Source organism: Pinus tabuliformis, chromosome 2_2 (assembly GCF_031772625.1).
Source record: "Pinus tabuliformis cultivar Carrire ecotype Pingquan chromosome 2_2, CPIR1, whole genome shotgun sequence".
Classification (NCBI taxonomy): Eukaryota; Viridiplantae; Streptophyta; class Pinopsida; order Pinales; family Pinaceae; genus Pinus; species Pinus tabuliformis.
This window is the reverse complement of record NC_142300.1, coordinates 881,546,314-881,607,261: the sequence shown is the minus strand read 5'-3', so window position 1 is coordinate 881,607,261 and position 60,948 is coordinate 881,546,314. Positions and strand designations below refer to the sequence as shown.

At 38.0% G+C, this 60,948-nt stretch overlaps 3 pseudogenes; all 3 read left to right on the top strand.

Annotated features, from left to right (window-relative positions):
• Window positions 1-524: 524 nt before the first annotated feature.
• Window positions 525-2,669, top strand: LOC149195830 (uncharacterized; annotated as a pseudogene).
• A 4,682-nt stretch (window positions 2,670-7,351) lies between these two features.
• On the top strand, window positions 7,352-10,176 carry LOC149195829 (polyadenylate-binding protein RBP45 pseudogene; annotated as a pseudogene).
• An 8,361-nt stretch (window positions 10,177-18,537) lies between these two features.
• Window positions 18,538-19,671, top strand: LOC149195828 (RNA-binding protein L pseudogene; annotated as a pseudogene).
• Window positions 19,672-60,948: the final 41,277 nt, after the last annotated feature.

Sequence of the window (60,948 nt, the reverse complement as noted above, 5' to 3'; positions counted from 1 at the left end):
GCCTGTTATCCCATATCACAATTAATTCATTCTGCGGCGGTGAATGCAAATCATAATATGGGTTTGAACAAAGCCAATTTATTCATTGGTAGAGTCGAAGTGAATGAGGGGGTTGTTTCTAGACTTGGTGTAATTCAAAATGAGCGTTCCCATTAGTTCTCACAACAAAGGAATTATTCCAAAGATCTCCGAGAAGATTAAAAAATACGTACTTGCATTGAAAACTATGTACGAACGCATATAAAGAGATCCTCGAATTATGGAGGAATTGCACGTGTAGAGATTCGCAGAAATATCAATTTGGTTAAGGTCAAAATCTATATTGGATTTCCCAACTTGTTGTTAATAGAAGCTAGGGTTCAAGGAATTGAAAAATTAAGAAACGATGTACTAAATATGCTCTATTCTGTGGACCGGAAACTTCACATTGCTATAAAAAAGTTGTGAAACCCTATAGAAAACCTAATATTCTTGCAGAGTATATTGCCCTACAACTAGAGAAGAGATTTCCATTCAGAAAAACAATGAAGAAAGCTATTGAACTGGCTGAATGGGAAGAGGTAGAAGGTATTCAGATCGAAATTGCAGGACGTCTCGATGGAAAGGAAATTGCCTGGGTCGAATGGGACAGGGGAGGTAGGGTTCCCCTACAGACAATTCGGGCTAGGATTGATTATTGTTATTATCCGGTTAAAACCATCTACGGAGTTTTAGGGATAAAAATTTGGATTTTAGAAGAGTAGGAATAATTGGTCTTTTTTTCCAATCTGCCCGATCATGGATCATCAATTCTATCAGATCGAATACAAATTAGATTTACCATTTTGGAACCGTGCTATGCTTAGTGTGCGACTCGTTGGAATCGAGCTTTTCATTCTTTTCCGAAGTTATGTTATGGAGAACTCGAAATAAGAATGGATTGGTCTCTATAAATAAACTAGAGACTAACTCATTGCTTCATATTTCCAAGATCCAATAACTATGGGTAGATACTATCACCTCGTAAATACTTTTTTCCACGAGAGAAAAAATGATATTTTGATCTCTCGTGAAGCGAGAAAGGTGTTTGGTAATGCGGAAAAAGAAGAAAAAGGAGAAATATTCTCCCAATATTGTATGGTTCATTAACTACCCTCCAAAAAGCAGTGTGATAAAGCATAAGAATCATCCTGATTCATTCAAGCAAGATTGAAGGAATTCAGTTTATGAAGGAGAAAGAGCTTCGGGTCGATGGAAACTAAGGAAATTGATTCCGTAACAGATGAAAAGAAAGCTCCATTGTGGAGGGAAGACCTGGGAATTTAGATAGAAGCTATGGAACGATGGAACCTATGACTGCATAAGATCATATAGAAATCTTAATCATTCATTGGATAGGATGGCGAAATAAACCAAAAACCAATTAATCTCATTGGAGTCTATAGCTAAGTCGACCCCAAGGAGCAAATACTGGAAGAGTAAATATTCGCCTGTGAAATTATTTATTAAGACATTGGATGGAAATTTAAGAGTTATTCGTCCTGTAAATTAGATTCTATATACAATATGTGTAATTCATAGATATAGAGTCATTTATCTACACATTGATTATTCACGAGGAGCCGGATGAGAAGAAACTTTCATGTCTGGTTCTGGATTAGAGATGGGATCAAAATACTATTAACCATCGACTATAACCCAAAAAGAACAAAATTTTGTAAACAACATAGGGGAAGAATGAAAGGAGTACCTTAACGCGGCAATCGCATTTGTTTCAGTAGATTCGTTCTTCAAGCCCTTGAACCCACTTGGATCACATCTGGGCAGATAGAAGCCAGACGAAGAACGATTAATCATTATGCCCGTCGTGGTGGAAAAATATGGGTACGTATATTTCCTGACAAACCTATTACAATGAGACTTGCAGAAGCATGTATGGGTTCCGGGAAAGGATCTCTCGAATATTGGGTATCTGTCATCAGACCAGGTCGAATAATTTATGAAATGGGTGGTGTATCCGAAACCTTCGCTAGAGCAGCTGCTAGAATAGCTGCATACAAAATGCCTATATGTACTCAATTTGTTACTACTTAACCCAACCCATCCATACAGAATCAAAGAGTTATTTCTGGTGGAAGAAGACTACTAGTTCATAAGAACTCTTCCTTTTTTTCCATGTTATCTGCCAAGGTAAAAAATATTTTGGAGGAAAAATGATTCAATCTCAAACTTATTTGAATATAGCGGATAACAGTGGAGCCCGAAAAATAATGTGTATTCGAGTTCTAGGAGCAAGTAATCGTAAATGCGCTCATATAGGTGATGTTATCATTGCTATAATTAAAGAAGCAGTACCTAACATGCCCCTGGAAAAATTGGAAGTAGTTAGAGCCGTAGTTATACGCACCTGTAAAGAATTTGAACGTGACAATGGAATGATGATACGATCTGATGACAATGCAGCTATTGTCATTGATCAAGAAGGAAATCCAAAAGGATCTTGAGTTTTGGGTCCGGTTGCTCAGGAATTGAGACAATTGAATTTCACGAAAATAGTTTCATTGGCTCCCGAAGTATTATAAGTACTGATAGATCTTGTAAGAATCTTTGACTTAAGGTTCATCAAATGGTACATGGATCAATTAAATTCATTGCACCTCAGGCATATTCCTCAAAGAAGATCGAACATGCCTTTTATATCAAGACCAGGAATTCCTAAGAATTCGTTCGTCATGGGTAACGATACTATTACCAATCTAATTACTTCTATAAGAAACGTTGACATGGTAGAAAAAGGAACGGTTCGAGTAACAACTACTAATATTACCAAGAACATTGGAAGGATACTTTTACGAGAAGGTTTTATAGAAGATGTTAGGGAACATCAGGAAGGCCAAAAATATTTTTTGATTTCGACTTCAAAATATCGGAGAAGGAAGAAAAGGACATATATGACCACGTCAAAGCGTACCAGCAAACCTGGTTTGAGAATTTATTCTAATTATCGAGAAATTCCAAAACTTCTAGGTGGAGGAGAAATTTTATGTTATGTATGGTAATTAATCCAAATGTTGTCCAAAAAAATTTATTCTGTAAGATATCCCCATAGTATGAAAAGTCGGAGCAAGTCGAGACACCATTCATCTTCATCCAAGCACGTTAGTCAAGTTTTTGAATCAAAAGAGGAGATTCGATGAAGAAACAGAATCTGATCCATGCGGAAGATTTGGTTACTGAATCACTCCCCAATAGTATGTTTCGAGTTCTGACAGATAATGGATGTCAGATTCTGACTCATATTTCGGTTAGGATTCGACATAATTCCGTACAAATACTACCAAGAGATAGGGTCAAGGTCGAATTAAGTGCTTATGATTTAACCAAAGGACGTATAATATATAGACTTAGCAAAAAATCTTCAAACGATTGAATCACCTTTTGAACATCTGATAGGGATAGAGAATCACAGATGAAACAGACTCTCTGTCTCAGGAAACAAAATGTAATATGAGAAAATTGGAGGGTCACAAATATGAAAATTCGTGCTTCTATTCGTAGAATTTGTGGAAAATGTCGACCAATTCATAGACGGAAACTAGTTATGATAATTTGTTCTAATCCGAGACATAAGCAAAAACAGGGGTAATCCTCTTCTATATCAATTAACGGATCTAGTGGTAAAATAGATTTTGATATGCATTTTTCGAACTGAACTCATAATGATTAATATTTCAAAAACTATAAAAAGAATTGGTTCACGTAGGAATGAACATCGAGTACTCAAAGGAGTTATTTACGTTCAAGCAAGTTTTAACAATACCATAGTGACTGCTACAGATGTACGGGGACAAGTTATTTCTTGGTCTTCTGCTGGTGCCTGTGGATTCAAAGGTACAAGGAGAGGTACACCATTTGCTGCCGAGACTGCAGTAGAAAATGTTATTCGTGCATTAATGGATCGGGGTATGGAACGAGTAGAAGTTATGATAAGTGGCCCTGGTCGAGGGAGAGATACAGCATTATGAACCATTCGTAGAAGTGGCATACTATTAAGTTTTGTACGTGACGTAACCCCTATGCCACATAATGGATGTAGACCTACCAAAAAGAGACTTGTGTAAGAATTGAATGAATTTCAAGAGAAAGAAATGATTTAATGATCTGATCAAATATTCTTGGTATGATTCGAGATGAAATCTCAGTCTCTATTCAGACACTACGATGGAAATGCATCGAATCCAGAGCATACAGTAAGCGTCTTCATTATGGCCGTTTTTCTCTATCCCCACTCCGCAAAGGTCAAGCCGATACAATAGGCATCGCAATGTGAAGAGCTTTACTTGGAGAAGTAGAAGGAACATGTATCACACGTGTAAAATTAGAGAACATAAAACATGAATATTCCGCGATAATAGGTATTGAAGAATCAGTACATGACATTTTGATGAATCTAAAAGAAAGTGTATTAGAAGTGACTCGTACGGAATCCGAGAAGATTCTATTTATATTGTTGGACCTAGAAATGTAACTACTCAAGATATCATATTACCACCTTCTGTGAAAATAATTGATACTACACAACATATAGCTAGACTTACTAAATCAATTACTTCTGATATCAGATTACAAATTGAAAAAAATCGCAGATATATTATACATAGTCCAAATAATTATCAGGACGGAATTTTTCCTATAGATGTTTTTTTTATGCCTGTTCGCGATGCGAATTATAGTATTCATTCCTATGGGAGCAGAAATGAAATACGAGAAGTCCTTTTCCTGGAAATATGGACAAATGGGGGGTTAACTCCTAGGTAGGCACTTTACGAAGCTTCTCGAAATTTGATCGACTTATTTATTCCCTTCCTACATGGAGAGGAACAGAACATCGATGGAATGAACAATAAAAAAGGGTCTCATATGATTCCCTTCCCCCTTTCGCACATATTGACTGATACAGGGGAAACGAAAGAAAAAATAGCATTTCAACTTATTTTCATTGACCAATTAGAGTTACCCCCCAAAACCTATAACTCCCTTAGAAGAGCCAATATACATACATTATTGGACCTCTTAAATTACAGTCGAGAAGATCTAATGAGAATTGAACACTTTGGGAAGGAATCTGTCGAACAGGTATTGGAAGTTCTACAAAAACTTTTTGCAATTGATCCACCCAGGAATTAGTTCCGGGTTCATAAAATGGTTGGTTTCATTTCATCTCTTCATTTCCTTTCCCCAAGTTCTTTTGGAGAGTCATGAGAATCTTTGACATATCTCTCTTTCGTGGAATATTCGAAAGAAATATCTGACAAGATGGGTATATCTAGGGAGATATAATTTGTCTTAAAGCAACTACTCCCTAGATATATGAATAAAAAAATTGAAATATTTTTATATTCGACAGTTGGATCAAATTGGATTGGAAAAGACCTAAAGTTAAAGATTCATCAATAGGCAACGCTGCCCCAATACCTAACCAAAGGGCTACTGCAGTATCGATCAAGGATACTGTTGTAGCTACTGGACGACGAAATGGATTCTGAAATTGATTCACATTCTCTAGAAAAGGCACCGTCAATGATCCCGCGGGTACTGAGCCCATTAAAAGGACACCTAATAATTTGTTAGGTACTGTACGAAGTATTTGGAATACAGGGAAAAAATACCATTCGGGCAATATCTCCAAAGGAGTTGCAAATGGATTTGCTGGTTCACCAATCATTGATGGTTCTAGAACCGCTAAATCTATTGTACATGCAATAGTACCTAAAATTACTACTGGAAAAATATATGAAAGATCATTGCGCCAAGCGGGCTCTCCATAATAATTATGTCCCATACCTTTAGCTAATTTAGCCCTTAATACAGGATCATTTAGGTCAGGTTTCTTTGTTATTGGGATAAGTAGATCTTTATGGATCTATCCCCCGAAAGAACCGGACATGCCAATTTTTATCATCCGGCTCGAACAATAACTGGAGGAAGTATATATCACTTATTTTTCCCGTGATGGAAGACGAATTGGAAAAATAGGAACCAATAATGTCTATGATCATCTATCATTGGTCATTTTATGATTCCAGTTAAATGCTCATGACCCAAGTAAGCTCACAAATTCGATCATGGTCGATATGCCTTTTGGACCATCTTAGTCCTTGTAATTTGTGTTTATCACCACGAATAGACCTAAAAAGTTTTTTAGCATACAAGGTATTGAATTTTTATTGATCCGACCTCTCTCCTTCCTTAGATCCCTTCTTTCACTCCAATAGTTTTCCCATCGAAATGGATGCATTTTCACACTATGAAAAGGAGAAGTAAAGTCATATAGTCAAATTATTGAATATATGAAAATATTGTCCCACTGTTCGGATCTCACGGAGCCCTTCCTGATTCGGATTCGATCATAGAAAGAATTCTCTTGAAACGGAACAAACTGACCAATGCCTTTCCACCCAGATGCTAAACTTCCTATTTCTGATAAGGAAAGTGGGACAGAAACACATTTTATCAGAAACATTTATATGGTAGATCGGAGAAAGTATCTACATGGCCTAATCAATAGTTCAAGTCACACACTCCCATAATCCATCTTCATAATAGTAATCCCCAAATATTAAAATTCATATATTTAATCTGGCTTAATTCTCACTCATCTCATGAGAAAACCAATTCAACTGTCCTCAAAAAATAAGATAACACATATGGTGAGGAATAAATATTATTTAAAAAAAAACTTTTTTCAACCAAGTTTTTGCCCAACAAAGTTGATAAAATGTCTAATCCTTCCACGTGGCAAAGTTGCAAAAGTTTAATACCCAAAATTTATTAATTCTTAAATTTATATAAAACCTCGAAATATATCAAAAGTAACCTAAAATTATAAGAATCTCATTTCTATGGTTTAACATTTTCTTTAAATTAATACATTTAACTTCAACCAACCCCAACAAAATGAAGCTTAGAACACCGATGGGCACCAACCAGTAAAAGTCAGCTCGGACCAGTAAAGCGAATATATATAGAACCTACACATCTTCGATTACCAACAGAAATTTTTACTTTCTATAATTTCTTTCTAGTGCATATAAGTGGAGAAAATCTATAGCTCTCTAAAGTATGGATCAAAACCTGCTCAGCTTTCATAGAATTTTTTAGTACCCTTCGAGCTGACATAGATTTTCTGCATTGCGCTATGTCGCAGAGTTTTTTCTCGCATTCTTTTAAATATTTCAGAATGATGCAGACAGATCCCACAGCAGAACCAGCGATCGATTCCCAGCAGCAACAACATCAATAACAATTGATGATGCCCCTGCCTCTCGAAGCTAGGTTTTGGCCCCAGCAACCACAACACCAACCTCAGGTTATGGTGCAGCAATCCTCGCAACAAGTGAGCTCCACAGACGAGATTAGGACCCTTTGGATCGGGGGTTTGCAACATTGGATGGATGAGAATTATCTGCAGCAATGTTTTGCTTCTACCCTGGACCTTCTTGCCCTTAAGATCATTCGCAATAAGCAAACTGGACTTTCAGAGGGTTATGGCTTCTTGGATTTTGTAAGCAATGCAGCAGCCCAGATGGTTCTCCAAAATTGCAATGGTGTACAAATGCCCAGGGCTGAACAATTTTACAAGCTAAATTGGGCAACAAAAACTGGTAGAGAAAATCGTTCTGAAGATTTTACTATATTCGTGGGAGATTTGGCATCTGATGACACAGATGAGCTGCCACGAGAGACCTTCAGAGCCATATACCCATCTGTAAAAGGAGCAAAAGTTATTACGAATAACGTTACAGGCCGTTCAAAAGGATATGGGTTTGTAACATTTAGGGATGGGAATGAGCAGGCTAGGGCTATAACAGAAATGAATGGAATATTTTGTTCCTCCAGACCTATGCGAATAGCTCCTGCCATAACAAAGCAGACTAATCTCGATTTCCCTTTGACTAGCCACATAGATTCTATAGCCCTTAATGTTTTCGCTATAGCCCACGAAGATTCCTTTCTTTCCAGATGCACCCAATTTATTCCTCTTCTCCTTCAGCACATGGAAATATATCGGACTTCCAAAAATTCTAAAATGAGATATGTCAGGTTTCTTACCAGTGAAAATCTCTTAGGGATTCTTGGAACCCAATGCTTGATGAGGGCATTGGTTTTGCACATATACGACGGTATTTGCACCTTTAGCGCATAGAAACTTCGGAAGTCTTTGATCGTGAAGCATAGCACGGACAACTTCCATAATTGTATGATTATTCCTTTCTGCCACACAAGTCTGCTTAGGAGTATATGGTGTTTTAGTCTCCCTCTTAATGCCAACCTCTTTGTAAAAGTCATGGAACTCATTGGATTCATATTCAGTCCCATTGTCAGTCCTTAAGATCTTGATCTTCTTTACAGTTTGATTCTCGATCAAGACTTTGAAGTGACGAAACCAAGTGAACACTTCATCCTTATTTTTCAAGAAGTATATCCAAGTCTTGCGAGAATAATCATCTATATATATATTTGGGTTTATATATATATATATATATAGATATAGATATAGATATAGATATAGATATAGATATATCTATATCTATATCTATACCTATATATATATATATATATATATATATATCTATATATATATATATATATATATATATATATATAGATATTAAAATATTTTATTTACGCAATATATTGTTTATATTATTTTTATTTTTTTGTTTATATTATTTTTATTCTTCTTTAAGCTTGGTACGACCTCCTCGTTTTCGAGTTTCTACATGTCTATTATTCACCCCATTTTAGGATCTCCGATTCTGTGAGACTTCATTTCCACGGCCATTGCCACTTGAGCTACCTCTTGCAGATAAAATATTATTTTTTTATTCATATATTTTTAAATATATATTTTCCTCGTATTGAAAGGTAACAAGTATTTTTCTTTCTTTTTATATATATATGAGATGTTACTCAACATATATTATTTTAGTTAAACCAAAGCTTAGTTTTTTGCTTTCGTTGTTTTTTTAAGTCACTTACACATTTCTTGATTTGGAGCATAAAGGTAACAAGTATTTTTCTTTCTATTTATATATATATGAGATGTTCCTCAACATATATATTATTTCATTTAAACCAAAATTTAGTTTTTTGCTTTTGTTGTTTTTTTAAGTCACTTACACATTTCTTGATTTGGAGCATAATATCAATATTATTTTTAGATGCAATGTGTTAATTCGATTTTGAGTAGTGAAGGAAAGAAATTATAAACTAAACTAGTGCAACCATATAAATTAAATGGTTGGTAAATGTCAATAGACATCAATCCATGATAAGCATCAAAACACTTATCCCATGACACATCACATTTCCTTGATTAAAAAATAATAGTAAATTTTAACTAAATTTTAAATTATAATTATTATAAACATAATTAATGTGTGAGTTAAGCAATATTCTTAACCATGGAGATTCACCTCCATCTTACCATGGAAATTTTTAACTTGTAAATATATTTTGTTACAATGCCATGGGCCAATACCATGACTTATCAACACCATATACCCAATATAGTAATTGTTGATATGACATTTTTTAATTAATTAATTTGAGATAAATTAATTAAAAGAGCTTAACTAAATATGAATATTCCAACATATTCCATGGAGCTAAATTCTCTATCATCCACCTAATATTTACTAATAATTATATTACAATTTTGGAAGGTCTATCTAGAAATAGACATGTCTATTTGCACAATTATAAATTTTTTATTTTCAATTACTTTCTCTATATAAAGTTGATGTAAAATTAAGATACAAATTGAAATGTTTTATGTATGCTTCAAGTTGAAAGATTTTTTTATTTTATTTTATTTTATTGCTATTATTTATTTTTATATATTTTTAATGGAAATAATAGTTTATTATTTTTAAATACAATATTAAAGGACAAGATTTCTCACATACTAACCAAACTATCTGTGGGTGATTATATATTTACTAATAATTATATTGATGTGAATTTTTCAATTTTTGGAGTATTAATAATTTGGAATATCAATTTTTGGAGTGTAGAAATTTATTTCTAGAATCATAGGCTTTGGTTTGGTACCTTGGAATGTGGATATTAAGACTTTTTTTTGATAACTTTTTTTTTTTTGTAAGCTAGGATGGTACTCTTTCTATTACATGATCATCAGAACATTACATCATTTCAAAAATGTTACAGCCCGCCCACGTGGGGAAACCGGGTCAGAAATCCACCTATAGTTTTTAATTGCAGCCCAAAAATAGAAGGTCCACAGTCTGGTTGTCTTAGCTAAATAAACGATGCAGTCATGAGACTTACTAATACTACTAATCTGCACTACTTGCATTTCCCTATCTTTAGCATGTAAAAAGCCATAATCAAAAAAACTATTGCAGTTTCTAAACATATCTTATGTCAATCGTTGCCCCCATCTGGTTGCTGGTTAGCTGCTCCCGCTGGTTCTGGATGGTCCCGATTCAGCATTTGCTGGATTGCATCCAGCTTCTCCTCCTGCCTCGCCATTGCTATACGTATGAAGCTCAATTCTCTGCGAATGTCTGGATTTCCTTGGGCCAACTCAACCATCTCCTTTGCCACTTGCTCCAGAGCCTTTGCCATAAGCCCCTTCATCACCCAATAGATATGCAGGGATTGTTTGAACAATGACATTTGCCCCCTGGTGTGACCAGGGTCATGGAGCAGAAACTCCCACTCTTCCATCTCTTCTGCAGATTGATCCTGTAACGATTCCTCTTCAAGATACTGCATTATTCTGCGCACAGCAGGATTGGAGTTGCGGTAATAAGCCTGTTCAGCCCTTCGAATCCTGTGGTTCACAGTCTTCTTTTGTTTTTTATCTTTATTCTGGTCGCGCCTAGAAGTCTCCCCTTCCTCCTGCGCTTTCTTCCTCTGCCCTCGGCCTCTTTTCCGCCCCGAGTCCCCGTCCCTGTTGGGAGTCCTGCTTCGTTTCCTCAAGCCATACCGTCGGACCGGCGACCCGGTCTGGTCCTCCCCCATCTGTTGATCTATATCATCCGCAGAGTTCTCCTGAGGGTAAAGGCGTTCACTCCCTTCGCCAGGACCTAGCTCCTCTTCTGAATCATCTTCAACATCCCATATCTTGAATGGCTGCTCGTCCTGCAGAATGCTTTTGCCCTTCCGGCTCCTGTTCCCCACCTCTGCGCTATGCTGCTCCTCTGCTCCTCTCAATTTCTGTCTGGTTTCCATGTTGCCCGTGGCTCTGTCGCGCACCGAACTCTGGTTTTCTAAGGTCTTAGTTCTTCGCTGCTTCCCCTCAACTGCTACCTCCGAACCTCCCCGAATTAGGAAATCATACAATGATTTTGCGTTCATCCTACTTTGGAAATATAGAGTTTTCCTGTCCGCGGGGTACCACCTGGGTTCAACTTCCAATTGCCGCCGGTGGATTTCCGACATGCCACTACCTTCGACCATCATTTCCTTATTAATCTCCTCTGCTGTGAAATCTGACGAACCGCTCCCATCTCCTCTAATGTATCGAGCATTAATTGCCTCACCTTGTGTGTACTCCTGACTATTCACCCCTCTCGCCGTCGCTGTACTGCCTCGTAACTTCTAATCGTATATCCTATAATCTGTTATGATATCTTTACCGAAGCCCGATTGAACCATGTTCTTATATCGGGATCTCCACGTCCTACTATTGATCCAGCTCACCGATCCGTGTATTTTCCTCTGTGGCTTGATCATGATCAGCCTTAATGATGTCCGACAGCTCCTTCCACTCTCTGTTTCCCTCCACGGCTCTCCACTGACTGTCAATCGTGCTGCCACGTCCCCTGCAGCCCCAATTGGCCAGCCAATCCGCTGCCTGATTCCCTCTCCTTCGAACATGGTTTATAATTCTGTATTGAATTCGTTTTACAAGATCAACAATTTCCTGAACAATACCCGTAGTCCGCCAGCTGTTAGTGACTTTCTCCCATCCGCTCCCGTTGCTGAGCCTCCTCAGCATGTCCACTGCAATCTGCGAGTCACCTGTGATTTCCAGATTGGTATAGCCATTCCTAACAGCAATTCGTAATCCTTGATGCAGAGCCCAGAACTCGGCCTCATTATTAGTCATCTCACCTCCCCATTCTGCAAATATCCACCTTACTTGGTTATTGTTGTCTCTGAAGATGCCCCCAAAGCCAGCTTCGCCCGGGTTCCCCTTCGAGGCCCCGTTGAAGTTGAGCTTAACAAAGTGATCTCTAGGATATCTGAATTTGTCAGGGCTTTGAATCCTCATATCGTGGTGAGCCGAATGCTTAAATTGGACCATCTCGAATTTTAAATTTAATTTGTTCAGAATTCCTTGTTCTTCCTGGTTCACCTTCCAGTCATCTCCCTCCCACTTATTGACTAAGATTGTTTCTCGCATAACCTCGACCACCCGTTCCCAGATTACCTCTGGTTCCTTAGTAGAATTCTGAAATAACCTCCGGTTTCTCTCTTTCCAGACCATCCAGAGTATAAATGTAGAGATAAGATTCCATGCCCTCTGGACTACTCTACAGTGAAAGGATTCCTTACTCCATTGGAATATCAGTTCATTAAATTCTCTGATATTAATTCCAAGTTTATTGAAAGTTCGTTTAGTATTCGTCCAAAGTTTCTCTGCAAACGGGCAGTTGACCAGCAGATGATCCCTGGTCTCTCCATCATTGTTGCACAGGTAACATCTCGAAGGGCCATTGAAGCCCTTTTTCTGAATACGATCCCAGGTTAGGATTTTGTTCTTTGAGGCCAGCCAAACAAAAATGGACACTTTTGGCCACCAATTGCTTTCCCATATTGTTTTCCATTCCAAATTCCTGTCACCTCTGTTTTGAGTATCCATTAGGTAGTAAGCCTCCTTGGTGGTAAACGAACCTTTCGTGGAGTTCCCCCACCTGAGGATATCCTTCCCATTACGAGCTCTGATTTTCCTAGATCCCATTTCTTTCTTGTAAACTTCTTGGAGGTCTGTGCTTAGCTCTCGGTCCCATTCTACCGGGTCTTCCCAAACTCTCCATCCCTCTACCATATCATTTACCTTCCAGTAATCCCTTACACAGGTTCTGTCTCCTTCAATTCTACCCCGGATCTGGTGAAGGTTCTGGATTCTGCTCAATCTTTCTCTTTGTTGCCACCTGTCTTCCCAGAAGTTGGCCTCTGTACCCCCCCATATTTTCCAGAAAGTATGTTTCTCAACCAGATCCCTGTTTTGACAGGCTAATTCCCAAATTGTGGATCCTTTGGGGATTTCCTGCTGTCTTAGGATCTCGACCGGAGAGTCAGGCATTCTGTATTTAGTCTTCCATATGATTTTCCAGAGATCGTTTCCCCCTCTGAGCCATCGCCACCACAGTTTGGCTCCCAAAACTCTGTTGAGAACTTCAGGGTCCCTTAGCCCCAACCCTCCTTTCTCCTTTCTTTCCGTTAGCTGACTCCACGACACTAAGGCCCATTTTTTCTTCTGATCAGACCCGCTCCATATGAAATTCCTTATGATTTCCCTGATCTTAGCACATACCCCTACAGGGGCAGCCATAATCGATAGAGGGTAGATGGGGATGGCCTGGAGGACCGATTTGGCCAAAACAACTCTTCCAGCAATGTTTAGAACCCTGAAGGCCCAGTTTGCAACCTTGTTGCTCAGTTTATTCAGGACACCTTGCCAATTTCTCATCCTTTTAGAGGTGAAGTCCAAAATATTACCCAAATATTTCGTAGGTAATTCACCTCTTTTAAATCCCAGTAATCTAATGAGATGGGTTTTGATCTAGTCCACTGTGTTGAAAATGAAGATACAAGATTTATCTTTATTGATTTCCAACCCGGAAGCCTCCGCGAACAGATCCAAGATTCTCCTGAGGTGCTTTACTTCTTTTACCGTTGGTTCTCCAAACAACATAATATCATCAACAAATTGTTGATGAGTTAGAGGCAAGTTGTTTCCCCATATTCTCAGACCTTTTATCCAGTTTGCTGCTCTCTCTTTTTTGATGAATCGACCCAGGCCTTCAGCAGCTAGAATGAATAGAAACGGGGACAACGGATCTCCCTGCCTAATACCTCTAGAGGCATTAAAGGTTTTCGTGGGGCTACCATTAAGAGAAGAAATCAGATTATGGATCCAGGCAATCCATCTCTTGTGAAAACCAAATCTTTCTAGGACAGTTTCCAGATATCTCCAATTTAATCTATCATAAGCCTTGGACAAATCTAATTTGATCATCATTCCTTTTTGCTTTTTAACTTTCAGGGAATGGATAACTTCCTGAGTTACAACAAGACCATCAAGGATCTGTCTGCCTTCCACAAAACCTGTTTTTTCAGCCGAGATTAAATTGTCCAGGAGGGGTTTTAATCTCTTGGCAATCAGGGATGTTATAATCTTGTAAATGACATTACACAGTGCTATAGGTCTAAAGCCATTAGCATCTTCTAGATTGTCTCCCTTAGGAATGAGGGCATAAAAAGTAGAATTAAGAGCGGGCCATACCTTCTGGTGCATCCTTGATTCTTCCACTAGATCCAGGATCTCTCTCCCCAAGAAGTGCCAGCCTGCCTGGTAAAAGTCCACCGTGTAGCCATCCGGGCTAGGAGCTGTACCTTTCTTCATTCCTCTCACAACTTCCTCAAGCTCTTCTAAGGTCACAGCTCTCATCAGCGCCTTGTTTTGGTCCTCGGTAACCAAGCTGGGGATGGCCGAGCAGATCTCCTGAATGGCTCTCGTTCTATCAGCTTGAGGTTCGGTTAAAATTTCTTTATGGTGATCCACTAAGACTTGTTCAATCTCAGCCTCCTCCACCACTCTTTCCCCATTCTTGTCTTTGATGGATAGAATTCTGTTTCCCTGTCTATGTTTGATCATAACCTGATGGAAGAATTTAGTGTTTCTTTCCCCCTCCCTTAGCCACTTTATCCTTGATTTTTGTCGCCACAAGATTTCCTCTTGCTTCCGTCTCTCTTCCAATCTACCAAGGATTACCCCTTCCCTGTTAATGCTTTCCTCTGTTCTGCCTTCCAAAATCATCTTCTGTTGAAGATCCTCCATTTCCCCTTCTAGTTTTTGCTTGTCTTCCAGAATGTTACCAAACTCTTCCTTGTTCCATTTTTTAATTCTCCCTTTCAGCTCTTTCAGTTTTAATTGGAACGTATGCATTTTACCTCTGCCCTGAACAATACATTGTTTCCACCATTCCTCTACTTTCTTGATGAATTCGGGGTCCCTCAACCAGAAGGCTTCAAATCTGAAGGGTCTTTTCCCCTGAGTCCTTTTGATATCAACCTCTAGTCGAATCGGCCAGTGGTCGGATCCCAGGGATGGTATGGTCTTGGCTTCCACAAAAACATCCTTGTTCATGATGGCTTCAGATACTAGGAATCTATCCAGTCTTGATGCAATTTGATTTTTACCTCCCCTTCTGTTGTTCTAGGTGCAAATCCCATTAATGGTCTGAATGTCAACAAGTTGTAAGTCCTCTATCATCTCATTAAATTTGTCCATGAAGTGGTCCATCTTCCTTACCCCTCCTTTTTTCTCTTCTAAAGATCTGATCAAATTGAAGTCGCCTCCAATGATCCAAGCAGCTTCCGGATAAAGTCTACGGATTGTTTTTATACTGTTTATAAAATTCTCTTTTTCCCCAGGAGAAGGGGGGCCGTAAACCCCTGAAATGACCACCTGTTCCTTAGTTCCTACTATCCTACCCAGACCAGTAAGGACTCTACTCATGCTGGTCCAACTATCCAAAATGATTTCATTCGGATTCCACAGAACTGCAATGCCTCCTGCAGAACCGATAGCGTCTTGCCCTATCACTTTGTATTGCAATCTGCTTTTTTCAATTATTTCTTCAAGCTGCTGAACCAAAATCTTTGTCTCCTGTAAAATCATGATACTAGGCTTCTCTTTTTTCAGCTTATCCTTCATATACCTTTGTTTACCTTTACTGTTCAAACCCCTAATATTCCAACTAATCACAATCATTTAAAACTTTTGAAAGGAGGGGAAAAATACCTCAGACAGAGGTATCACCTTACCTGAGTTTATCAACATTTCTCCCACCGTCTGGATAGTTTCATTCATTGTTTTCCGGCCTCTTTTCCTGCTGTTTTTTCCAGAGCCGCCCATTCCCGCCGCTTCATTCCCCTGTTCACTTCCTGCCATTACCTGTTTATCCAGTTGCTCCCCTTTTCTCTCCTTGTATTTCTGGAAAACTTCCTTGTACAGCTGTTTCTGTTTTTCAGGTATGAATCTATTGTCAAGATACTTCCATTCTTGGATTAACCTTTTCATGATTTTCTCCTCTTCAACTTCGCTTTCAGTTTGGTTTTCCACTTCCATCTGGGATTCCACTGTTGTTTCTTCCACCTTCTCCTCCGGTCGTTCTCTACTGATTCTGTTCGGGTTCTTTTCCTTTCCTTTCTCCTCTCCGGCGATTTCCATAGGGGTGTTCCCCGGGTCCTCATCGTCCTCCAAATTTATTTCATATTCCTCATTTTCGCTCTGCAGCACCTGAAACTTGTTTTGATTGTTTTTTTGGCTGGGTTTCTCCTGAGATTGGGTTTTTGGTCCTTCTTTATTCTGTCTCTTCTTCCTTGTAACCTGCTGAAAACCTTTCTCTGACTCCTCCATTCTCTCAGTACTTCTCTGATAATCCGTTTGACCTTTCTTTGACTCTTCCTCTCTATTCAGCGGGCATTGCCTATATAAATGACCATATTCATGGCAGTTGCGGCATCTGAATGGGATGTGTTCGTAATCGATTGGCTGCTTCCAAACCTCATCATGATACTCCACCTCAATGTTTTCCGGGAGGGGTTCTGCCAGATTCATGTATACACAGATCCTTGCATAAGCATTATATTTACCTCGTTTCGTAGCCTCTGCAATTTTGACAAAGCTTCCAATTGTGTTGCCTATTCCTTCCAGAATTTCCGGGTCCCAGAATTCATCAGGAAGCCCAAACAGTCGAACCCAGACTGGTGCATCAAGCAGTTTTTCCTTTTCTGGGCTGTATCTCTCCTCCCAATATTTCATGAACAGGCCTGCATTGTTCAAGAAATATGGCCCTTCCTCAAAGATCCTGTTCTTGTCTTCCAGATTTGTAAAGATCGCTGTGAAAAAACCTTGAGCTCCCAATTTGAGATCCACACGTCCTCTAGGTCTCCACCTCTGGTCTATCCATCTATATAGCTCCTTCTCTGAAGGCCAGTATCCTATGAACTTATAGATTAGGGCATGGTCCTTCATGTAACAGTTATATTCCTCCAATTTGTTGCAAGGGACGACATACCTTGGTTGTTTTTGTGCCCTAGGTAGACATTTTCCTCTCATCCTTTTCTGCCACAGGTTTCCCATTACTGGGACATGACTTTCCCTCTCGTTCTGTTGAACACCACCTGCGCTGGTCTCGCCTATTACCACATTTTTGAAGGAGGGGATCTCTCCCCCCCCTTTGGTTCTCCCATTTCACTCCGGGCATGTTTTTAGGGTTTAACCCCAGCTCTGCCACTGAGAACTCAGAAGACTGACACGCGTTTGCAGCGGGGATTCGCTGCTCAAACTAATCGATTTCCGCCTTCCACAGTCTGCTCCCTGCTATGCCTCTTGTCAGCGCTGTCTGTCTGCGCAGACCCTAGCGCGCATCGTTCGACTTTTTTTTTGATAACTTTAATAAGAAAGTATTAATAAATTTATTCTACAAACTGAATTTTATTACAATATGTAATGTAATAATTTTAATAGGAGTATATTGTCAAGTATTGCAGTGATCAAAGTGACTCCAAAAATGTAAAAATCTAGTAATGTCTATATGTTGATAGGTAAGAACACCCCACAAGTGTCATGTATCATAACATCAACATTAATGAAATTCAATATTAAAAAAAACAATATTATTGTAACAAGGTACCACATACTATACTATGTTTATCATTATTACGGATCTAGTCTTATATAAAATTATACACAATAATATCATATATTCTCTCAAAAATCATATATATATCATATTATATTAATTGTGATATTCACCACCCAATAATTTCTAACATTCTTCGAAATAAGTGACATGATTATTATAAACCTAATTGAGAAATATTGAGCCAGAGAGATTGCCTACTAAAAAATATCAAATTCTTGTAAAGGCACGATCATAAATAAGAATCTCATTTCCATTGTTTAACGTTTTCTTGAAATTAATACATTTATCTTCAACAAACCCCAACAAAATGAAGCATCCACATTTTGATAGTACAAGCCAGGCCCGGACGGGTAAAGGCGAATATATATAGAACCTACACATCTTCTATTACCAACATACAGTGTTACTTTCTAGTATTTCTTTCGAGCATATAAGTGGACAGAAGTTGTAGCTCTCTGAAGTCTAGATTAAAACCTGCCCAGCCTTCATTGAATTTTTGCGTACCTTTCGAGTTGCCATAGATTTCCTGCAGTGCGCTGTGTCTGGGAGATTTTTCTGGCATTCTTTTAAATATTTTAGAAGGATGCAGCCAGATCCCACTACAGAGCCCACGATCGATTCCCAGCAGCAACAATATCAAGAAAAATTGATGATGCCCCAGCAACCCCAACCTCAACCTCAGGTTATGGTGCAGCAATCTCGGCAAGAAGTGAACTCGGCCGACGATATTAGTACCCTCTGGATCGGAGGTTTGCAGCATTGGATGGATGAGAATTATCTGCACGAATGTTTTGCTTCTACCCAGGACCTTCTTTCCCTTGAGATCATACGCAATAAGCAGACTGGACATTCAGAGGGTTATGGCTTCTTGGATTTTGCAAGCAATGCAACAGCCCAGATGGTTCTCCAAAATTACAATGGTGTAGAGATGCCCAGGGCTGAACAATTTTATAGGCTAAATTGGGCAACGAATACTGGTGGAGAAAATCGTTCTGAATATTTTAATATATTAGTGGGAGATTTGGCATCCGATGACACAAATGAGCTGCTGCGAGAGACCTTCAGAGCCAGATACCCATCTGTAAAAGGAGCAAAGGTCATTACTGATAGGGTTACAGGCCGTTCAAAAGGATATGGGTTTGTAACATTTGGGGATGGGAATGAGCAGGCTAGGGCTATAACAGAAATGAATGGAATATTTTGTTCCTCCGGACCTATCCGAATAGCTCCTGCCATAACAAAGAAAACTACTGTTTATCAGCAACCCTATCCTCCTCAAGTGGTCGAGTTGGACCCGGAGAATGATCCAAACAATACTACTCTGTTTGTTGGTGGCTTAGATCCCAATGTGACAGTGGAAATGCTGATGGAGACATTTGGCCAGTATGGTGAGCTTGTGCATGCAAAGAAACCTTTCGGCAAGCGGTGTGGATTTGTCCAGTTTAGCAACAGGGCATCTGCAGGGTTAGCATTGCAAATGTTACATGGTACAGTTCTTGGTCAGAGACCAATTAGGCTTTCTTGGGGAAGAAACAAACAAGTGCAGCAACCCTATCCTCCTCAAGTGGTCGAGTTGGACCCAGAGAATGATCCAAACAATACTACTCTGTTTGTTGGTGGCTTTGATTCCAATGTGACAGTGGAAATGCTGATGGAGACATTTGGCCAGTGTGGTGAGCTTGTGCATGCAAAGATACCTTTCGGCAAGCGGTGTTGATTTGTCCAGTTTAGCAACAGGGCATTTGCACAGCTAGCATTGCAAATGTTACATGGTACAGTTCTTGGTCAGAGACCAATTAGGCTTTCTTGAGGAAGAAACAAACAAGTGCAGCGTGCAGGGCCTTTTCAAACACAGCAACCAAATCCAAATCATTGGAATGTGGCATATTATGGTGATGGACAAGGATACATTGTTGGTTATGGTTATGTCACACATCCTCAACAAACAAATCCAAATCGATGGAGTGGGATTTATTATGGTGGTATCCAATGATCCAATGTTGATTATGGTTATGCCACACAACCATATAATGCTGGTTATGCTTATACCATGCAACCTCAAGACCCAGATATGTTCATTGATATCGCTCCAAATGCAAACTATCAGCAACATCCACATTAGATTAGTTTCAGTTAAAGCAGAAACAGGGCATCTGCAGAGTTAGCATTGCAAATGTTACATGGTACAGTTCTTGGTCAGAGACCAATTCGGCTTTCTTGGAGAAGAAATAAACAAGTGCAGCGTGCAGGGTCTTTTCAAACACAGCAACCAGATCCAAATCAATGGAACGGGCCATATTATGGTGGTGGACAAGGATACAATGCTGGTTATGGTTATGTCACACAGCCTCAACAAACAGATCCAAATCCATGGAGTGGGATTTATTATGGTGGTATCCAAGGATCCAATGCTGATTATAGTTATTCCACACAACCAAATAATGTTGCTTATGCTTATGCCACGCAACCTCAAGACCCAAATATGTTCATTAATATGGCTCCAAATGCAAACTATCAGCAGCATCCACAGTATATTAGTTTCAGTTACAACAACCACAGTAAATTAGTTAATAGATTTTTCAGTAAATTAGTTTCAGTTTGTGGCATCCACAATAAATTCGTTATAGATTTTTTTGGTCATTGTTTTTTATTTTTCAATCTGCTATTTCTAAATAATAAATTTAGTATTTTGAATCATTAACAAAAAAATATTTGTTCATCGTATATGGTTATTGAATTTTTTTGTTCTTTTATATCATATATGGTTATTGAGTTTCAATTTTTTCCCTTTTTATTTTGGATATGTATTTCAGTTATGGAGAAAAATACTTCATAAAAAGTATTTGTATTTTTAATAAACTATGGAGAAAATTATTTAATAGAAGGTATTTATATTTTTAATAGGTGAAGCTTATGTAGGTGTAATGAGGAAGACACTGAACATCTTTTTCTGTCCTGCCCTGTGGTCATTGAACAATGGTCCCTCCTTTCTTCTCAATCTCCCTCCCTCAAACAATGGCAAGGACAGTCAATTATTGAAGCCTGGCTGAATTGGCTAGAGAATCACTCGGGCAAAGGTAGGAACATCCCCCTCCTCATGTGCTGGGCTATCTGGACAGCGAGGAATCGAGCAATTTTTGACCAAAAAATCCCATCTTGGCCATCCATCCGATCACACATCCTTACTGATTTCGCACTCCTCCCTCATGACCCCCCACAGGTCCCTCTTCGATCCATTTCCCTGGAACACATCGACAAATCTTACCCCTGGGCTTATTTTGATGGCTCAGCACAAGCGGATGGCTGTGGGGGAGGAGCCCTCCTCTTCCTAAGGGAAGATCACTGCTTCAAATTACAAATATACCTGGGAAGGGGCACAAATAATTATGCTGAGCTTTCCACTGCCAAACACCTTATCCACTTTGCACTTGAAAAACGCTGCACAAAACTTCAACTGTTTGGAGACTCAAAACTTGTCTGCAACTGGCTCAATAGAAAATCTATTTGCATTGTTTTTCTTTGAGACATATTCTGGATGAGACACATAGGCTTATAGCAGTTTTTGAAAAATTTGATTGTCATCATATTTACAGGGAGCGCAACACAAGGGCGGACCTCCTATCAAAATAGGCAGCGCAAAGGCAAGAAGAACACTGGTTAATACAGGAAGAAGTGGATGGAACTTTTCATCAACACTATCACAGGGATTTTGTAGATCTACACGCTCAAAGGGAGATATATTTATGGAGACGGTCCCATCCTATCCACACTATGGTTTTTTGTTTTTGACCCACGGGTTTTTTTCTACAAGGCAGCGGAGATGCAGCTGCTGTAAACAACTGATAGTTTTCATTATAGACACTTTTTCATGATACTACAGGTCTGGGGTTCTTAGTTATTTTCCAGGTTTATACTCTTAAGTCTCCCTGCGTGGAGCACACATATATTTTTACATGCTTTCTCTGTTTATATGATACAACATCCATATGAGAACCATAACTCCTTGCATGGAGGCAAAATCTGGTTTTTTTGTGCTACTTGTACATGGTTGTAAACAAACTGTGTTTATTTTGCTACTATCTGGGAGGCAGCCAGCCTCATTATGCATATGCTTAGACATCTACAGAATGTAATTTCTTATGATCTAATAGAAATTACGACTTTTTCTACAGGAATTTTTTTTTTAATAGGTAAAGTTGAAAGATTTCTGCAATAGTTTAAAATGATTAAGATTAAATAACTTTACTACTTTTACAAACATTTGAATAAAAAAAATACTCTAAAAATAGTAACTTGGTAGAGATTGATGTCAACCCTTATAAATAACATTTTATAAAACTTCATATCACCCCTTTTAGGAATAACAATTCACTCTAGTCACTAAATTTTCTAGGGCATCATAGTTACAAAATTTTCATATGTATTGTTACTTTTTAAAGACATGAATTAACACTAATTTGTAGAGCTTTATTTTAGAGGTAGTTGAATTCTCCATGTAATGTATATAAAATTCATTGTTTAGCACTTTGAAACTATGCTAAAACTTCTTGCCTTATAAGGCTTTGAAGTTGTAACACACAAGTTGTGGGACACTAAAGCACTACTACATATGGTGTCAATGTTTGAAATGAAATTTTGATGGTGTAGTTAAAATCAAACATAGTATGTTTAACAAAGCTTTGTCTCATGAGTGCATTTGACCTCGAGGGCCATAATTGTGCCTAATAGTGTTGAAAAGTGTAACTAGGTTTAGTTTTCATAAAGACTTGTGTAATTATGATTTTATGTAAATTGATGAAAAGAAGAAAAATAAAATTATTTTTGTAATGCTTGAATCATGGGTTTCATGATCAAGGGATTTTATTTTTAGTAGAAGCTTCCACTGAGAGCTATTAGGTTTAGTCATCAATACATAAATTCTAATGAGTCAATATAAGTATTGAAGACCCATTTGGGTATGTTACACTGCAAAAGCAAATTTGATTATGTCATAAACCCTTCAATAACTTGTCACGAGATTCTCCTCATTTCGGGCTTCAAAATAAGAAAAAGGATGTTCCTTCGAAGACAAGTCGACTTATTTGATGGACAAAACACAATATATAGGCAGCTTGGCTTTCATTTGGATTAAATTTTGGTCAAGGCAATCTAAGTGAGAAAAAGTGTGAAGATCACAAAGGAGAAGTATTATTATCAAGCAAAGGAGGAAGATAACCGAGTTCATTTGGATTTGTTTTAGGGCTAAACCCTTCAACATGTGTGAGATTATAGTATTGTCTATTGTAGAAAGGGCCAAAGTACTACAATCATCTTAAGAAGGATAGTTTCCATCAAGCGAAGAAGGTTGAAGGTCAAACTTTCTCAAGGAATGAATCTAGGGTTTCTAAAGAAGGGCCGAAAAGTGCATATCTGAGCCAAGGAGCGAAATATGAAGTCTAGGCAAGGGAAGTGGGAGGAGGAAGAAGTTTGAATATCATTATCTCAAGGAAGAAGTTAAACAGGGGAGTCTTGTGACTTGGTCTTGGAGAGGTAGATAGGTCAAGAGTCTTGATCGCCTATATTTTGTGCCTCTTGTCTCTTTATTGTTTATGCATTGGTAGTTGTTTGATGAAGAAGAACACTATAATAATTTAAGTAAATGTCCTAATCTAAAGTAGTAAAAAACATTCACAATTAGTTATCATACGATGGGTTGCAAGTGGTCACAAATATGATAAAAAACTATTTATGTGGGTTTGCTTGTATAGTTGAGTTAAAGATGATATATATATATATGTGTGTGTGTGTGTGTGTGTGTGTGTGGGTGTGTATGTGTGTGTGTGTGTGTTTCATGAAATATTTGAAAAGAGATATGCATTTACTAGATTTGTTCACTATTCTATATGTGTGTGTGCGTGTTGTATTATGAAAGATATTGTATTATGATTTTCATAGTTGATGTAATTGGGAAACATGGTGAGTTGCATATACATTGATTGCATGTACAAGCATGCACACAATTGAATGTTTGGATGTAAGAACAAAATTCTTTGTGAATCTACAAGGTTCATTGATATATCAATTTGTATATCTACATGATATATCACAAGATATAGGGTTGTAGAAAAGTTGTACATTTGCCTATATATTTGTTTGTGCAATTGGAAATTTAAAACCCTTTGCCATGCAAAAATATCAAAAGAATTGTTGTAGGAGAAATATGGAAAATTGTTTAAATTTTCCTTCTTAAAATACATGTCAATCTAAGGGAAATGCACTAATGTTGAATTTTGTATTATGAGATGATGGATATGTAAGTTATTGAGTAATGCATTACTTAAGATTAGATATTTTTTCCTTAAGGAGAAAATGTATGCTCAAAATGGAAATTATGTGTTTTTTATATGAAAACAGGCCATTAAGGAAAATACATACGCTAGAGTGAACAATGTAAGTCTTGTGTTAGGATTTGCATGATAACTTCTTGAAATGATAATGATAGTTAAATTTCATATATTTAGATGAATTATAAACATTAGCATGTTATCCCTATGAAATTTCATAAAAACAAAGCATTGTAGAAAATGTGTGTCCTGTTAGGGAAAATGTACACCCGCAAGTGAATGCATGTTGAATGCATGTAATGATTTTTGTACTTGTTAGGGGAGGATATGCACACGTTGCTAAGGATAAATGCATACCTTCATTATAGAAATGCATGCCCTTGACACAATGTGCTAACCTATAATGATGTAAGCCCTAACTGATTCTTCCATAGCCATATGAATGGCCTTCATGGTAAGAAGATTGAAAATAAACGGTAATCCATTATGAGATGATGATGTTGATATGTGTTAAATTATGGTATGTTCTATGCTTAGAGCAGTTTACTTCTTTTCTTCTTATTAGCCACAGATTAGCAATGACATATACATTAAGTAAAGTGCAGATAGAACATTAAACGATCAACAGAAAACAAGCCAAGACAAGAGACACAAGATGTAGTGGCTAGCCAGGGACAAACCCCAATGCGGGGAAACCCTTTGATCAAATCTTCTTTTATCTTCAATAGTTCAGCAAAGAGAAATAGTACAAAATCAGAATTCTATAAATTTATATCAACAGCAGCAAACCCTAGATCAGCAAAGTCAAACTTGGTCAAACGAGTTGAAATTGACCTCCAATATTCTTGGTCAATTTCCAGTCAACTAGCCCTCGAATAGCCTTAAGAAAAAACCCTTGAACAATGCCAAAAACACAGTCAAACTACTACCCAAAACTAGGGCAGTCAACGCTGGTCAAACCAAAGGTCAGATTGCCTTGGTTTCTGTGCCAAAATCTGCGGCCTGCTTAGGAGAGGCAGCCACACCAAAACCGCACCCTTGATGAGTCAATGCTTGGTCAACGCAGGTCAAATATGCCTTCTGTTGCCTCAGTCAAACTCGGTCAACGCAGTCAACAATTTCTGCGTCCTCTTTTAGCCCGCGTCTTCTTGCTTCCCACGTGTGAGAGATCCTCTTCCTTGTGTATACCCAATCATACAAGGAGAGAGAGAAGAATGAGAGATGATGAGATGATTTGAAATGAATCAATCTCACTTGTATTTATATGATTTGTGCCACACATTTAGTTACTGGCCGACCTTGACAATTTTCAAGTAATTACAAATAAATTCATATCTCCATGAATACTTGTCGGAATCGGATGATCTTTAAATCAATCCCACACCTCTCGACAAGAGAAATCTAGGAAAAATATCAGCTGCCATAAATAAGGTGACCCACCTGGAGTTTGGCCCTAGTTTCCAATTTTAATACTCCCTCTCAAATAGGGAGAACTCCATCTGCAATCCGTCTGATCGTCATTAGTATCCCAGCCATCAAATGCACTGCCCTGCACTGCTTGGCCCTACTCTGCTCTGCTTGAACTATGAAGAAGAAGAAATGATTGAGGATGTATCATAGCATCCTCCACTGACCTGAAGTCAGTTTCATAGTGTGTCATACCACTCCCACTGATCCCAGATCAATGGATGTCATCCTAGCATAGGGAGTACGGTAGATACAATGATGCGTCCATCAATAGTACTACTAATGGTCCCTAACCCCATTTCCCTACTCATTGATCATATGAGAGGTACTTCCCATGAGTCTTAGACTGCATGGGTAGGATTCCTCGACAGGAGAACTAATCATCCTGTCCACAAGATAACGAATCATCTTGTCCACAAGAGAATGAATCATCCTATCCAACAGTCGCCATAGGAGAACTAATCATCCTGGCCCACAGGAGAACTAATCATCCTGTTCCATAGTCACCACGGAGAACTAATCATCGGGGCCCACAGGAGAACTAATCATCTTGTCCTACAGTCGCCACGAGGTGTCACAGGGGAAGGTTGAACCTTTGACCCTATACATAGTGCACCACCAGGGGATGGTGAGTCGCCCTGTGGTCGCATGTCGCTCCAAGAAGTACCCTGCGCCCCTTTGGAGCTCCTAGAGCTCAATAAATCATACTTGACCCTCATAAGAGGGTCTCTGAACGACACCAAGTTGTTCTTGGAAAGTCAAGAATTTGACCTTTCCCAAGGGCTTCGTCAAAATGTCAGCGACTTGTTCATCTGTATCGATATGTTGGAGCCTTATTGCTCCCCGCTGCACCATATCCCGAATATAGTGGCACCTAATATCGATATGCTTGGAGCGATCATGAAATATGGGATTATCTGATAAGTGAATCCCGCTCTGGTTGTCACACAGGATCACGGTGGTATCCAATCTAAATCCAAACAGCTCACTGAAGAGCTTTTGCAACCAGACCGCCTCACAAGAGGCCATACTAGCAACAATATACTCTGCCTCGGCGGTGCTCAAAGCCACTGACTTTTTCTTCCTACTCATCCAGGATATCGAGGTAGATCCCAAAGAGAAACAACACCTGGAAGTTCTCTTTTGGTCCACCACACTGCCTGCCCAATCAGCATTGGTATATCCATGTAGTCTCACATCTCCGACAATGTATCTCAACCCATGAGTGATTGTGCCACAAAGATATCTCAATAGATTCTTGGCACCAATCCAATGTGAGTGGTGAGGCTCAACCATATGTTGACTCAATGTGTTGACTGCAAAACATATATGCGGACAAGAGTTCACCAAGAACATCAATGCTCCAATGAGTTGACGATACTTGGTAGCATTTCGTAAAAAGGGTCCGGCAGCACTACCGCTTAACTTCTTGAAGTCAAGCTCCATCGGGGTAGTCACGGGTTTGCAGTCCACCATATCGAATCTCTCCAATATCTTCACCACATATTTTCCTTGATATAGGAAAATATCCCCTGGCTTCTGCTAGACTTCTAGTCCTAGGAAATAGTGCATCGGTCCTAGGTCCTTCATCTCAAATTCAAAAGCCAACTCCCTCTTACATTTGTGAATGAGAGGGTTTCCACCTGTTAGAAAGAGGTCGTCAACGTACAACACTAGTATGAGAGGATTGTCATCTTCAACCTTAAAGTAAAGGTTAGAGTCAGCTTCACTCCTAGTGAATCCCAACTTCATCAAGTAGCTATCGATCCTCTCATACCACTCTCGGGGTTCTTGCTTCAGCTCATAGACAGCCTTCTTCAACCTGCACACATGAGATTCTCGATCATGAATCTCAAATCCTTCGGGTTGCTTCACATAGACCTCCTCTTTGATCGAACCATGCAAGAACATGGTCTTGACATCCATCTGATGTAGGTTCCATCCTTGCGAAGCAGCAAGGGCTATGATCGAGGTGATGGTGGTATATCTGGAAACAAGTGGAAATATCTCGTCATAGTCTATATCTTCCTTTTGAGAGAAGCCACGAGTGACGAAATGAACCTTATACATTTCCGCACTTCCATCAACTGCATGATTTATTTTGTAAAGCCATTTCGAAGTGACAACTGCTTTGTCCTGGGGTCTAGGGACCACATCCCAGACATCATTTTTCATGATGGACTCATATTCCTTAGTCATAACATCCTTCCATACTTGATGCTTGACAGCTTCTGCGAATGACGAAGGCTCATTTTGGATGATCATGCTCATGATGGTCAAGTATTCCTGATACCTGGTCGGCTTCTTACCTTCCCGGAAGGTTCCCCTGGGTGCAATGTGCCCTTCAGCATCATCAAGTGTTCCCCTAAGCCATGAAGGCCTCTTCCTAGAAGAGGAAGGTTCTTGCGGAGGGGGATCAATAGGATCCATAGGTTATTCCACATCAGGCATCGTCTCATCTTCCTTTTCCTTTGGTTCCCTGGTGTCATCTTCTTTAGATCCCCTTTGAGTAGGAATATTGTCAACTTTGCTAAGAGCCATATCTTCGTCAAAGGTGACATCATGGCTAATCTCGATTTCCCTTTGACTAGCCACATAGATTATATAGCCCTTAATGTTTTCGCTATAGCCCACGAAGATTCCTTTCTTTCCAGATGCACCCAATTTATTCCTCTTCTCCTTCATCACATGGAAATATATCGGACTTCCAAAAATTCTAAAATGAGATATGTCAGGTTTCTTACCAGTGAAAATCTCTTCGGGATTCTTGGAACCCAATGCTTGATGAGGGCATTGGTTTTGCACATATACGACGGTATTTGCACCTTTAGCGCATAGAAACTTCGGAAGTCTTTGATCGTGAAGCATAGCACAGACAACTTCCATAATTGTATGATTATTCCTTTCTGCCACACAAGTCTGCTTAGGAGTATATGGTGTTTTCGTCTCCCTCTTAATGCCAACCTCTTTGTAAAAGTCATGGAACTCATTGGATTCATACTCAGTCCCATTGTCAGTCCTTAAGATCTTGATCTTCTTTACAGTTTGATTCTCGATCAAGGCTTTGAATTGACGAAACCAAGTGAACACTTCATCCTTATTTTTCAAGAAGTATATCCAAGTCTTGCGAGAATAATCATCTATAAAAGTGAGGTAATATAAATATCCTCCCAAAGAGTTCACAGGCATCATACCAGATATGTCTGAGTGAACCAACTACAATATATCAGAGATCTTGCTCGAATGGTCCTCTTTTGAGCTTTCCTTCGGCACATCCAAGACATACACCTTCTTTCTCTACTCGGAACTCGGACATCCCTGTCACCATTTGTCTTGCATTGGGTAGAGCTTTATAATGAAGGTGAGAAAACCTTCGATGCCATAGTTCGGACTAAAGTGATGTGTCACAAGACATGAAACCTAGTGGACTTCCTCCGACCTGATATAATGAATCGACTTGAAACCCGAGAGTGAAAGCTTCCTTAAAATTCTTTTTCCATACATGTACCTTTCCATCAATGAAGGTTACCTTGTAGCCTTTGTACTCCATTTCCGAAACCGACACCAGGTTCTTTTTGAGATCAGATACATATAGGACTTCTTGCAAATGAATTGTATTACCCTAATTCAATTGAAGAGTGACATTACCTACGCCTTTCATGGGATATTTTGCGTTGTCACCAAGAACAATTTCCAGGTTGGTCTCCTTTTCAATCATATTGGAGAGAGCTTCTTTGTAACCAGTGAAGTGCCTTGAGGCACCACTATCAATAAGCCAATTTCCCACCGAGTCGGGGCGAGCAGTAGTAGAGAGGGCTGCTGGTAGACAATATTCATCTTGCTTATTGTTAACAACATTAGATTCATACGTAGAGTTTCTTGCCTTCTTGAAGGGTTGTCCTCTTCCTTGATTTCTGACATTTCTTTTACCTCTGCCATTGGATGTGCCATTCCTTTGATTGCCCTAAGAGTGATTTTGGTCATAGTCATGGTGTGAGTCCCTTTTATCAGGGCACTCCCTCACATAGTGGCCCATTTTGTTGCAATTGTAACATCGAACTTTTCTTCCACCCTTTGGTCCAGCCTTTCCTTTGGATTTAGCCCCAGAATTGTTTCTTCTTTTAGCATGAGAAGAAAAGGAAGAGGGATGACCTTTAAGTATGGGCATTTCTTGCTCTTCCATCCTTGTCTCTTCTTGAATACATCTAGCCATCAATTCCTCAAATCCTGGGATGACATTATTGTTGAGAAGAGTAGTCCTGAATATATACCATTTAGGTGGATGTCCTCCAAGGGTTGTGATAGTCATTTCCTTGTTAGGAACTACTTCCCCAATAGATAGGAGATCGTTCTTGATCTCAACAATCCTTAAGAAATATGCTTGCATACTCTCATCTTTTCCCTTCTTAATTTCCTTCAACTTATTTCTAAAGAACAAAACTTGATTTTCATCATTAACTTTAAATAAACTCACCAGTCTATCGTAGATTTCCTTGGAGGTTGTTAGCTCGGAAACATAGGCCACCAAGCGCTTGTCGATAGAGTCTCGGATGATCTTCCTTGCTTTGACTTCTCCCTTGCACCACTTGCTTTTGGCAGTAGCAAATGCATTTGATGGAGGCACAACAATATTTCCTCTCACATGGTCCAACACTTCCTGATCTTCTAAAGTCAGATCGAGAGACATATTCCATCCATGATAGTTAGAGTTCTCACGGAGCTCATCTTCGGTGGGGAAGAGTGTTCAGGACCCCATGAAGTTTTTAGGATAGCCTTGCCAACCTTCTCTTCAGTGATTTCTCTTGCTCTTGCTCTTGCTTGGGCTTTGTCCTCACCTTAGCTCTGATACCATGTTAAATTATGGTATGTTCTATGCTTAGAGCAGTTTACTTCTTTTCTTCTTATTAGCCACAGATTAGCAATCACATATACTTTAAGTAAAGTGCAGATAGAACATTAAACGATCAAAAGAAAACAAGCCAAGAAAAGAAACACAAGATGTGGCAGCTAGCCAGGGACAAACCCCAATGCGGGGAAACCCTTTGATCAAATCTTCTTTTATCTTCAATAGTTCAGCAGAGAGAAATAGTACAAAATCAAAATTTTGTAAATTTATATCAGTAGCAACAAACCCTAGATCAACAAAGTCAAACTTGGCCAAATGAGTTGAAATTGACCTCCAATATGCCTAGTCAATTTTTGGTCAACTAGCCCTCGAACAGCGTGAAGAAACAACCCTTGAACAACCCCAAAAACACAATCAAATTGCTGCCCAAAACTAGGGCAGTCAACACTGGTCAAACCAGAGGTTAGATTGCCTTGGTTTCTATGCCAAAATTTGCGGCCTGCCTAGGAGAGGCAGCCACAACAAAATTGCATGCTTGATGAGTCAACGCAGGTCAAAGATGCCTTTTGCTGCCTCAATCAAACTCGGTCAACGCAGTCAACAATTTCTGCGCCCTCTTTCCCGCGTCCTCTTTCAACCTGCATCTTCTTGCTTCCCATGTGTGAGAGATCCTCTTCCTTGTGTATACTCAATCATACAAGGAGAGAGAGAAGAATGGGAGATGATGAGATGATTTGAAATGAATCAATGTCACTTGTATTTATATTATTTGTGCCACACATTTAGTTGCTAGCCGACCTTGAGAATTTGTCAAGTAATTACAAATAAATTCATATCTCCATAAATACTTGTCAAAATCGGATGATCTTTAGATCAATCCCACAACTCTCAACAAGAGCAATCTAGGAAAAATATCAGCTACCATAAATGAGGTGACCCACTTGGAGTTTGGCCCTAGTTTCCAATTTTAATAGTATGGCATGTCTTATAATGAATTGTCTTGTAAATGAAAAAGAATGTATAAAAATGCATACATAAAATGTATGAAAATAGGTCATATTAAAAAATGTTTTTCCTGTGAATAAAAATTCATTCATCGTGTTGATAATTTGATACTAATCTTATGAAATTACATGAAAATAGGTCATGATACCTTCTAGAAATCATAATGTTAGTTAAAGTTCATATATTTAGATTAATTATGAACATTATGCACATTATCCTTATGAAATTACATGAAATCAAGGCATTGTAGAAAATGCACGCCCTATTAGGGAAAAATGTATACCCTCAAGTGAAAATGCATTTAATGATTTTAATACTTGTTAAGGTAGAATATGCACCCTTTGCTAAGGATAAAGGCATACCTACATTATAGAAATGAAAGAATGATGAAGAATTGTTGGCACTCATTCAAAAGTTGCAACAAGATCCCTGTACATTTGATACATTTAGCTAGAAACATGATTCATTATGGGACAAAGATCTCTTATACCTTTGTAAGAATTCCCAACCTAAACGAAATATTCTTCCAGAATTACACACCTCTACCTTAGGAGGGTACTCAAGATTTTTAAAAACTTACTGCGAGGTTAAGAAGGATTTTTTTGGGATGGCCTTAACTCTGATATTCAAAAGTTTGTGGCGCAACTTTTGGTTTTCCAACAAAATAAAGTTGATACAATTAATACCCCGTGTCTGTTACAACATTTATCCATTCCAAGTCAAAGTTGGGAGGAGTTTTTAATGGATTTTATCACAGGTTTACCCAAGTCCAAAGGAAAGAGTGTCATCATGGTGGTAGTTGATAGACTTACCAAGTATGCACACTTTTGTGCATTATCTCATCCATTTAAATCTAGTATAGTTGTTATTGCATTTATGAAAAAATTCAAAAGATTCATGGAAACCCAGAGATTATTGTAAGCGACAAAGATCCCATTTTCACAGGAAATTTTTGGACGAAATTATTTTCTTGTCTAGGTACTCAATTAGTTCATAACTCATCTTATCATCCTCAATCTGATGGGAAAACTTAGGTAGTGAACAAATGTTTGGAAGGATATCTTCATTGCTTTGTATCTGATAAACAAACACAATGGGTCAAGTGGTTACCTCTAGTTGATTGGTGGTATAACACTTCCTTCCATACTATAGCAAAAATGACCCCATTTATGGCACTTTATGGATATCATACATCATCCATCACATCATCTTTAAGAGAAAAATATAAGGCTCAAGTAGTGGAAGATCACATCGAGCATCAACAACAAGTTCTCCAACTCTTAAAGGATAACCTCACTTTGGAACAAAATAGAATAAAACAATAGGCAAATCAACATTGCAACGTAAGAAGTTTTGATGTAGGTGACTGGGTATTTTTATGACTACAACCATATGAGAAAATGTCCCTCAAGAAACCTAAGAAGGATAATAAATTATCACCAAAGTATTATGGTCCTTACAAAGTGTTGCAAAAGATTGGTACTATGGCATACAAATTGGAGCTTCCTGCATCTTCTTGAGTGCACCCAGTTTTCCATATTTCATGCTTAAAGAAGGTTATAGGTGACAAGATACCAATTCAAACAATATTGCCAGAACTTGACGAGGAAGGAAAAATCATATTGGAACTTGAAGAGTTCACGGAAACAAGAACTCGACAACTATGAAATAAATCAATTTCAAAATATCTCATCAAGTGGAAGAACATACTCGCTAAAGATTCCACATGGGAGGATGATAATTTTATACAAAAGCATCCAGAACTACTCAAGCGTTAAGGACACCACTTTTTTGAAGGAGAGGAGCATGTTAGGTCCCTATAATACTAGTGTATTCCCTCATTGTTATTGTTAGTGTAGCCCCCTTATTTTTAATGTTGCTCCCATGTAGTCCCCATATTGTTATTATTGTGCCCCATAGAAGCCCACTATTGTTATTGTTGTGCACTTACATTATTATTGTTATGTCAGTTCTAATTATATTCTAACCCCGTAGACTCCTATATATAAAATGGAGGTTTTGTCATTTAAATCATCTAATAATTGTTCATTTGTGTAATGTAAATGAGGTTTCCCCCTCAAGGAGGCTAATTTTGAATTCGATGATCTATCTCTTCTTCTATTTTGTGAGCTGGTTGAATAACAAATTTGGTTCAACCAATTTATTGTCGCGTGGTACATGGAAGTCTTAGACCTCGTTTCATTTTGAATATGTTAATAAGATATTATTTCCTCTTATATTGATGGGTAAATATACTTTACTATATGTCGTTTTTATGGCTAATACATTCTTGTTATTTATGTTGGTTATATGTTGGTTATGAGCATGTTTTAAGAAAAACTTGATGTATGGTTCCCATCATGTTTTGATTTGAAAATGAATGAACAATGAGCATATAACCTAATAGATGATAATGAAACTAATGTGATAAGACGTTAATGCTTCTTAGCAATTCTCATATAAGTATGATACCCTTATGTTCAAATATGTTGATATGACCTGTAGATTGCATACTTGTGACATGTTTGACGAAATGTTTGTCATGGCTAGTAGGGGTCTAATCAAGTCTTTGTTCAAGTGTTTGTATTAGTATCATTGTTTTGATTTTATGTTTCATTTCTAGAAGTTTAATGAAGTTTTGGGCAGTGGCCTGAGATCTAGCCCTGAAAAAGTTGCACAGAATCTGGGGTCACATGCTCAGAATTAGTTGAAAAAGTCCCCCAAGTGCTAGCATGTCCTTGTTGTTGGAGAAACTAGAGGATCCCACTCGCATAGATTCCCATGACATGGGAGCGACTGAGGCTCTAGGTTAGTAAAATGTCAAGTTACCTCAGGGGTTGGTGACCTAGAAGGGTTGGTTGGCTCTTGAAGGTTCCGTAACATGTGTAGAAGGTCGATTGGTTGTGTTTTGTCGGTTCCACTTCCTTAACTGTACATGGTGAGTTGAATCAGATCATAGTAGCATCTTGTCACATGTTTTCCCTAGCAGACCAGTTAACTTGGGTAAATGTGGGAGGAGGTGGTTACAAAACCCTTATCTTGAGACCTCGGGGTCTCGAATGTTGGAGAGCCCATGATGTGTGCATGAGTGTGATAAGCCAAGAGACAGACAGATTCCTTAACAGTTAACATAAAGGAATCCCAATCCTAGGCCTGAGGCATCAAGGCTAAAAAATTCCAGAGGGGGCGAAAATATGTACAAAGGGAAAGTTTATTTTGCACAAAATGTCAGGACAAGTGGGACCCACGCTAAGTTGTGCGGTGATGTGGACCCGGGTTAACATGTCACCATGGTGGCATGCAATGTGGAAACCATAATTGAACTTATTATAGGGTCAAGGGGCCTAAAAATTAGTGACACATGGTTCTCTTGGAGGATGCCACATGGATGCATTGATGTTGGGATGATGTCATCTCAGGACCTTGGAAGGTTTGTGGAGAGAGCATATTGAGCAGAGGGAAAGGTTGATAGGGGCCAACATACAAAGCCCTCCCATTAACTAATGTGGACATTTCCATCTAACACTGGAGAAATGAGAGGTGGCATGGTTCCAGGAGGGGTGAAACATTGATTAAGGATCCCACCTCTCTCCGTACCTCATGGGGGTACCCCCCCTCTCACACTGTCAATTTCACTTGGTGGAAGATCTGTCGTTGATTAGAGAGCATGAAAACTACAATGGAACTACAACTGAGAACCCCCTGCCCCCCTTGACATCACGAGGAGGACCTCCCCACAATAGTGGATGGCTGCCACACGAAAGCATAATTATGGCATGGCAAGAGTTTAATGGACTGACTTCAAATGGTCATATATTGTGATTTGAATGCCAAATTAAAAAAAAAAAAAAAAAAATTGTCAGAAAGTTCTCGATGAGCCAAACACAATGGTTATTTTTATTTTAAGTTTTGAGGAGTTTGAAAAATTAGGAAATTGTAAGACCCTATTTCCATGATATGACTTTGGAGGTTGGGTAAATTTCATTGATACTTTCTTCTATCCTTAGTGTGGGCTATGAGATGGATGGGGATTGTTCCATTTCCATGACCTTCACTAGCTAAGGCTGCACTTTCTTTCTTATCAATGATCTTTTTTGGGCCATTTATACTTGTCTTTCCTACTTCATTTAACTTCCAATCACTATTGAAATTAGGCCTCCTTTTTGCTTACTCATAACATTGTTTAAATTTATTCATATCATAATCCAAAGACTATGGTTCATAAAACTCAATGCGATCGCTAAATGGCATAGGAAACTCATCAATAAATCATTGAAGTTTTGCCTTATCATCCTTGATATATGGAACATATCTCAATGGCTTAATAAATATGGTAATATACTCTTCATCTAATAGTTCTCCCAATTTCATCTCATAAAAATCCTTTGCCTTGCTATCATAATATTTGTCTGATAAATATTTTTCTTTCAAGAGATTTTCAAACTCATTCTAATTTAGTATTTCTTCTCTTATGCCTTTAACATTTTTAAAATCCTCCCATCATATTTATTCTCTTCCTTTCAGACAATAGGTGATTTTCTTTTCCTTCATGTTCTCAGAATAGTCATGAATTTTGAAGAACTTCTTCATCCCAAGCAACCAAGCTTCTACATCTTCAAAAAAATTCACCTCCCCATTAAATGTAAGTGGTTTGGCTTTCTTGAATTCTTCAAGCATATAGTATCTTCCCCTCTTTCTCTAATTATAATGATGAGAATAATGGAAATAAGCATGATCATAATGAGAATGTTGCCTCCAAGTGGCAGAACTATAATTCCTACCAGAATGATGCCCATAAGTGTTGGTTCTTCCTTTTGGGGTGCTTAATGGTGCATTTACATTCACGGTATCTTCACTTTCCTTTATGTGCCTCTTCCTAGACCTGCGAACATCTTCCCCATTTATTCTCTCTTCTGATTCCGAAAGGCTCAACTTTTCTCTATAGTTGGCCCCCAACTCACGTTTCTTCTGTATTTGTAAGTCTGAGAGGCTTTGTAGTATGATTTGATTCACCTTAGCTTACCTCTCTTCATCCTTTAGCAACCCTTCATTATTTCCTTGAATCTTCTTATCTCAACCTTCAAGCTTCTCAAGGTATCCAATCGATTAAGAGAGTTTGCTCCTCCCCTGTTTCCCACTAATTTTTCTTCCTCATCCATTCTTGCCTCTTTGTATCCATATTGTGACCTATTGGAGCTATATTGAACCATTCTTATCCTCATCCTTTAATTCTTTACGATCCATTGTTGCTTGTGATTTGTTGTCATCCACACACATTTGTTAGGTGCATAATATCATAATCAAATAAAAATAATCACGACCATGAAATTGTTCTCATGAGCTACCATATTAATCTAGCTACAATAAAATAGTCCATGTTAGAAAATCAATATTAATCCAAATTAGGTTACAAGAATTATCCCATCTGTATGCACAATTACTAAATATGTGTATATCATCCAACACAATTGGTTAGTTCATCAATCAACAATAAAATATTCTTAATCATCAGTGCTATGTTGCATGTGAAATCATGATGTGATACATATATTAATCATGCATGCAATCAATCAAATTCAAACTGGCTTTTAACACCTAAATATTAGTTTAGTTAAGTTTCTAAAAATCAGTATGAAATCCCATGCGGAAACTTTGTTGCTAGCTTTCTCATGACAACAATTACAAGGGATGACAACATGCCTTGTTCCCTTCAGTCTTGCAAGATGAATAAGCACACTAACACCATGCCAACTAGTTTAGCAACCAACAAGATTGCAAATCATTCATGTACATTTGCTACTGTACAATCACTTCAAGTAGGGAAACTCCAACACTATCATAGTTAAATAAATCCCCACAACAATATATTTTTGTATGGCCATTAACCTCACGAATGCTATAAAATGTAACTAGGTTCGGTCTTCATAATGACATGTAATTATGATCTTTGTAAATGATGAAAATAGGGGAATAAAATTATGTATGTAATGCCTTGCTTCATGGGTTTCATGAGCAAGATATTTTATTTGTTAGTGGCTCCCATTGAGCGCCTTAAGATTTATCATTGAGTCAAAGGGTCAATTTCATGTATGAAGTGATCTCTTGAGCATGTGTCAATTGTATATGAATCTATATATCCCTCCAACGACAAGCACACAACTCTCTCTTCACGTCGGCTTTAAGATAAGATTCCCATTATGGAGACACACCTATTCATAAGTATAGGTTGGCTTAATATGACAGGCAAACCATGATAAATAGAAACCTCAGCCCAGTCAACAAAAATAGAAATTCAGATCCTTCTCCGAATTTTTCAGATGACTGTGATAGAATACAAGTTTGGGTTATCTCTGATTTGCATAACCATTTTAGTGAAGGCCATATTTCAGTGAAGGATACAATTTAGTGAGAGGTAGGGGAATTCAGATCCCTCTAACATTCAGGTCACAATGACAATGAAGAAGTGTCAAGTTAGGATTTCAAGTTCAAATAGAAAAGGAAGGGACAACGAGAAAGGAAAGGAAGGGACTCTAAGGGTTGATCTCAGTCAACAAAAGTTCAGATCTCTTTCTGAGTTTCAGATGGGTACATTATAGTAAGAAGAGAAGAAAGTTTGAAACAAAATGTCAAGGGCTCATTACTGTGACAAGAAAGAAGATCTCGATGACACCAAAGAGGGTAGTGACTTTGGTTCAGGATTCGGTGTTACTGCTACATGAGATAGTTTGATTTCCTTGACAAACACAATGATCACAGTTGGGTGTCATCACATATGGTCTGAAATCTAAAGTAGAAGGAACCGAGAAAGAGTAAATGAGAAAATGGAAGAGGACTTGTGTCTTGGTCTCGGAGAGGCTACTAGGTCAAGGGTCTTGGTCTTGGTATTCATCAATTGGAATCTCTATAAGAAGAACTTGTGTAGGTTTTCCTCTCAAAGAGTGAGAGGTTTTTGCCCTGGATGATAGCCTACATGATGTGTCTCTTGTCTATTTATGTTCATGCATTGGTTATTGTTTGATGAAGAAGAACATTAATAATCTAACAAGAAGAATATCTTAATCTGAAGAAGTAAAAAGCATTCACAAGCAATCACTAATAGAAGAGGAATCACCTAATGCTAATGCCCTATATTTCTCAACAAGGTATCATAGCCAAGGTGTCAAAGTCGAGGAATGGCATCTCATCAAGGGACACTTAAGGATCGAATCAGAAGAATGGCATAAAATCAAGTCGACAAATATCAAAGTGAAAGTTCAAAGATCTATATTGAATAATCAAACCCTAGATCAAAGAAGAAGGTATACTTCAGAAGAAGTCTTGGGATTATCAATCAAGGCCAAGTTCTTATTCCTACTCAAGGAAAATAGATCTACACATCAAGGCAACTAGAATTCTACATCAACAAAAGTGTTGGATCATATAGTTGTCATCAAAATACCACAAATACCCTCATCAAGTTACATGCAAAGCAAGGTAGCTCAAAGTACTTTAAAGACGAAGATCACATCATCTTGGAGAAATTTGAAATCCTAGAATCATTTGTGATCTGCATTGCCAAATAAGTCAAATTATCTTGAAGACAAGAAGGCATTATCATCATCTTTAAAACTATAAGCTATGCTCCCTATCATTGCAACAAGGATCCCCTCCTTATCCTTGAAGAAGATCATCCAAGGAAGCATCAAAACATCCTCATCAATCACCATCAATAAAGGAAGCTAGATCTAAAGGTGTTGACATCATAAAAGGAGCAATCTCCTTTATTGAAGAAGGTATTTTCATTTGGAAGAATATCATCCAAAAGGAGCACTAATACATCTTCTTCATCCACCATCAAAGTGATCAAGTTGAAGATTTCATCTTCATTTTTCAAGTAAGTAATTTCATTCTATAATCAAATTTGGTAAAATTACTTCATTTTTCAAGGAGATCTATAAGTTGGTTGGGTCATCGAAATTCCTTGCATGGAAAACAGAGGAAATACATAGTCCTCAAAGAAAGTGAAGTCATTGAACATATCAATGAAAATGTCTCCCATGAATACATGTAAAGGGATCAAAGGGCTCAAGGGATTCTTATGAAATCAGTCAAAGATCCCTCATCCTATATAGAAGGATTGGAGACATCTAAGAGATATATATATGATAAACTGGTAGAATGATTCTCTGAATATGTGATAAAGAAACGTCATATCACTTAGATCTGATCTACACAAAATTGAAGGTATCAAAGAATGAAGGGTTATCTTCATAACATCTCAATTATAAGATCTGAGAGAGATAATATTCATTGTTCTGAATGCACTAACTCATGAAAAAGGTAACAAATGTCTATGAGGATAATAAATTTATCCCATTCAACAACTTGCAGTTTCTATGCAAGATAGAATATGACAGGTTGAGGGAAAAAGTGTTGAAGGATCAAATGAAAGGATTCAGACATTTTGTCGAGAGGAAAGAAAGGACATAACTAAGATTCAATGCTATGAGCATTACAGGAAAGATTGTCCTAAACGCAAGAAGGGAAATAACAAGAAATATAGAGAAGAAGTCCATTTCAACGAAGAAGTGGAGAAAGTTTAAAGAAGGAAGTCCAAGGAAGGGGAAAAACATTATAAGTAAGAGCTCGTGACATCACCATAAGAAACATGAAGGATGTATGATAGTAAAATATGGAGGATATAGTCGGAGTCACTTTCTCATGGGTAGGAAAAATAAATGGAAATAGAGGAAGAGGAGGGCGACGCGAATCAACAAACTACGTCAACACAACTGAAGCACCAACACTCGAACGAGCAAACAGGGCCACGCAATAAGGTCAAGGCATCAAAGTTGTCTATCGACCCTATCTAAGGCCCTCTAGAACTTCACACAGGAGAATCAGATTGTTTTGGGTGCCCTCAAAGCACAGCTTTAGGATTTGCAACTACGCACTCCTCAGGCTGGTACCCTTTTGACCAGCTTCGCAGTAGGGACAACCGTAGCAGAGCAGATGATGCACGCTCGGACAACAAACATAATAGTGCTGCTAGAATGGGCATTAGTTACAACAAATGAGGTAAACATGACTATGATTAGCACACTGAAAAGTATCGGGATCAACATGGTTGCACTCCTGCAGGAGACGCTATATTTTCTATAGGATGGGATTACTACAGAACTACGGGCTAGGGAGAGCCACGTGCTGCAAGTGCTAAGCGAGCAAAAGATCAACATGGAGTAGTTGAGTTTGCAGTGCGACAAAGTGGTGTCGCAGAACAAGAAGATGGTATAGGTACTAGAAGAAGCTTGTCAGATGGTCCCTGAGCTGGCCATCCCAACAGAGGCGCGCATCCACAGACTAGTAGCAGGGGTGCAGAGGCACGAGAAGAAATGACTAAGGTTCAGTTGGAGCTGAACCTTCAAATAGCAAAGTTTCGGTTGAAGGCACAACCATCCATCCCTTTAGAGGTAAGAGAACAGTGTGCCAGCACTATTACATCGGGGATGGAAGAGATCAGTAGTGTAGTAAGGGACTGCACCAAAATGTTGGAGGAGTCATTTGAGGTCCTCACTAATCTGCAGGAGGACCCTAACATCCAGCGCTTAGAGTTAGAGGTGTGTGAGCTCCAGCAGTAGTACGACAACGTTAAAGGGACCATGCAAATGGTGGCCCTCACTCAGAGGCTCGTGCGAATGCAACAAGCCAAAGCGATGAAAGAGAAAGTGGACACCACACGACACTGAGGAGTTCTAAAGGCATGCGTTCAACCTTGGATCGACGAGGCCTTTGTCATTACAACAACAATTGAATGCAATCTCACACAAATGCAGGGGACATAGGAACAGATCCAGGGAAGCAGTTCTGACACGACAGTCTCGAAATAGCATGTACATGAGATTCAGAAGGCAGCCACACAGTGCGCTGCTGACCTTGCAGTTGTTCAAGCAGAGTTGGAAGGACTCCACGTAAAGATCTTGGCACCGACAGAGTGACTCAAGGGTGAGTCACGATGTTTGTGTTGGGGGCCTGTTGGGCATGGAATCCCCCCAAGGCATGTTTTGGGGCTTAAAGCCCAAGTTTTGACCAAGTCCATTGTAAAGACTCCACGAATTGTGGGCGTGGAACGCGAAGTCATAATAGAGTCATAGGGTTGTCCGCCCTTGTTTTTGTAATATAATGTCAGCTTGGAAGATCTACCCATGGTCTGCAAACCATGGGATTGTATAAATAGAACAAGGCTCTAAGAGTAGAAAACAATGAATGGAATAGAAGCATGATGAGTCTAAGGGATTGAGTCGAAGTGTAAGTTGGGTCTTTGGGGTGTAGAGTAGGAGAAGGCTCTACAACTAAGTGCGAATAGGCCTAGTAGTCTGCAGCTAATTGCGCGGACCCCTGCAGCTGAATGTGTAGGGCAGGTCGAGTCTGTAACTATTGGAAGCATTATTAAGAGAAGTTGTATCATATTTCTGTGTATCTTTTCCCGTTTTATGTATTATTGGGTATGAATTGGAAGTTTACTGTTTATTTTCTACACAGACTCATATGAATGTGATGTATAAATAAATACAACATAAGACATCCATTTACACAAATATAACTAACTAGTGTAAGAAGATAAGTAAGATCTTGGGTGTGACTTAGGGAAATAGTGTAGAGCACTGCTCCAACAACGTGGAAGCCACATATCCCCTGGTTACGGCTGCACGAAGCGAATATATCAGGGCGTGAAGGCCAGGGAAGTGCACGAAGTAACTTGCATGAATTTGGACCAATTCAACCTCTCAGATACCTCAAGGGTGTGCAAACCCGGTTCCAACACCACTCGATACTACTTCAGGTGAGACCTCAGTCCGCGCTCTACGCACTATTGCCGAAAGGGCTAGTAGTACATGGATTTGTTTGGCTAAATAACTCCAAACCTGGGTCAAGCCCCAAGAAGCCAACAAGGGTCCCCCTCAAGTAAATCCACCTCCTTTTCCTGAGAGATTGATCCATCCTAACTAGCACACCCTAGAAGAGACTGAACTTCCAGGAGAATTGAAGGATTTGTGTGTTAAAAATACCCCTCCTCCAAGCTATTAAGGATGTTCCCATATATATTAATTTTATCAAGGAGAAATGTTTCAAACACCCTGAGAGGAGAAAAATAGACACCCCCACCATCAATTTTATTGGTTAATTATCTTATTTGATGTTTGGGGGAGTGATTTGTCCAAAATATTTAGACCCTGGAAGTCCAGTAGTAGATGTGCACATTGATGGCATCATTGTCCCTCATACCCTAATTGATCTTGGAGCTGCCATCAATGTGACGTGTTATACAGCAAATTGGGCCCCTCATTAACTCAGAGGGGAAAGACATGATAGTTGAAGAAAATACCAAGATCACGTGCCTTGTTTCCACACTAACATTGGCTATGCACTAACAACCTGCTTTATAAAGCTTCTCTACAAGCCTAAGGGTGTTTTATTCACCCAACTAACTCAAGTTGCTAGTAGGGGTCTAGTAAAGTATTTGTTCAAGTGTTTGCATTAGTATCATCGTTTTGATGTTATTTTTCATTTCTAGGAGTTTAATGAAGTTTTGGGAAGTGGCTTGAGATCTAGCCCTGAAAAGGTGGCATAGAATCTGGAATCGTATGCTCAGAATTAGCTGAAAAAGTCCCAAAGCACTAACATGCCCTTGTTGTTTGAGCAACTAGGGGGTCCCAATTGCATAGATTCCCATGTCATGGGAACGACTGAGGCTCTAGGTCAGTAAAATGTCAAGTTACCTCAGGGGTTGGTCACCTAGAAGGGTTAGTTGGCTCCTAAAGGTTCCGTAACATGTGTAGAAGGTCATATTGGTTGTGTTTTATCTGTTCCACTTCCTTAACTATACATGGTGAGTTGAATCAAATCATAGTAGCCTCTCGTCACATGTTTACCCCAACATACCAATTAACTTGGGTAAATGTGGGAGGAGGTGGTTACAAGACCCTTATCTTGAGACCTCGAGGTCTTGAATGTTCGAGAGCCCATAAGGTGTGCATGAGTGTGATAAGCCAAGAGACAAACAGATTCCTTAATAGTTAACATAAAGGAATCCCCATCTTACGCCCGAGGCATCAAGGCCAAAAATTTCCAAAAGGTGCGAAAATATTTACAAAGGGAAAGTTTAATTTTGCACTAAATGTCGGGACAATTAGGACCCACACTAAGTTGCGTGGTGATGTGGACCTGGGTTGACATGGCACCATGGTGGCATTCAATATGGAAAGCATAATTAAACTTATTAGAGGATCAAGGGGCCCAACAATTAGTGACACATGGTTCTCTTGGAGGAAGCCACATGGATGCATTGATGTTGGGATGATGTCATCTTAGGTCTCAGAGTCTCAGGACCTTGGAAGGTTTGTGGACAGAGCATATTGAACAGAGGGAAAGGTTGATGCGAGGCAAGATACAAAGCCCTCCCATTAACTAATGCGTAAATTTCCATCTCACACTAGAGAAATGAGAGGTTTCATGGTTCCAGAAGGGGTGAAACACCGATTGAGGATCCCACCTCTCTTCGTACCTCATGGGGGTACCCCCCCTCTCACACTATCAATTTCACTTCGTGGAAGGTATGTCGTTGATTAGAGAGCATGAAAACTAAAATGGAACTACAACTGAGGACCCTTGACCCCCTTGACGTCATGAGGAGGACCTCCCCACAAGGGTGGAGGGCTACCACATGGTAGGATAATGATGGCATGGCAAGCGTTTAATGGACCGACTTCAAATGGTCATATCTTGTGATTTGAATGTCAAATTTAAAGAAAAAAATATCGTCAGAAAGTTCTCGATGAGCCAAACACAATGGTGATTTTTTTTTTTAAGTTTTGAGGAGTTTGAAAAAATAGGAAATTATAAGACACCATTTCCATGATATGACTTTGGAGGTTGGGTCAATGTCATTGATACTTTCTTCTACCCTTAGTGTGGGCTATGAGGTGGATGGGGGTTGTTCCATTTCCATGACCTTCACTAGCTAAGGCTACACTTTCTTTCTTATCAATGATGTTTTTTGGGCCATTTATACTTGTCTTTCCTACTTCCTTTAACTTCTAATCACTTTTAAAATTAGGCCTCCTTTTTTCTTGCTCATAACATTTCTTAAATTTCTTCATAGCATAATCCAAATATTGTGGTTCATAAAACTCAATGCAGTCGCTAAATGACATAGGAAACTCATCAATAAATAATTGAAGTTTTGCCTTATCATCCTCGATATATGGAACATATCTCAATGGCTTAAGAAGTATGGTAATATACTCTTCATCTAATAGTTGTACCAATTTCAGCTCATAAAAATCCTTTGCCTTGCTATCATAATATTTGTCTGATAAATATTTTTCTTTGAAGAGCTTTTCAAACTCATTCCAATTCAGTCTTTCTTCTCTAATGCCTTTAACATTTCTCAAATCCTCCCACCATATATCTTCTCTTCCTTTCAGACTATAGGTGACTATCTTTGCCTTCATGTTCTAAGAATAGTCATGAATTTTTAAGAACTTCTTCATCCCAAGAAACCAAGCTTCTGCATCTTTAGATTTTTTCACCTCCCCACTAAATGTAAGGGGTTTGGCTTTCTTGAATTCTTCAAGCATATAGTATCTTCCCCTCTTTCTCTGATGATAATGATGAGAATAATGGAAATACGTATGATGATAGTGATAATGATGCCCCCAAGTGGAAGAACTATAATTCCTACCAAAATGATGCCCATAAGTGTTGGGTCTTCCTTTTGGGGTGCTTAATGGTGTATTTACATTCACATATATTCACTTTCCCTTATGTGCCTCTTCCTGGACCTGCTACCATCTTCCCCATTTATTCTCTCTTCTGATTCTGAAAGGTTAAAATTTTCTCTATAGCTGGCCCCCAACTCACGTTTCTTCTGTATCTGTAAGTCTGAGAAGATTTACAGTATGATTTCATTCACCTTAGCTTGCCTCTCTTGAGCCTTTACCAACCTATCATTATTTTCTTTGAAGTTTCTTATCTCAGCCTTCAAGCTTCTCAAGGTATCCAACCGGTTAAGAGAGTTTGCTCCTCCCCTATTTCCCACTAATTTTTATTCCTCATCCATTCCTACCTCTTCGTATCCATACTGTGAACTATTGGAGCTATACTGAACCATTCTTATCCTCATCCTTTAATTCTTTACTATTCTTTGCTACTTGTGATTTGTTGTCATCCACACACAATTGTTAGGTGCATAATATCATAATCAAATAAAAATAATCACGACCATGAAATTGTTCTCATGAAGCTACCATATTAATCTAGCTATAATAAAATAGGCCATGTTAACACATCAATATTAATCCAAATCAGGCTAAAAGCATTATCCCATATGTATGCACAATTACCAAATATCTATATATCAGCCAACACAATTGGTTTGTTCATCATTCAACAACAAAATATTCTTAATCATCAGCATTATGTTGCATGTGAAATATTGATGTATACATATATTAATCATGCATGCAATCAATCAAATTCAAACTAGCTTTTAACACCTAAATATTTGTTTAGTTAATTTGCTAAAATTCATTATGAAATCTCGTGTGGGAACTTTGTTGCTAGATTTCTCATGATAAAGCCCATTCACATAATACATACAATTACAAGGGATGAAAACATGCCTTGTTCACTTCAGTCCTGCAAGATGAATGAGCACACTAACACCATGCCAACTAGTTCAGCGATGTGACATACAACCAACAAGATTGTAAATCATTCCTGTACATTTGCTACTGTACAATCACTTCAAGTAGGGAAACTCCAACACTATCATAGTTAAATTAATCTCCACAACAACATATTAGTGTATGGCCGTTAACCTAATGAATGTTGTAAAATGTAACTAGGTTCGGTCTTCATAATGACATGTAATTATGATCTTTGTTAATGATGAAAAGAAGAGAATAAAATTATTTGTGTATTTCCTTGCTTCATGGGTTTCATGAGCAAGAGATTTTATTTGTTAGTGGCTCCCATTGAGAGCCTTAGGATTTATCATTGAGTCAAAGGATCAATGTCATGTATGAAGAGCTCTTCTTAAACATGTGAGAAGTGTCTATGAGTCTATATATCCCTCCAAATACAAGTACAAAGCTCTCTCTTCATGTCGGCTTTAAGATAAGATGACAAACTCAGAACAACTTCCCATTATGGAGACACAACTATTCATAAGTATAGTTTGGCTTTATATGATAGACAACCCACTAGTTTGGCTTAATATGATAATGATGAGAATAATTGAAATAATTATGATGATAATGATAATGATGCCCCCAAGTGGAAGAACTGTAATTCCTACCAAAATGATGCCCATAAGTGTTGGTTCTTCCTTTTGGGGTGCTTAATGGTGTATTTACATTCACAATATCTTCACTTTCCCTTGTGTGCCTCTTCCTGGACCTGCTACCATCTTCCCCATTTATTCTCTCTTCTGATTCCGAAAGGCTCAAATTTTCTCTATAGCTGGCCCCCAACTCACGTTTCTTTTGTATCTGTAAGTCTGAGAAGCTTTACAGTATGATTTCATTCACCTTAGCTTGCCTCTCTTGAGCCTTTACCAACCTTTCTTTATTTTCCTTGAAGTTTCTTATCTCAACCTTCAAGCTTCTCAAGGTATCCAACTAGTTAAGAGAGTTTTCTCCTCCCCTATTTCCCACTAATTTTTATTCCTCATCCATTCCTACCTCTTCGTATCCATATTGTGAACTATTGGAGCTATACTGAACGATTCTTATCCTCATCCTTTAATTCTTTACGATCCTTTGCTACTTGTGATTTGTTGTCATCCACACACAATTATTAGGTGCATAATATCATAATCAAATAAAAATAATCACGACCATGAAATTGTTCTCATGAAGCTACCATATTAATCTAGCTATAATAAAATCGACCATGTTAACACATCAATATTAGTCCAAATCAGGCTACAAGCATTATCCCATCTGTATGCACAATTACCAAATATCTGTATATCAGCCAACACAATTGGTTAGTTCATCAGTCAACAATAAAATATTCTTAATCATCAGCATTATGTTGCATGTGAAATCATGATGTGATACATATATTAGTCATGCATGCAATCAATCAGATTCAAACTGTTTTTTAACACCTAAATATTTTTTTAGTTAATTTTCTAAAAATCATTATGAAATCCTGTGTGGGAACTTTGTTGCTAGATTTCTCATGATAGATCCCATTCACATAATACATACAATTACAAGGGACAAAATCATGCCTTGTTCACTTCATTCCTGCAAGATGAATAAGCACACTAACACCATGCCAACTAATTCAGCGATGCGACATACAACCAAAAAGATTGCAAATCATTCCTGTACATTTGCTACTGTACAATCACTTCAAATAGGGAAACTCCAACACTATCATAGTTAAATAAATCCCCGCAACAATATATTAGTGTATGGCCATTAGCCTCATGAATTTTGTAAAATGTAACTAGGTTTGGTCTTCATAATGACATGTAATTATGATCTTTGTAAATGATGAAAAGAAGAGAATAAAATTATTTGTGTAATGCCTTGCTTCATGGGTTTCATGAGCAAGAGATTTTATTTGTTAGTGGCTCCCATTGAGAGCCTTAGGATTTATCATTGAGTCAAAGGGTCAATGTCATGTATGAAGAGCTCTTCTTGAACATGTGCCAATTGTATATGAGTCTATATATCCCTCCAACGACAAGTACAAAGCTCTCTCTTCACGTCGGCTTTAAGATAAGATGACAAACTTCCCATTATGGAGACACACCTATTCATAAGTATAGTTTGGCTTAATATGATAGACAACCCACTATAAATAGAAACCTCAGCCCAATCAATAAAAATAGAAATTCAGACATCCTTCTCTGAGTTTTTCAGATGACTATGATGGAATACAAGTTTGGGTTATCTCTGATTTGCATAACCATTTCAGTGAAGGCCATATTTCGATGAGGGATACAATTTAGTGAGAGGTAGGGGAATTTAGATCCCTCTAACATTTAGGTCACAATGACAGTAAAGAAGTGTCAAGTTAGGATTTCAAGTTCAAATAGAAAGGAAAGGGACAACGAGAAAGGAAAGGAAGGGACCTTAAGGGTTGATTTCAGTCAACAAAAGTTCAGATATCTTTCTGAGTTCCAGATGGATACATTATAGTAAGAAGAGAAGAAATTTCAAAACACAGTGTCAAGGGCTCATTACTGTGACAAGGAATAAGATCTTGATGGCACCAAAAAGAGGCAATGACTTTGTTTCAGGATTTGGTGTTACTGCTACAGGAGATAGTTTGGTTTCCTTGACAAACATAGTGATCACAGTTTGGTGTCATCACATATGGTGTGAAATCTGAAGTAGAAGGAACTGAGAAAGAGTAAACAAGAAGATGGAAGAGGACTTGTGTCTTAGTCTTGGATAGGCTACTAGGTCAAGGGCCTTGGTCTTGGTATTCGTCAATTGGAATCTCTATAAGAAGAATTTGTGTGGGTTTTCCTCTTAAAGAGTGTGAGATTTTGGCCCTGGATGATAACCTACATGATGTGTCTCTTGTGTATTTATGTTCATGCACCGGTTACTGTTTGATGAAGAATAACATTAATAATATAACAAGAAGAAGATCTTAATCTAAGAAGTAAAAATAAATCACAAGAAGTCACTAATATAAAATAAATCACCTAATGCTAATGCCCTAGATTTCTCAACAAGGTATCAAAGCTAAGGTGTCAAAGTCAAGGAAGGGCGTCTCATCAAGGGACACTCAAGGATCGAATTAGAAGAATGGCATCAAATCAAGTCGACGAATATCAAAGTGAAAGTTCAAAGATCTATATTGAATAATCAAACCCTAGATCAAAGAATAAGGTATACTTCAGAAGAAGTCTTAGGATTATCAATCAAGGTCAAAGCCTTATTCCTACTCAAGGAAAATAGATCTACTCATCAAAGTAGCTAGAATTCTACATCAGCAAAAGTGTTGGATCCTATTATTGTCATCAAAATACCACAAAGATCCTCATCAAGTTATCTTCAAAGCAAGGTAGCTCGAAGTACTTTAAAGACGAAGATCACATCATCTTGGAGAAATTTGAAATCCTATAATCATTTATGATCTGTACTGCCAAATAAGTTAAAATATCTTGAAGAAAAGAAGGCATTATCATCATCTTTAAAACTATAAGCTAAGCTCCCTATCATTGCAGCAAGGATCCCCTCCTTATCCTTGAAGAAGATCATCCAAGGAGGCATCAAAACATCCTCATCAATCACCATCAATAAAGGAAGCTAGATCTAAGACGTTGACATCCTAAAAGGAGCAATCTCCTATATTGAAGAAGGGATTTTCATTTGGAAGAATATCATCCAAAAGGAGCACTAATACATCGTCTTCATCCACCATCAAAGTGATCAAGTTGAAGATTTCATATTCACTTTTCAAGTAAGTAATTTAATTCTATAATCAAACTTGGTAAAATGACTTCATTTTGCAAGGAGATCTATAAGTTGGTTGGGTCATCGAAATTCCTTGCATGGAAACAAAAGGAGAGACATAGTCCTCAACAAAAGTGAAGTCATTGAACACATCAATTAAAATGTCTCCTCTGAATACATGGAAAGGGATCAAAAGGCTCAAGGGATTCTTATAAAATCAATCAAAGATCCCTCATCCCTATATAGAAGGATTGGAGACATCTAAGAGATATATGATAAACTGGTAGAACGATTCTTTGAAGATGCGATAAAGAAAGGTCATATCACTTAGATCTGATCTACACAAAATTGAAGGTATCAAAGGATGCAGGGTTATCTTCATAACATCTCAATTACAAGATCTGGGAGAGATAATCTTCATTGTTCTAAATGCACTAACTTATGAAAAAGGTAACAAGTGTCTATGAGGATAATAAATTTATCCCATTCAACAACCTACAGTTTCTATGGAAGATAGAAGATGACAGGTTGAGGGAAAAAGTGTCGGAGGATCAAATGAAAAGGTTCAAACATTTTTTCGAGAGGAAAGAAAGAACATAGCAAACATTCAATCCTATGAGCATTACAGGAAATATTGTCCTAAACGTAAGAAGGGAAATAATAAGAAATATAGAGAAGAAGTCCATTTCAATGAAGAAGTGGAGAAAGTTTAAATAAGGAAGTCGAAGGAAGAGGAAAATCATTATAAGTAAGAGCTCACGACATCACCATAATAAACATGAAGGATGTTTGACAGTCAACTATGAAGGATATAGCTCTTGTTGACCTCATTGAAAGATCAAATAAAGAAGTCATCCAGGACAAGTCTCATCATACATCAGTCAAAAGGAAACATCTGCTGGATATGTGAGATCCTCAATATTCTCTAATGGAATCCTCATCGAAGGATTCACCGATCTAGAGAGGAAGAAAGTGTTTCATCAGGAACTCCTACTTGTGGAATTCATGGGATAATGGTATGATGACATAAGAGTTAAGGCAGATCATGGGGTTGAAGATATTTTCAATCAAGGAAGTTGTTGAAAGAAGCCTAGAAGACCTAAAGGTAAATGAGGTATGTATGCTTATATTCAATTTTATAAAGTCGTGTTGTATGGTTGCAGGTAACTTGGATCACTGCTCTATCTTGAGAAGCATGATCAAAGGAAAGGAATATCCTCCTACGAAGGGTATGTCCTCACATGAAGTATGAGGTGGTTGTATACAATTGAGGAACTTTGATTGGAAGCTCCTAGGAAAGAAATGTGTGAAGAAGGGAAGGAAGAGATCATGAATTTATGAAACTATGGTAAAGGAAGTCAACATTTGAAGGACCAAGAATATCTGACTATGATATCTCCTAGAGAGATATGAAGACTAATGAAATTTTGGAAAAAGATGGAGACCCTTGACAAGACATATCTTTAGGAGATGTGTCAACATATATGCAAGATGTTGATGCCTACAGGAAGATGTCATGATGAAAGACCATCACAAAGGTAATTATGATTTAATTATTAATTATTTATAAACTAGTACCTAGATGGGTTTATGCAGGGATACCAAAGGGAAGAACTATGAATGTCTTCCATGAAGAACCATGTAGTAGGATGAGAGAACCTTCCAGAAAAGAAAGCCTGATAAAGGTAGCATAACATGAATTAATTTTAGATGAAGACTAATGGATCACTTTCCGATGAAAGGAATGATGACATGTGTAATGGATGAAAGTGATGGATGGTCTGTTCCCTATGAAGAAGTCCCAAAATATCAAGACTCCACAACAAAGAATAAATTCATGACATCAAAGAAAGGATTTCTTCAAGCAGCTTGTAGTCCCATCATCTCCACTTGAGGAGTTTTTGAAGGTCCCTATTTTGAGAGGGAGCCTGGAAAGTTTCTTAATTTGAAGAAACTTGGAAATTCCTAACCCAAGAAAGAGCTTAGGTATATTCCTTGTGTATGAATGAGAAAATTCCTTTAATGAAATTGATATCTCCTCCCTAATTGAGAGGAAGAGATAGACATATCATTCTGGTCTTCACCTGGGAAGACAGAATGAGAGGATTGGGTAATCTTTTGGCATCTGATACTCTTTGAGGATGATATAGGACATCTGAGAGAAGAGTAGTTGTGGAGAACCGATATTCTTTGAGCGCTGGGGAGTCCAAGATAAGAATATTCCTCATGGAACACACCCTGATTACCCATGTAGGGTATGTTCTGAGAGGTACAATGATGAGAGTGTCTATAAATAATTGGTCTTGCCAACATTGAGCTCAGATCTTATGGAGAGATAGAGTTGTTAATCAAGGCCTTGCTATGTAACAATGCTGGTTGATATGATGTTAAACAAATGGGTTACCAATCTGATTCTTCTTATGAGAAATTCTTTAGATTGAGTATGACAAAATACCATTATGAATACCTCCCTAGTTAAGAGGGAGTGTTGTAAAATGTAACTAGGTTCGGTCTTCATAATGACATGTAATTATGATATTTATAAATGATGAAAAGAAGAGAATAAAATAATGTTTGTAATGCCTTGCTTCATGGGTTTCATGAGCAAGAAATTTTATTTGTTAGTGGCTCCCATTGAGAGCCTTATGATTTATCATTGAGTTAAAGGGTCAATGTCATGTATGAAGAGCTCTTCTTGAGCATGTGTCAATTGTATATGAGTCTATATATGCCTCCAACAACAATCGCACAGCTCTCTCTTTGCGTCAGCTTCAAGATAAGATGAAAAACTTAGATTGACTTCCCATTATGGAGACACACCTATTCATAAGTATAGGTGACCTTAATATGATGAACAAACCACTATGAATAGCAACCTTGGCCTAGTCTACAGAAATAGAAATTCGGACATCCTTCCTTGAGTTTTTCGAATGACTCTGATGGAAGACAAGTTTGGGTTATCTCTTATTCGCATAACCATTTCAGTAAAGCCCAGATTTCGTTGAATGTTGTAGTTTAGTGAGAGGTAAGGGAATTCAAATCCTTCTAAGATTCAGATCATAGTGACAATGAATAAGTGTCAAGTTAGGATCTCAAGTTCAGATAGAAAGGGAAGGGAGAGTGAGAGAGGAAAGGAAGGGATTGTAAGGGCTTATCTCAGTCAACAGAAGTTCATATATCTTTCTGAGCTTCAGATGGATACATTACAGTAAGAAGAGAAGCAAGTTTGAATCATAGTTTCAAGGGATCATTACTGTGACAAGAAATAAGGTCTTAATGGCACCAAAAAGGGGCAATGAATTTGGTTCAAGATTTGGTGTTACTGCTGAAGGAGAAAATTTGGTTTCCTTGACAAACACAATGATCGCAGTTGGGTGTCATCACATATGGTGTGATATTTGAAGTAGATGGAACTGAGAAAGAGTAAAAAAGAATATGGAAGAGGACTTATGTCTTGGTCTTGGTATTCGTCAATTGGAATCTCTATAAGAATAATTTGTGTGGGTTTTCATCTCAAAGAGTGAGAGGTTTTGGCCCTGGATGACAACCTACATGATATGTCTCTTGTCTATTTATGTTCATGCATTGGTTAATGTTTGATGAAGAAGAACACTAATGATATAACAAGAAGAAGATCTTAATTTAAAGAAGTAAAATGCATTCACAAGTAGTCACTAATAGAAGAGAAATCACATAATGTTGATGCCCTAGATTTCTCAACAATGAAGATATTCATTCATATCAAATACATCCTCATATGATTTATAGCCAATAATTTAGCATATGTACACACGTAAACCAAGACTTGTTAAGCAACCATTCAACATATCATTAATTCACACTTTAACATGAATTCCATACATGATTGTGCATAAGAAGAACTTATCTTGGATTTGTATTGAAGATGATCAATTGAGTTTGGTACTACAACTCTCCACCCAAACATAGACAAGTTTCAACCAAGCTACTTGTAGTTATCACCCCCGAGCCATATTCCGTAGATTAAGATGGTATTTCTCAAGGGAATAAACACCAAATTCTAGCTAAACAAAGGATCTCTATAGGTCCTCCCACCTCCACCCAGCAACATCTCGACAGTGAATTAATGCATATGGAATCTAGAGGCATGTTTCCTCTACCATCCAATTATCAAATATCCCCCACACTCCAGGGATTTGAAAGGCTTCAGCTCCACCTTGGAATCATGCAACACAATGGTTCCACCCAGTGAAGGGAATCAAAAACTCACCACAAAAACTAGATAAATAAGCAAAGGAGATTCCATAATTTCCTTTACTAGAATTCCAAGGGATATTAAGGGACTCTAGATAATGCCATCTCCATCCTCCAACCCCTTGAGGTGTCCTAAGATTTACCCTCACCTGGATAAAATTTCCTCCCATACTCCTAATGCTCAACCGAAGGTATGGTAGTCTTCTGAGAGTGATGAAGGAGGCCAATGTCCTCCATAGTGTTGTAAATTTCATTGTCTTCTTACTAAGCTCAGACACATTATTTTCCTCTATTGTGCACCACAAAGCATCTTATTTATTTTCTATATGTGTGTAGCTCACCACTAGTGAGTCTCACTAGAGTATTTTTTGTGCATGCAACAAAGGGTCTTCTTGCAAATTCTACAATACTCCCTCTGCATGCCTCCTTTGCACTACCCCAGAAAAAAGATCACAAACTACCTGATACCATGTTGAGCATATGCTCTCCTGTGTGTAACTAAACTCTTGTGCACACATGTTTTTCTTGGCCGAGTATGCTATCTTCTACAAAAATTTCCTCCACGACTTTTCGCCTGTGTGTGATCCTCTTGTTTTATTTTCCATGAAGACTTTCTCTCTCTCTTCCTACACACGTAGCTAGTGTCCATTACATTTTTGTCCTTGTTTTTTTGTCTTGTGCTTTTATAGAAAGTATGGGCTATGTCCCTTGCTTTTAATTTTAAATTTTACAACACCAACCTCTCATTAAAACTCCATACCAGTTTCATTAAAGCTCAATAACTAGCCTTGAATGGTTGTCCCAACAGTCCAATTTCTTCCTTTACCAAGTAAATTGAATTTCTCAAGTAGTTTACCTCCCTTAGTCCCTTGAAATCTATGTCCCTACTCGACCCATTTAAAATTTTAAATTCAATACAAAAATAAATATTAACGTGGCAAGTGTAAGCCAAATATAAGCATGATTGTTACAAGTCAAGGGGACGAAAAACAAGTGGCATGTAGTGCTCCTAAAGGAGGCCACATGGATGCATTAGCATCGAGATGACATCGTCTTGGGTCTCAAGGTCTCGGGACCTCAAAAGGTCTATGAAGAGAGCACAGTGAGCTGAGGGAAAGTTGGATGGGGTCCAAGATGAAAGTACCTCTCATTAAATAACATGGACATGTTCGTATTGCCCCAAAGAAATGGGAGGTGGCATGGTTTCAAGAGGGGTGGAACACCGATTGAGGACCCCCCACCCCTCTCTGTACCTCATGTGGGTACCCTCCCATCATCATTAATCACATTAGCAGACACCTTTATATGACAATAAACTCAATGTCTATGACGATGACCTTGATGCATGACCATGATCTATATGTATACGGCAGTGACCTTGATATGTATGTCTCTTATCTATTGCTTGTCTCATTAATGATGATATTACTGTGATGACAGATCCTATATTGCAATGATAATTATGTACATTATGATCTTATGACAGTGTGATATGGTGGCATGTGCTCACCTCCCTAATATACATGTCTATTGATGTGATTAATGATGATAGTCGCTTGTCTCATGATATTTGTACATTTTATCTCAGGTGAACATTTGATGAATATATAAGAAGAAGAATTTGGTTGGGTTTACCCCCTTGTAGGTTTTTTTCCTTGTCTAAGACCTAGATCCTAGTGTCTCTATTATGTATGCTTTTCTTTTGTTGTTCCTTACTGTTGCACTGCATTGTTGATGTTATTGTTCTCTCTACATAATTTCTACTAATGATATGATGTTATGGGGTGAATGCAATGTAAAAATGTTAAAAAAGTTTAAAATTGCAATTATTTATGACAGAGAACAATCTAGCCCTAAAAATTAACATATACATACATACATACACACATATAATGGGCTAAGTTATAATGTAAAGTATTAACTTGCAAGGCTAAGACAGTCGACTAGTAGGGATCACATGATGATGATGTGGCAATGCCACATGGGCCAGCCTAGTGATGTCGACCTCCCTGGAAGAGTGGAGGGCTTCCACATGGGGTTTACGTGGATGCCACGTGGCAACACAATGTTGACATTGCAAGAGTTTAATGTTCCAACTTCAAACAACCATATCTCATGATTCGGATGTCAATTTTTGAAAAAAATATATATATCGTTGGAAATCTCTCAACGAGCTAGATGAAATGATAATATTTATTTTAATTTTTTAGGAGTTTGAAAAATTCCAAAATCGTAAGACTCCATTTTCATCACAAGACATTGAAGGTCAGGTCCATGTTAATGATACCTTCTTCTACTCTTAATATGGGCTATGAGGTGGATGGGGATGTTACATAAATGAATAAAATTGATGTAGTAGAATGAAGCAGCAGAAGAGAAGTAACTAGAAAAGAAGTCAAGAGAAGCAAAAGAAGAGGAAGAAAGATGAAGATACAAGAAAGGACATGAAACGACGAAAATAAAGTACCATGTGTTCAGAACTAAATTATAGATGAAGTTAATCCATGATAAAAACATCCCTAAAATTTTAAAGGTACTTAAATTTATTTGATAAGGAAATGCTTGTATTTTATTTGAAAAGGAAAGGGCAAGATAGGTCTGAATAGAAATTGAATGTACCTACGTTAATGTAATGCCTGATGAGGCATGTATAACCCCCATTGATGAGGCAGTGGTGTTGAATAACCATTCGCCATGAAGGAAGAAGTGGTGTTGAATAACCATTTGTCATGAAGGAATAAGTGGTGTTGAATAACCACTTGTGATTTTTGTCAGAGAGGATGGTGTATGTTTGTGAGAAGAATGTGATGTTGCAATAAAAAGACACATTAAGTTTGTTTGGTTGCAAGTAATCTAAGAAAACCTAAGGTAAGATTACAAGTCATTCAGAAAATCTAGGTTGATGAATGATGTTGATGATGTAGGGGGGAGTTGAATCTTTATTCATATATCTTTAAATATACATTTTCCTCATATTGGAAAGGAGCAGGCATCTCTCTCTCTCTCTCTCTCTCTCTCTCTCTCTCTCTCTCTCTATATATATATATATATATATATATATATATATATAGATATATATATATATATAGATGTCACTCAACATACATATTATTTCATTTAAATCCAAATTGAGTTTTTTGTTTTTGTTGTTTTTTATGTCAATCACATTCCTTCATACTGGAGTATAATATCAATATTATTTTTAGGTTCAATGTGTTAATTGGATATTAAGTAGTGAACCAAAGCAATTACAAACTAAAGTAGCGCAACCATATAAATTAAATGGTTGGTAAATTCCAATAGACATCAATCCATGATAAGCATCAAAACACTTATCCCATGACACATCTCACATTTCCTAGATTAAAAAAATAATTAAATTGTAAATTATTATTATTATTATTATAAACATAATTAATGCATGAGTTAAGCAATATTCTTAACCATGGAGATTCGCCCCATCTTACCATGGAAATTATTAACTTGTAAATAATTTTTCTTACAATGTCATGGGCCAATACCATGACTTATCAACACTAATACCCAATATAACAATTATTGATATGGCATTTTCTTTAATTAATTAATTCAAGATAAATTAATTAAAATAACATAACTAACATGGAAATAATGGAAATAAATCTTAACCCTTGATCTACAAATATTACTATGAGTATTCCAACATATTCCATGAAGCTTAATTCTCTACCATCCACCTAATATTTACTAACAATTATATTACAATTTTGGAAGACCTATTCTGAAATAGACATGTCTTTTGGTATAATTAGAAAATTTGTACTTTGAATTACTTTCTCTCTATATAAAGTTGATGTAAAATTAAGATAGAAATTGAATATTTTAAGTATGATTCTCGTTGAAAGTTTTTGTGTTTTGTTTTTTTTAATGTAAAATTTTTTAAATACAATGTTAAGGGACAAGATTTCCTACATAAATATGCATTCAATGTGGCACATATTAACCACCCTACATGTGGGTGATTATATATTTACTAATAATTATATTAATGTAAAGTTTTCAATTTTTGCAGTATTAATAATTTGGAATATCAATTTATGGAGTATATAAATTTATTACTCACGTGCTATGCATTGATTTGGTACCTTGGAATGTGGATATTAAGACTCTCTTTGATAACCTTAATAAGAAAATATACTAATCAAGTTTATTCTACGAAATGGCTTTTTTTTTTAACAAGATCAGTTAGATGATATATTACCAAAAAAGGGTGTAGAGCAAGCTCCAATTACATTCAGCTATATTGTGATAGTAGAGTAAGCAACGAGACAAGATCACAGTCCCTTCTCTTGTGCTTAATTTCCAAACTTCATAGATTTTTTTAACTATTCTAGGATACTGTCGGACATATTGAGCTACTAAGAAAACAAATTTACATAACATAATTTCTCATTGGGTTTATGGCTTGTTGACTGAGTATTCTTGGGCTGCTTCATTCACATTGTTGTTGTTGGCTGAGTTTTTCCTTCACTACCCATATTGTTGCTCTTGTAGTATTCTACTGCTTCCTGCGGATGTTTGCACTTGGTTTTCATATCCTTTATCCCATTCTGTTGTGCTGCCATATTTTGCTTCTAAAAGCTATACTCCATTCTCATTTCACTTATTAGATCTTTGAGAGACTGCTACAGCCAATGTATCATGACCTTGTTTCCTTTTCATGTTGGGCATGAGTCGTTCCTAGTTGCCTTCTCAGTGGGGTTAAACTCCATCTGACTGTTGTTTCCCCTTGCTTTGTTATAGCTTCTTGTGCTCCCTTGATCCATCATTGTTCTGATTTGATGGCCTCTGCTCTAAAATTCTTGAGTAGCTGTGGATATTGTCATTGAGCTAGATAATATGAGAGAGAGCCTGTATTTATGAAGAGGGGGATTAAAATTGCAGCGAAAATTATAACTCTTCAATAAGAGCTGGATGAGGGTAGGTAATAGCTTGATCAAATAAAAAGGTTGTTTGCTGAATAGTGTTTGCAAGGGGACAAGGAGTAGAGATGTAGTTGAGTAGAAAAGCTGGTGAGCAAGGGAATTGAGTGAGGGAGGGAGGCTGAGAAAGGGCTGCATGGAGAAGGCGGTTGAGCAAGACAACGTGGAGTAATGGGAGCTGGGGAGGGGGATGCGCAGAGAATACCGCACAACAAACTACGTGAGGGAGGGAAGCTGGGCAGGGGCTGCGTGGACGACGACAACTAAGCAAGATAGCAAGGAATGGGAGCTGGGGAGGTTACTGCGTAGAGAGCAGGGGACCACGTGGAAGTGAGAGGGGGGGGACTGCGTGGGTTTGTGAGGGAGCACAGCAAATTGCGTGAGGGAGGGAGGGGAGTTAGTGGATGCCACAACAATCTGCGTGAGGGAGGGAAGATGAGCAGGGGCTGCGTGGAGGGAGGCAACTTAGCAAGATAGTGAGGAATGGGAGCTGGGGAGGGGACTGCGCAGAGAGCAGGGGACCACGTGGAAGTGAGAGGGAGGGGACTGCGTGGGTGAGTGAGGGAGCAATGCTTTGAAGCAGACCTGGAAGTGCCGAGGGGAGATGAATCCTCATGCCAATGATAATTTGCACTGTGCACTCTTTTTTTAAAGATTTTGCATTGCATTCTTGCCTCCAAGCGTGTGGGTGTAGCAGTCCCCCATGCGTTGGAGATGAGAGTTGTCTCTTGCACACTTTTTCCTTTTCTAGCTCGATTTCCTTCTGAGCTGAGCTTTGCTTGCTCATGAGAATTTTGACTTTGATTGAAGTTTTTGAAGATGATTCTTTTTATTTCCATTTTCCCTTGCTTTTTCCTTTGTCTTTCCATGATTTTCTGGGATTTTTTTGGGTTGTCACTTTTTTTATTTTCTTTGTTTTTTGTTTTTTTATTTTTTCCATAATTTGTGTTGCTTTGTCCCTTTTTTCCCCAGTATATTGATCTTTTCAAATTCATTTTGATCTTATGGCACAAAGTGTTGGTATTCCTCATGATTCTCCCGTACTCTTCCTTCATTCATCTCCACTGCTTGATTTGCGTGAAAATCCACCTGCTGATTATGAAGTCTCAGTATATGTTTGAAAGTTACACTACCAGAGTCTTCTAGATTCCTTCTTATTCTTTTGATAATTCTACTCATAAACTTGTTACTTGGAACTTTGGTTCGGTTCATTGCCTCAATTATGATCGCTGAATCTCCCAAAATTATTGGATTTTGGATTCCTCTTTTTTTAATTATTTTTGCCCCCATGAACAAGCTATACACTTCAACCTCATTATTTCAAATTTGTCCCAATCCCCATTCATATGTGACAATTTTTTTCCCACTTGGATAAAAGATTATCCCGCCTGCTTCTACCTTTCGAGGATTATTCTTGGAGGCTCCATCAAATTGCAAACAATATCTATTTTACTGTCTTTTCTAACTTTCAATTTTCTTCTTCAGTCATTCTCAATTTCCAGTTTTTTCCTGAGCTTTCTTTTCTCTGTCCCTTTTTACCATTGTTGTCTATTATGGCTTTGCTAAGCCATTTTCTTTCTTCTTGTTGAAGAATACTATAATCCGTTGGGGCAGTTCCTTTTTCATTGAATATTTCTGAAGTTAATCCCCATACTTTTGATAATGCTTTCCAATTCTAGGATTGTGGTTTTT